This window comes from Amblyraja radiata, chromosome 14, assembly GCF_010909765.2.
Source record: "Amblyraja radiata isolate CabotCenter1 chromosome 14, sAmbRad1.1.pri, whole genome shotgun sequence".
In the NCBI taxonomy this organism is placed as follows: domain Eukaryota; kingdom Metazoa; phylum Chordata; class Chondrichthyes; order Rajiformes; family Rajidae; genus Amblyraja; species Amblyraja radiata.
In genome coordinates this window covers 41,919,502-41,991,590 of record NC_045969.1, presented here as the reverse complement: position 1 = coordinate 41,991,590, position 72,089 = coordinate 41,919,502, and positions in this window count along the sequence as shown.

The window sequence follows — 72,089 nt, the reverse complement described above, 5'->3', positions numbered from 1 at the left end:
AAATAGGCGGCCCACCAAGTCTGCACCAACCAGCCATCCCCACACATTAACAATATTGAACAAACACTCGGGACAATTTATATTCATACCAAGCCAATGAACCTACAAACCTGCATGCCTTTGGAGTGTGGGAGGAAACTGGAGTTCAAGAGCAAAACTCGCTATCAAAACATGGAGGGGACGGGGGACACAATTTTATGGCAGCCACACGCGCATGCGCACACTCACACACACGCGCGAGGCTTCGGAGGCTCAATCCAGCGTTAAAAGCGGAGATTTTAAAATCGGGATCACAAAAACTTGGGGGTGATATCCCCCACCTCTCAAAACATGGGGGGGACGTGTCCCCTCTGGCCTCCCCGGGTTTTCCGCCCTTGCTGGAGATCCTAAAGAAAACCACGCAGCTCACGGGAGAATGTACAAACTCCGTACAGACAAGCACCTGTAGTTAGGATCTAACCCGGGTCTCTGGCGCTGTAAAGCAGCAACTCTACCGCTGCACCACCATCTTTTATTCTATCCACTGCTCAGTTCAGTTTAGTTTATTGCCATGTGTACCAAGGTAAAGTTAAAGCGCGGTTCACAGACTCGCCAGCCGCCTGCCACTTTTGCGGGCTGGAAGAGTCTGTGTACCACGTGTACATGGAGTGCGTGAGGCTGCAGCCACTGTTTCAATACCTAAAGGGGCTGCTCCTTACCTTCTGGCTGCATTTCTCACCCACCATCCTCATCTTTGGACACCCTGTGCGTAGGGGAGAGGGTAGGGCTGAAGATGTCCTGGTTGGGTTGCTCCTGGGCCTGGCCAAGCTGGCCATCCGCGAGTCACGGCGCCAGACGGCGGAGGGCTCTACCCGAGCCAGCTGCCTGCCCCTTTTCCGGGGATACGTCCGTGCCCGGGTGCGGATGGAAAGGGAATACGCCCTGTCTACGGGCACCCTGAGGGAGTTCCGGGACCGCTGGGCACCGAGGGGGGTTGAATGTATCCTTGACAAGGATTGCAATATAATTGTTTAGCTCGTCTTGTATTATGGTGGTGTTTTGTTTTATTGTATTGTCAATACTATTTTAATATGTGAATAAATATTTTTGATTTTAAAAAAAAAAAAAAAAGGTAAAGTTAAAAGCTTTTGTTGACTGCTATCCAGTCAGCGGAAGGACAATACATGATTAAAATCGAGACATTTACAATGTATAGAAACATGATAGGGGAATAACGTTTAGTGCAAGGTCTTGCTATTGACAAACCTTGTTCTACATTTATCGAACCCACACCTCTGGCACTGTAAGCGTTGTAAGGAAGCATCTCTACCGCGGTGCCACCATGCCACCCTTTGTGCGAATCAGATTTCCACATTCACTGACTTTGTTATCCTAAATATCTTTTATTACCTGTATATTACATGAGTGTGTTTTCATGGAGCATAATTTTGTGACCAGCAAGTACCAGTTAAAAATGGCTAGTGTCAATTAACGCCAAACTCACACCTTCTAATGCAGAGACACTTTGGGGCTGAAACGGATGGTAGATGCATTCAAGAGTCTGCACGTTTGGTGAAAGAGATGCAGAATGGTGAGGAAATACTTGCATGCAGGATAACATTTGGACCATTGCTGGAGGGACATGTTCAAATCCCATCATTAGAAAGAGTGGAATTAAAATTCTTGCAATTTAATAAGTCCAAAATTAAAATGCTAATATCATTAAAATTACTAACTACGTTTTGGCCGAAAGCCATTGTATGAAAAAAATAACTCTACTGCTTTGGAAACACAATGAGTCTGTCAGCAGAGTTTTCCCAGGGAAAGAGAATCGAGAACCAGAGGGCGTATGTTTAAGATGAGGTGAGGAATAATTTAATAGGAAACTGAGGGGTAACGTTTTAACACAAAGGCTGGTGGGTTTATGGAACGAGCTGCCCTAGGAGGTAGTTGAGGCAGGTACTATTGCAACTTTTAAGAAACATTTAGAAAGGTTCATGAATCGGATTGTTTTAGAGGGATAGTGGAGGCAGGTGGAACTGTGTAGATGGGGCATGTTGGTCAGTGTGGGCCTGGTTCCACACTGTCTGCCTCTATGACTCTATGATGCTATTCTGCTTTGGATATATATCACTATTCCTTCATCATCAGTGTTTTTAATTCCTGGCTTTCCATACCTAAGAGCAAATCGGGAGTATTTTCAGGAGAAGACAACATACCACCACTCTTCAATGACAATTTCAGTTGGGCAGAATATTCCGGCTGTTTCAATAACACACACAACCTGAAAAATGAATAAATTATCAAAATAGATGGCAGTTATTGTTGTGTGTTATGCAGTGGTGAGCATGTCTGATGAATGACACTCATTGAAAGCTTACTTGGCTTACAATGCAATCCTTTGATTTATTTGACTCACCCTGGTCTTCCACAAACCATATGCTATACACCCAGTCATTGACTCACCCCACTTCAACTCTTAAAACTATCTGTAAATTCAGAGATTATCGATCTCTTCAATCTTTTGAAAAACCTTTTTAAAAACCTCTTATCTCGATGGAGATGCGATTTTTTTCCCCGTATCATATCTTCTTCCGCACTGCGACCTAACATCGAGGAGCTGCCGGCCTCTGCTGGAGACCGACTTCAGGAGCTCCAATTGCGGGAACCCGCGGACTTACCATTGTGGAGCTTGCAGTCCCTGGTTAGAGACTGACTTCAGGAGCTTTGATCGCCCCGACTCAGATCGTTTGACTCCCCTGACCGTGGGGGAATAAAGAGGGAAGAAGATTGGACTTTATTGCTTTCCATCAGAGTGAGGAATGTGGGGAATCCACTGTGGTGGATGTTTATGCTAACTTTTATGTATTTGTGTGTCTTGTTGCATGTTTTAGTATGGTTGTATGGTAAATCAAATATCACTGTACCTTAATTGGTACACGTGACAATAAACTGACCTTTGAACCTTTAGAGGAGGAAACACCAGGGATTTAGCTTCCTGGACTGCAGTATGCCCTGGGGTGTGTCGTCACCTGGTGGCACCGTGGCACAGTGGTATGGCTGCTGCGTTACAGCGCCAGAGACCCGGATTCGATCCTGACTTTGTGGTGCTGTCTGCATGGAGTTTGTCTCGTTCTCCCTGTGTCATTCAACCAATGCCAGCCATTGACTCCATCTACACTTCGCTTGAAGGGTTTCAGCCCGAAACGTTACCTATTTCCTTCGCTCCATAGATGATGCTGCACCCGCTGAGTTTCTCCAGCATTTTTGTGTACCTTCGATTGTCCAGCATCTGCAGTTCCTTCTTATACACTTCACATTAGCTGGGCAAGGCAGCCAGCATAATCAATGACCAGTCTCAGCTTGGTAACTCCCTCTTCTTCAGTCTCCCATGAGACAAGAGGCACAGAAGTTTGAAAATGCATGCCTACAGATTCAGAGACAGTTTCTTCCCAGCTGTTACCAGGCAACTGGACCGTCCTCTCACCAACTCGAGTGCAGTCCTGACCTCCCACCTACCCCAATGGAAATCTTCAAATATCTTTAATCGGACTTTACCTGCATTTATCTTGCACTAAACATTATACCCTTTAATCTGTATCTGTACATCTGTGGATGGCTTAACTGTAATCATGTATAGCCTTTTCTCAGACTGGATGACACACAATAAAAAAGCTTTTAGTCAGTACACATGACAATAATTAACTAAAACTAAAATGCATTATGCTTTTCCAACACCCACATGCACTAAAGGGGTGTGAAGTTGTACTTGGAGTGAAGATTGTTGATTTACTGAAGACTCCCAAGTTCGTTCAAGACAAAATAGCACACATGATCACCAACCTTATCTAATGCCACTTTATTAAAATACTGTCTACCACCATTTGTGCTTCTACCAAATTGATGCCAACAGTTTCTATAGACTCTCTTGATAGTACAGAGCAAAGTTTCATCCACTAGCACCGAGGACAAGGGTGTAATTGGTTGGTTAGCACTCTAGTTTCAAGGCAATATGCAAGTATTAGTGCATGCTGATTTGGAAGGATGTTGCCTTGACTGTAGAGCTTCATTCATGTTGTTGGAGAGGGCAATCCAGTAACACAGTGAAAGATCCTGCACCACGAGCACCACATTATTGCCCACCGCCCTCTCCCACCTCGACAACAGAGACACTTACGTAAGAATGCTGTTCATCGATTACAGCTCAGCATTCAACACCATTATACCATCAAAACTGATCACCAAACTCGGTAACCTGGGCATCGACCCCTCCCTCTGCAACTGGATACTGGACTTTCTAACCAACAGACCCCAGTCTGTTAGGTTAGACAAGCACACCTCTTCAACCCTCACCCTGAACACCGGCGTTCCACAGGGCTGTGTGCTGAGCCCCCTCCTCTACTCCCTCTTCACCTATGACTGCACACCTGTACATGGTACTAACACCATCATCAAGTATGCAGATGATACAACGGTGATTGGCCTCATCAGCAACAAGGATGAGTCGGCCTACAGGGAGGAGGTCCAGCACTTAGCAGCATGGTGCGCTGACAACAACCTGGCCCTTAACTCCAAGAAGACCAAGGAGCTCATTGTAGACTTCAGGAAGTCCAGGGGCGGCACGCACACCCCCATCCACATTAACGGGACGGAGGTGGAACGTGTTTCTAGCTTCAGGTTCCTGGGAGTCAACATCTCCGATGACCTCTCTTGGACCCACAATACCTCAACTCTGATCAAGAAGGCTCACCAGCGTCTCTTCTTCCTGAGGAGACTGAAGAAGGTCCATCTGTCTCCTCAGATCCTGGTGAACTTCTACCGCTGCACCATCGAGAGCATCCTTACCAACTGCATCACAGTATGGTGTGGCAACTGCTCTGTCTCCGACCGGAAGGCATTGCAGAGGGTGGTGAAAATTGCCCAACGCATCACCGGTTCCTCGCTCCCCTCCATTGAGTCTGTCCAAAGCAAGCGTTGTTTGCGGAGGGCGCTCAGCATCGCCAAGGACTGCTCTCACCCCAACCATGGACTGTTTACCCTCCTACCATCCGGGAGGCGCTACAGGTCTCTCCGTTGCCGAACCAGCAGGTCCAGGAACAGCTTCTTCCCGGCAGCTGTCACTCTACTCAACAACGTACCTCGGTGACTGCCAATCGCCCCCCCCCCCCCCGGACACTTATTATCACTTATTATTATTTATTCAAATCATTTGCTATGTCGCTCTTCCAGGGAGATGCTAAATGCATTTCGTTGTCTCTGTATTGTACACTGACAATGACAATTAAAATTGAATCTGATCTGAATCTGAATCTGATTATGTCCACCTAATTGCTGCTGGAAATTATGGGTGATTTATTAATGCTGCCCTCTCTGTGATCCCCACCTCCCATGACTGCAAATGAAGAGAAACCCAAATGTTGTGGTCTGTTAGCAGCTCCTTTGTACAAGGTACCGATATGCAATCAAGATACCCTGTGGGGTTCCTGAAATTAATTTGTGTGAACTAATGTAAAAAAAAATGGGATTACAGCTGCTTAAATACACCAATCATCTCAGAATGCACTTGGATAAATCTTATGTGGTGCAGCACTTTGATAAAGTGTAGTGTGTCCTTTGTGCATGACTATTTTAGCACACGTTTTGCAGCAAGATCGATTATCTTGGCCACTTCCCCAACCTGGTCACTGCCACTAGATTCTTCAATCGTGTTCTACTTTGCAGAAATGATCAGTAAACTATTGAAAAATGTTCAAACACAATTGGGCTGTGTATTTAATTTTCTATAATGGTGAAGAAATAGCTGCAAGGTTTAGATGCTTAAATAAATTGCTAAGCGCAGAGAAAAGTAGCACTAAACAAGAAATTGATTGCAATATAACTTTCAATATGAACTACTAAAGGAGAAGTCACAACCAATTTTCTATGCTTGAATCATATTTCATTCTTCTTTTCAACTGAGAGATAGATTATAAACATTTGAGCGAATATTATTCATCCAATTTCTGTAAAATACAGGAAACCATGCCCTTAGCGACATTTATATAGTTTTTTTTTGCTCAATTGTGTGTGTTTTGTCTTATTATGCAGTGGCACAAAGGCACAAAACAAAATGATATCATCGGCAATGACACAGAAGATGCTGGATAACTCTGCAGATCAGGTAGCCCCCTGGCAGATCAGCCCAAAACGCCTGAGGCAGAGGCTTTCAGTTATACCACGTAAATGACTAGAGACTTCAATTGGAGGCACTTGACAGAAAAGACTGTGCTCAGAGTATACAGGCAAACAGTGGCACAGCAGTAGAGTTGCTGCCTTACCAGAGCCAGGGATCCAGGTTCGATCCTGCCCACGGTGCTGTCTGCACGGAATTTGTACATTCTCCCCGTGACCTGCTTTGGTTTTCTCAGGGTGCTCCCGTTTCCCCCCACACTCCAAAGACGTACAGGTTTGTAGGCAAATTGGCTTTGGTAAAATTGTAAATTGTGTGTAGGATAGAGTACAGGGATTGCTGGTCGGCATGGACTCGGTGGGCCGAATGGCCTGTTTCCACGCTGTATCTCTAAGCTTGGGTGGTTCGCCAGTCATTGGAAAATCTCATGGTCCCACCTGCATCTCATCCTGTAAAATATCACAAACGAACAGCAATATATTATTTAATTTTCTTATCAGAAGATTTTAATCTTATAAACCAGTGAAATCTGGGTAGGACCGTAGGCATTGAAGTTACATACAAACCTTGGCTCTTTAAATTTATTGACCTTCCTGAAAGCCCGACCCGTACCTCTTCTTCTGAGCAGCTGGTTACAACACTGGCTGGAATTTGCCAGGCTCGCTTAATATGTGCTATTTGGGCTTCAGTGGGACCCTGGTAGTTTTACCAGAGGGAAGCTTCTGGTAAACAGCTTCTTCTCCACTCTTAGATAGACACAAAGTGCTGGAGTAACTCCACAGGTCAGGCAGCATCTCTGGAGAAAAAGTGTGGTTAGTCTGAAGAAGGTTCCCAACCCGAAAAGTCACCCATCATTTTTCTCCAGAGATGGTGCCTAACCCATTGAGTTACTCCAGCACCTTGAATCTATATTTGGTATACTTACTTACTTTTTATTACAGACTCAAGGTCCAGATAAAAGACAAGGCATTACATAGAACAAATTGCATACAAAAGTACAATAGATTACATACAAAAGCACAGTAAATTACAAAAGCACAATAAATTACATGCAAAGCACAATACATGGTTTAAGATCAAGAATAAAAAAAATCAGTGTCCGACAACGAAACAACTATACCAATGTCACCACAGCTGAGATTGGAAGCGTGTAGTGCTAAACCTTATGTGTGATAAGGTCAAAATGATTTCATTTTCAGTAATTAATCCGGCAAATACATTTATACATAAGATTTCTTAAGACTGTTTGTAAAGTACTGAATCCTGCAGCCACAAACATTTCACTTGCACTACACCATCTAGGTCTCTTAAGTAATATTATCATGGCATCATTATGCTACTTTAAGTCTCTTTAAGGTTGCTTTACTGTAGTTTGTAGGTGTGCAGTATAGAATGGTGTACAATATGCTCTGGACAGAGACAGCTTCACTCCATCTGTACACGCACTAAACTTGCGTAAGAGACTGTTTGCTTGTGCATACCACATGCAGCGTTGCCTATAAATATCCTCATCATCTGTCATTTGTTCTGTATAAAATATCCAAGATATTTTACCTTATTACAGACACTAAGATCATTATCAGACAATTTAAAATCAGGAAATTTTAGACATTTATCTTCTTTGGTTCTACATATCATAACATCACTCTTACTGGCATTATATTTAATATCATGTTCCACACCATACACAGAACACATAGTAAGGAGCTGCTGGAGACCAGCGCTAGATGGACTAAAGACCACAAGATAATCTGCACACATAATATGGTTCACTAAATTGTTACCAATCGTGCAACCAGTATTACAGGTTTTCAATTGCTCGGACAGGTCATCAATATAGAGATTAAAAATAAACTGGGGACAAAATTCTCCATTGTCTGACACCATTGCTGAGACCCTATTGCCCCATTTTACTTGCATAGTCTGGTGGGCATACCAGTAAGCCAGAATTCTCACAATGTATTTAGGCATCCCTCTTTGACTCAATTTAACAAACAACTTTTTATGATTAACACGATCAAAGGCTTTGGAAGCATCAATAAACCACATAAGAATCGATGAGTTTTTACCTCTATATTTGTTTACAATTTCTTTTAAAGCATATATACACGTCATTGCCATGTTTAGCTTTAAAACCAAACTGGTTATCTGTGGAGTTAGCAAACTCATTTAATCTATCCAGCAGAATTCTTTTTAGGACTTTTGGCAGTATGCTGACTAAAGCTATGGGCCTGTAATTATTTAGGTTGCCTACTTTACCAGCTTTGTCCTTAATGACTGGCAATACAGAACAGCCAACATTGAGTCTGGTAACAACCCATGAATCATAAAGTCAGTAAAACAAATAGCAAGGAGAGGAACTATCCTCATACTGACATATTTACGATGTTCAGCAGAAATATGATCAAGCCAAGCATTTGCAGTTCTTTGTTTCTACATTTCTTCCCCACTCTTATCAGATGATTCAACTGTCCTCGCTTAAGCTGGGATGTAGTCCTGATCTTCCAACCTACCATAGCAGACGTTGGATATTTTCTCTGTAACTGTAGTGCTATTCTGCTGTAACAATATATTCTACACTTCGGTATTTTTCTCTTTGCGCTACCTGTTGTACTTGTGTATGGCTTGATTGTACTCCTGAACAGTATGATTTAACTGGATAGCACACTAATAAAAATGTTCACGGAATCTTAGTACATGTGACTATAATAAACCAATGTCAATAGTCTTCCTTGACAAAAACTTAGCTGGAAAAAAACAGCAGAGGTACAAAACGCAGACTCTTTTCCTTCATTTGCTTTGCATAGTGGATCGGAAGGAGAAGGAAAGGCACCCATTTCCATTTCTTGGCGGATGCTGCCTGACCTGCAAATATATTCAGCACTTATTGTTTTTATTTCAGGTTTGCAGCACCTGCAATCCTTTTCCGTTTCACTTGCGTGAACACAATGCATTATTTTGTTGCTCACTGGGGTTTTACCTTCTCTTGGCCAGCATTCTGTTGTATAAAATCATGAGGTGAATAGATGGGGTAGATGCCCAGAGTAAGTGAATCGAGGACCAGAGGACATAGCTTTAAGGTGAAGGGGAAAAGATTTAATAGGAATATGAGGTACAACCTTTTCTCACAAAGGGTGGTGGGTGTATGGAACAAGCTGCCAGAGGAGGTAGTTGAGGCTGGGACTACCCGAATGTTTAAGAAACAGTTAGATAGGTACATGGATAGGACAGGTTTGGAGGGATATGGACCAAATGCTGGCAGGTGGGACTGGTGTAGCTGGGACATGTTGGCCGATGTGGGCAAGTTGGGCTGAAGGGCCTGTTTCCTCACTGTATCACTCTATGACTCGACGACTCTCAATTACCATTTCCTATTTATTTCATGCAGAATAGCCACATAATTGGTGCAAGCCGGAGCATCATTTTATTGAATATAAACACTCAAATAAGTCTCGGAAGAATTTGTTCACTTATTGACTGGGTCAAATCTGATTAATCTTGTGTTTCACAGGCTGCAATAACTCAAATAAGTTCTGCCTTTGCTGAAACAATAGAAAGAATCAAATTTTCTGACGTTCTGCTATTCTTCACAGGCAACACTTTCTGCATAATTCGGCACCATCTAGCTCCCACTCGCTTTTGTAATATTTAATGTTTAAAATATGATGGAAACATTTGGTTTGCTTTGTACTCACAGCCATTCACACAATTAGCAAAATTATTACCAACTCTCTCTGAAACAATTAGGAAACAGATTTTCATTTCTATTCATCTCAGATGATGGAAATTAAGTTTGAAATATTTAAATTTTCAAGCACCTTCTTTTGTAATTGTAATGATTTTTATTCTTAAAAACAGTTAACATCATCCAGCTAGAGGTCTTTAGCAGTTGCATTTTATTATGTCCTTTAACAAAACATTTTAGGAATGAAAATTTGACATAGGAATTGTATTTTTAGAGTTTCCGAATCGCAACTATCATGCGTAATTACAGAGGTTATGAAATGGTGAGGTGTACCTTCATTCTTCTGAAAGGTTTAGAAAAAAAATGATTATGTAAACGTTTTCTACAGAAATCATAAAAGCTACAGCAATCTCAGCACTCTTATTGTTGTCTGTGAGTCAGCTGTTCAATTGTGTAGGTTGATGTGTGGGTAGAGTAGTTAGCCTCGGTAGAATTTGTTCACTTATTGACTGGGTCAAATCTGATTAATCTTGTGTTTCATCAGGCTGCAATAACCAACCCATATTTAAAGAAGAAAATGTTTATCGTCTTTGACATTTCACTGGCAATGACTCAGTCATACACAAAAGACATTTCGCTGATTTTAATTCATTATTATTTCAGCAGTCAAGCAGATATCAAAAAATGCTGAGTGCTGGCCTAATTTGGAAATGTGAAGATAGCGTTCCCAGTCTTGAGGTTCACGTGATCCACTGCTGTTTACCTCGGAAAGAAAAGAATTGTCAACCTGGGGATTGAGCAATGATTAGTGAGTACTTTCAAAAATCATCACTTTGATATTTGTAATGTTTCAGTCTTTTCAGTCTGTAAATGGTTATGTTAAAACAAAATTATTCACGATTATTTAATTTAATAGACTGTTCATGGTGGAGGCATCGTAAAATGAAAGCCTTGCAAATCCAAAGTCTTTGAAGTAATCTGGCACCACTAGCCTAAATCCAATCTAGATGTCACACAGTTGTGTATCATTTGCATTATTGATGCAAAGTCAAAAACAAATGACATAAATGAATTGTGTTCATTCACTTAAAACGCATAACCATTTACAACTGGCTGAAAGAGACTGAGATAGATTATGACCATCTACGTAAAAAAGATTTGTACAAATACCTGCAAACAATACCTCATTCCAACAAAGTCTATCCTTTACTTCCCAGGGAAGCAGCAGTAAGTAATTTAAATCTTTATAGGCATTCCTCGAATAATAAAGAACGTTGCAAATAAAATGCAAGCTCATATGTTTATAAGATTATGAGGTAAATAGATAGAGTAAATGCATAGAGTATTTTACCCAGAGTAGGGGTATCAAGCACCAGAGGACATAGGCTTAAGGTGAGAAAGGAAGGATTTAGAATTTGAGCTACAGTGTGGAAACAGGCCCTTTTGCCCACCGAGTCTACACCAACCAGAAATTACCGTGTACACTAGCACTATCCTACACACTAGGGATAATTTATGATTTGCAAAAGTCAATTAACCTTCAAACCTGTACATGTTTGGAATGTGGGAGGAAATCGGGGCACCCGGAGAAAACCGATGCAATCACAGGGAGAACATATAAACTCCGTATAGACAGCACCAGTGGTCGGGATCAAACCCGTGTCTCTGGACTTGTAAGGCAGCAACTCTACCACTGTGCCATTGTGCCGTCAAGGATCAATTATTTGGCAGACTTGGCCTCCACCGCCTTCTGTGGCAATGAATTCCATAGATTCACCACCCTCTGACTACATAGATTTCTCCTCAACTCCTTTCTAAAGTTATGCCTTTTTATTCTGAGGCTATGATCTCTGGTCCTATACTCTACTATGAGTGGAACAAAATACTCTATGAGTTTCCACTCTGTAGTTCTAAAGTCTAAAAATCTAAAGTCTAAATCCTTCCTTTCTCACCTTAAGCTCAGCCTATGCTTGATACCCCTACTCTTGGTAAAATACCCTGTGCATCTACTCTATCTATTTACCTCATAATCTTATAAACTTATGAGCTTGTATTTTGTTTTGTATCCTCTAAACATCCACTCTATCCAGGCTTTTCACTATTTGGCCAGTTTCAATGAGGTTCCCCCTTCAGCCTTCTAAGCTCCAGTGAGCACAGGGCAAGTGCCATTAGATTCAGATTCAGATTCACATTTATTGTCACATGCACCACTTATTTGAGTTACCGTGCAGCCATACAATTAAAAGAACACAACACAATTAAAAGAACGATAGAACTTAACATAAACATCCACCACAGTGATCGCTGTGATGGAAGGCAATAAAGTTCAGTCAGTCTTCCTCCTTTTGTTCACCCGTGTTTGGGGCCTTGACCCTCCGTAGTCGCCGCTAGGGACGGCCCAATGTACAAGCCCTCTCGTCAGGAGGATCGAAGCTCCGACTTCGAGGCGGATGGAACACACTCCGTGGCTTTTATTCCCCGAATCGGCCACTTTCTTACCGGAGACCGTGGCTTCTCGATGTTATAGGCCGCAGGCAGGCCAGCGGGTGGAGCTCTTCTCCGGCGATCCCTGGCAAGGGATCCCTGGCTCCGGGATGGTAAAGTCCGCTCCACGCGTGCTGCTAGAAGCTCCGCAGACCGCGGATTCATGATGTTAAAGTCAGCAGGCCAGCGGTTAGAGCCTTTCTTCTGGCTCCGCGATGTTAACGTCCGCGCCACGCCTGCTGCTAAAGCTCCGAGCCATCTCCGGGAAAGGTCGCACCAATCCAAGTTGTTAGGCCATGAGGGGTGGCGAAAATGCAACTAGGAGGAAAGTCACATCTCCACCGAGGTAAGTGACTGGAAACGGTTTCCCCCTTCCCCCCCCCCCCCCCCCCCACCACCCCCACATAAAAACATACTGAGAGCCATTTACACATACATTAGACATACTAAAAAGACTAAAAAAGTCGAAAAGCTTAAGAATCTCTGGTGACATTTGTCCTTCACGAGCAAATTTGTTTGTATTTGCATTGTATTGATCTTCCAAAGATTTCTGCGCCAATTTTCTCAGAGGGGTTTCCACATTTCCAGAATGTCCAAACCTTTCAGTTTGTGAGGGTCAGGAAAATGCTTGTGCTGAATTATAAATTCATAGGTTATAGGAGTAGAATTAGGCCATTCGACCCATCATGTCTACTCCACCATTCAATCATGGCTGATCTATCTCTGGGCTAAATAGCTGAATTCTGGGCTAAATAGCTGAATTTTGCTCCTATCATTAATGAACTTATGAACTTAAGAACTTTTGGTCCTGCAGTAGAGTCCTTATTGTGAGATAAATGTTACTACTTGTCTGAGCTACCTTTCCCTCATGAGTAAGTCTGATGTTAGTGAGTAACTAGCTGCCTGGCACTTCGAGGATTCCTTCCTCTTTTTATCCATCTTTAGCCTTTAGAGATACAGTGTATTCAGGCCATTCAGCCCACTGTGTCTGTGCCGACCAGTGATCATCCTGTACACAAGTATTATCTTACACACTAGGGACAATTTACTTTACACTTTACAGAAGCTAATTAACCAACAAACCTGCACGTCTTTGGAGTGTGAGAGGAAACCGAAGCACCCAGGGAAATCCCACGGTCACAGGGAGAACGTACAAATTTTGTACAGACAGCACCCATAGTCAGGATATCTATCCCAGAAGAACAGCATAGTTCAGCTTGAATCATAAATTCAAAAAAGACCTAAAATTACTCCTTTTTCAAATGCTGATAAGGAAAAATTGAAAATAATTACTTAACCTTTTGGGAGAATGTTTTGGAAAGATGGGGCTTTATTTCAATCAACTAGTTGTTGTGGCATGCTGATTATGGCAGGGGAAAAAAATCAATTAACAGGAAGCGGCTTAAAATGGCTCCATGTTTTGACAACTTTTGACAGCCTGAACAATAAACCATTCTTCACAAAAGAATAGCTGATTGATTATTCTACTTCTGTGGATGACTTTGCTTAACTATTTAATTCATCAGAAGTCACAAGATCAGATATTATTGGCCAAATTGTGTAGTTTTATCTTTGCTCCACATTATATTTTATTATTTTCATTAAAATGAAAAATAATTTATTTGTACATGACAAGTTTACTTTATTTTAGTGTAAAGATAAAGGAAATAGGTTATTTGGTCCACCGAGGTTATGCCGACCAGCGATCTTGCATACACGAGTTCTATCCGACTCACAAGGAACAATTTACAGAAGTTAATTAACTTACTAACCTGCACGTCTTTGAAATGTGGGATGAAACCTGAGGACCCGGAGATAACCCACGCGGTCACAGGGGTAACGTTAACTCCGTACAGACAGCACCCATAGTCAGGATCGAATCCAGGTCCCTGGTGCTGTAAGGCAGCAACACTACCACTGCGCCACTCTGAACTGTTTTCAGTCAAATTTCTGAGTTAAAGTGAGTGATGCTTCACCACACATGGAGACATTTGTATTTGTTTAAACAATACTATGCAGAGTATCAAAATATTCTGTCCTTATTATTCTCTATTGGAATTTATTTTTGAAAATTATCTTTGCCCTTAAGTTACATTTGGATTTTATTACTAGGTAATAGTTACAATTACTTATCATTAAGCCAAGAGTCAGATTAAACCCAAAATATTGAATAAATACAAAGCTGATCTATTTGAATGCTCAATGAAAGTTATCATACAGACCAGGATGACTCCAAGTTCAATACCTGATCTGTGTTCAAGCTGCTGAAACCTCTCGGGGTAGTTTAAGCTTTTAGTTTAGTGTAGTTTAGTTTAGCCATACAGCATGGAAACAAGCCCTTCGGCCCACTGATCCACACCAACCATCGATCACCTGTTCAAACTAGTTCTACAGTATGTTATCCCACTTTTTCCATCCACTCCCTGCACAAAAGGGGCAATTTGCAGAGACCAATTAATCTACAAACCTGCACATTGGCATATGGGAAGAAACCTGGGCACCCGGAGAAAACCCACACACGGGGAACATGTAAACTCCACACTGACAGCACCCAAGATCAAGATCGAACCAGGGTCCCTGGCGATGTGAAGCAACGGCTCTACCGTTGTTACGCTAATACATTGTATAAATCACTTCAGTGTTTTTTGTGATAAGTCAACTATAGTTCCTAGATAGTGATCTCAGCATTTTGTGGTTTCAAAGCTTCGTGGATGATGCACATGTACATACGTGTAAACACACAAACACACGCGCGACTTCCAACACAGGACCAGAGGCCATAGCCACAGAATAAAAGGATGTCCCTTTAGAAAGGAGATGAGGAAGAATTTCTTTAGTAAGAGGGTTAATGAGTATGGGTGTCAGGTGTTATGGGGAGAAGTCAGGAAAAGTGGGTTGAGAATGAAAGATAGATCAGCCATGATTGAATGGCGGAGTAGACTTGATGAGCCAAATGGTCTAATTCTGCTCCTATAACTTATGAACTGTGAAGTTATGAACACACACTTTATTTTTGTGGTTGTTTAGAGATATAGCGCTGAAACAGTGCCTTCAGCCCACTGAGTCCATGCCAACCAGCAATCTCTGCACACTTATACTACCCTACACACATGAGGGACAATTTACAATAATACCAAGCCAATCAACCTACAAACATACGTCTTTGAAGTATGGGAGGAAACCAGAGATCCCGGAGAAACCCACTCAGGTCAAGGGGAGAACGTACAAACTCCGCACAGGCAGCACCCATAGTCAGGATCGAACTGGAGTCTCTGGCACTGTAAGGTAGCAACTCTACCACTGCACCACCCTGCAGCCCAAACTTTCAATATGTCTTCTGCCATTCACTGTATTAGCAAATGTTGTGACACTCCAGCATGCAGGGAGTAGGCAGATAATAAAATCAATCCACAAGCACCATGAATTTAACGAGTGTTACCAAACTGAAACCCAATGATGCAGCTAATACATTTATTCGACTCCTACAAAGAGGCCAGCATTTAGCAGCAGGTGAACCCCATTCACTGCTATTTAAATGATTACTAATTACATGCTAATTTGTCGGTGAGTCATTGGAAGAAGAATTGATTAGGGAAAGGCGTTCCGTTTGATATTCTGAACATGCAACATTTTCTGAAGTCACCAGTTAGACATTTATATTTGAGGCTACATGATCCCTGGGCTGTGGGTCCATTCCTCTTGACCTTCCTCATGACAGTGAAATGGAGGAAATAATCAGCAGATCAGCCTACTTCTTAAAAGAGGGAGCAGAGAGAGAAGGGACCCCACTCTACTCCTTGGGAGATGGTCTTTTGCATTGAACTCAACAAAGAGCGTTGGGTCAGTCGGTGCTGTTTCTCCAGGAAAGTTCCAATGGTTTAATGGTACTTCATTATCATGTACGCATGCATACTGAAATTATTTTGCATAGCTTATACATGCCATGTTTTGGCGTCATTTACAAAAGTCCAAAGTCCGGTCCATGTGCTCGATGTAATGAAGCGACTTCCAACCCAGGTAAGCCCCATGCTGCTGCAGCGCACCCCACCGTCACCCGCGACCGGCTTGTTTTACTCATATGAGCTTAGCCTACAGTCACCATTACTCTCTGCAGCTTTGTGTTCTTCCAGACTGGTGCTGGGTTCAACAGAGAATAGTAGAAACAATGCACTGCAGATGCTGGTTAACGCACAGAAAGACACATGGTGCTGGAGTAACTCAGTGAGTCAGGCAGCATCCATGGAGAACATGGTTAGATGATGTTTTGAGTCGAGACCCTTCTTCAGACTGATTGCAGGGGGGGGGGGGGCGGGGAGAAGAAAGCTGGAACAGGGAGAAGCAGGACAAAGTGTGGCAGGTAATAGGTCGACACAGGCAAAGGGGATTTCTGACAATCAGGTGTTTGGAACAAAAGCCAGTGAAGAGAACAACAGGTGCGAGACAGGTTTGAAGAATTGCAGATTGTGAAGCCAGGGGGAGGAAAGTAGCAGGAGGGAGGGGTGGTGTGGTTGAGAAGAGAAATAGGTGGGAGTCTAGGTGGGGGCCCAGTGGAGAGAAGGGAAGAGGGTGGGTGTGGGAGAGAAAGGGGAGGGGTTTGATAGAGGTGACCAAAAATTGGAGAATTCAACCTTCATACCTTTTGGTTGCAAACTAACCAAGCTGAATAGGAGGTGCTGTTCCTCAAGTTGGCATGTTGCCTCACTCTGAAAATGGAGGCCCAGGACAGAACGGTCAGTATGGGAATGGAGCGCATAGACAGCATTTCTGATGCTGTGAGGCAACAGCTCGACCAGCCGCACCTCTGTGCCACCCTTTAAATTCAAAGTTGCCATTGTAGGATTGAACTTCAATCTCTGGATTGGTTTTAGTCTAGACCTCTGACTTATCAATCCAGTAAATTAATTCATGTAACTAAACCGCTCTGCCACTGTTGTACTAGTTTTACCACAGGAAACATAAGATCTTAAAAAAAAAATTCACAATCCTATATATCCATTGAAACTTACTTACAAATCCCTACTCAAAACATCAATTGTGCTCCCTTGCAAACAATACACTCTTATTCATTCCTTGTGTGGCATTGTGGTTCAGCAGTAGAGTTGCTGTCTTACAGCGCCAGAGACCTGGGTTCCATCTTGACTACAGGTGCTGTCTGTACAGAGTCTGTACGTTCTCCCCATGATCGCGTGTGTTTTTTTCCTGATGCTCCAGTTTCCTCACACACTCAAAACACATGAAGGTCTGTGGGATAATGGGCTTCGGTAAAAATTGTAAATTGTCCCCAGTATGTGGGATAGCGCTAGTGTACGGGGAACACTGGTCGGCGCAGAGTCAGTGGGCCAAAGGGCCTGTTTCCGTGTTGCATCTCTAAAGTCTAAAGTAAAGTCCAATGTAGACAATACATTTGCATTGAACTTCAAATCGGTGAGAATCATTATTAAAATAGAGTGACAAATGTATTGAAGGCCATTGGAAATTCTTCAGTCACCTTTTGATTACATCCAATGAAATCTTTGATCTTTAGATCAGGGAACCAAAATCTACGAGAAAACAATTAAGGAAGCATAAATGTTGTCTCTACTATAAATCTACAGGCAATTACAAAATGATAAAGAAACAGATGAGGTGGCCAACAGTTTAAGGCGATGGACTTCTAATCTAGGTGGCATGGTGCCGCAGTGGTTGAGTTGCCTTACAGCACCAGAGACCTGGCTACGGGTCTGTATGGAGTTTGTACATTCACCCCGTGACCTATGTGGGTTTTCTCTGGGAGATCTGGTTTCTTCCCACACTTCAAAGAAGTGCAGGTTTGTTAGCTAGTTGGCTGCGGTAAAATTGTAAATTGTCCCTAATGTGTGTAGGATGGTGCTAGTGTACAGGGTGATCTTTGGTTGAGGCTCCATCTGTTTCCACGCTGTATTTCTAAACTAAAATGTATTCATCTGGTTTAATGCGACTGGAAATTGAAGTTGCTGGGAGTATCTGAGTTGGTATCAGTAGATGAAATAATGTTCCTGAATCAGTGCCTGCCTGTCTGTGGGGAAATGGGACTGATGTCATGGCCAATGCTGATAGTCCCTGCGACTGAACATGGTCTCTCTTTAATGCATATCACTGGCCTCTCTTCGAAACGTCACCTATCCATGTTCTCCAGAGATGCTGCCAGACCCACTGTGTTACTCCAACGTTTTGTCTTTCAATCTCTAAAGAAAACCTCATTTATTTGCTAACCATTTCGAAACCTAGGAGAAGTTTAGTGGCCCTAGATGCAGAGCAGGAAGGGAAAAAAAAGATTTAATAGGTACGTAGACTGTGTAGAAAGGAATTGCAGATGCTGGTTTATACCAAAGATAGACACAAAGTGCCGGTGTAACTCAGCGGGTCAGGCAGCATCTATGGAGAAAAAGGATGGGTGACCTTTCAGGCCGGGACTCAGGTGCATAGACTCATAGATTCACATATAAGTCTAATTGTTTGACTTTATAATGCTGTGCTACTTAATGAACTGATGCTTGACACTAGACACCTGTTTATTATCAATCATTGTGTCAGTGATTTTCTCCACACTCAAACTTCAAGCAGCTGAAGTATGGTTGTTCCCACTTGAATTTTCATGCAAATATAAAACTCCCATATGCAAGTAAGTTGAAGGATGCATAAAAGAGGCATAAATCAGATGGAAATGATTTCCAGCAAATTCTATATCCTTTAACACCCTAAGAGTTCGGATATTATTGTGTACAAGACAAGGTTAAACTTAAAATAATTTTGTTTCATTTGCCATCAATTATTCTGTATCATTTTTCTGATGAGACATCGACACAGGCTTTCATTGTAAGTTGTCCCATATTTAACACTTTCGGTCATTGGCATTTCTTTTCCTGATCATTAATGCATTGCTCAGATTGGAGATATCTCTTAAGTCCTTGTCATGTTCTTCGACTTACTGACCACTGAATAAGTCAAATAATCACAAAGCAAAAGATGATCATAATAAATAGCTGACCACATAACAAATTGCAGTAGATGTTAAATTGCTCAGTGTCCTTTGCTTCTCACTTGTTTACTGATTGAACAAATTCACCATTGACTAGACTCACATATGTCTAGACTCATGAAGTCGTACAGCACGGAAACGGGCCCTTCTGCCCAATTCCTCCATGTTGACCAAGATGCTCCATCTAAGCTAGACCCATTCGCCAGCATTTACCCCATATCCCTCTAAGCCTTTCCTGTTCATGTCTCTGTCCAACTGTACTTTAGGTTTCATATTAAGGATATTAAACTACTTCTTCTTGCAGCTCATTCCATATACACCATGCTCTATGTGTAAATGTTCCCTCTTAAGTTCCATTACACTTGCGACTTTAGAGATACAGCACGGAAACAGGCCCTTCGACCCACGGAGTCCATGCTGACCAGCGATCACCCCATACATTAACACTATCCTACATACTTGGGACAATTTTATTTTTCCCGAAGCCAATTAACCTACAAACCTGTACGTCTTGAAATGTGGGAGGAATCCAGAGCACCTAGAGAAAACCCACATGATCACAGGAAGAATATACGAACTCCATGCAGACAGCACCCGTCATCAGGATCAGACCCAGGTCTCTGGTGCTGTAAGGCAGCAACCTTACTGCTGCACCACTGTGCCGCCTCTATTAAAGGTCCAATTAAATATATCCATTCTTGTTAAATATTTTTCCTCTTACCTTAAACCTTTGCCCTCAGGTTCTTGGAAATGTGCCCAAGCACTAAAGGGCATGAAGAACATGAAGAATCGGGGAGTAGATCTTGTGCTCAGACGTTTGAGGAGATTCAGCATGTTGCTGAATATTTTATTGAACTTCTGCAGGTGTACAGTAGAAAGGTGTACGGGAGAGAGTATACTGACATTGCCTCACGGCCTGGTTCAGTAATTCAAATACCCAAGCACATAGGACGTTGTGGAAAGTGGTGGACGTTGCTCGGCCTGTCACAGGTATCGACCTCCCCACCATCGAAGAGATCTTCTTCGCTGTCGTGTACTGGGGCAGCTGGGTGAGGGCCGCGGACGCCAACAGAATTAACAAGCTCATCAGGAAGGCTGGCTCCATCCTGTATAAACCAGCATCGGAAGTTCCTTTCTACACATCTGCATACTGTGGATGGTTCGACTGTAATCATGTATAGTCTTTCCGCTGACTGGTTGGCACGCAACAAAAGCTTGTCACTGTACCTCTATGCACGTGACAATAAACTAGACTAATAGGCTCAATGTGGGGTCTTCTTTGAAGTAATCAGTTGACTACCTGAACACGATTTTATGGATAAAAGTAGCAGGATTGGAAAGGTACTGTAAAACCAGTAAATGTGTCTTTTGAAGATCTGAAAAAACTGAACATCAAAGGATGCAGCATAATGATGTAAGATGATGGTTTACTGCGGGTAATATCACTGCGAGTAGGACATTAGTTTAATGGACAGAATCTGGAGAGTTTGAATAAATAAGTTGTTTCCCATTTGGCTGATTGTGACGAGTAAGGTACTGCAAACATCAGTACTTAGGTCTCTGCTATTTATCATCTACAGCAACAGGACAAAGAATAATGAATTCCGCATTTGTTGATAAAACAAAGCTTGTCAGAAAAAATGAGCCGTGAGGAGGATGTAAAGAGGCAGCAAATAGTTTGAGACAGGTTAAGTATGATGTCAAGAAACCTATAGTTGGAGTATTGTTTGAGAAAATACGAAATCATACTTTTTGACAGGAACCGCAGAATAATAATTAAAAGATGACATTATTTGGTACTGTATTGCTGTGCAGAAGCATTCGCATGTGGATAAATCACAGAGTATTAATGTGGGTTAAACAAGCAATAGGTTGACAGGTAAGATATATATTTTTGCATGCATAGGAGGTAGCAATCCATGGTGCAGTATATAGGGTTTAAATGGATTGAATCCTGCTAATTGACAGACAATTGCAGTTTTGCAGAGACATATGTTCATGTAGATGAATCACAGAGTATTAATATGAGTACAGTAAGCAAACAAAATAGTTAGCAGATATGATAAAGATTTTTACAATTGTGGGAGTAAGGCACTCTTGGTGCAGATGAGAATATCAAAAGAAATGTATTGATGAGGCTTTATAAGGCACGGGTCAGACCTGGGGCAGAAATCCTGGGGGTGACAGGGGACACACATCCCCCCCTCCCCCCCCCACCATGCTTTGAGAGGAGGGGGACGATTCCCCCCTCCCCCATGTTTTGTAATCCGGACTTTATCAGACGCTTTCTAAGGGCTGAATCGGCCCATTCGCGGGGCCTTTCAGCGCCTGGTGCGGCTTAAAATCAAACTGCTGCATCGAGATAATCGAGGCTCCCGATGTTGAAGCCCCCGCCAGCCGATGAAAGACCCCATGAACGTGCCGATTCAAGCCCCACGATTCAGGGCGGACGAAGCTATTGTTGCTGGAGTTCGGAGTCGGTCACCAACCAGGTGAGCTCCCAATGTGACCGTCCACAGGGCCCACGGGCGAAGCCTCGTGTGTGCACACGTGTGTGCGCTGAAATGGTGTCCCCCACATGTTGGGATAGCGATTTCCGTGCCTGGGTCAGACCGCATTGAAGTATTGTGTGCAGTTTTGGGCCCCATATCTGAGGAAGGATGAGCTGGTGTTGGAGAGAGTCCAGAGGAGGTTTATGAGAATGGTCCCAGGGATGATTGGGTTAACATATGATGAGCGTTTGACAGCACTGGGTCTCTACTCATTTAGGAGGATCACAATCACCATCACAATCAATCACAATAATACTTTATTAGCCAACTATGTTTTGCAACATACGAGGAATTTAATTTGCCATGTCAGTCATACAAATAAAAAGCAACAGAACACACAAAACACATTTTAACATATCCATCCACCACAGTGACTCCACCGCATTCCTCACAGTGATGGAAGGCGAAAAAAAGTTCAAATCTCTTCCTTTAGCTCTCCTGCGGTCGGGGGCCTTGAGCCCTCTGTTGACGGGACGATCTTGACTCCCGTAGCCTGCGGCGTTTTGGCCCTCCGCATCATGGCAATCAGCTCTTGCATCGGGGGGGATGTCAGCTCCATCGTGCCGGTGATCGCACCCCGCGTCGGGGCTGGTCGAGCCTCTGCGTCGTTGGAGCTTCCCAACTCGGCCTCTCCTGAGACTGTGAGCTCCCGATGTAAAGTCCGGAGGCCACGGTTGAAACGATCCCAGGCAAGGGATCGGCCCCGATGTAAGTCCATGCCCAGCGGAGGGACTCAACTCAGTCCGAGCAGGCCTCCAGCTCCATCGATGGTAGGCCGCAGAGTGCCCGGAGTGCATTTCCGGCAAGGTAAAAACTGAAAAGAAGTTTCCCCCTCCCCCCACCCCCTTCCCGCACCCCTCCCCCCACATAAAACAAACAGGAGAACATTTACACAAACTTTAAACACACACTAATTTTTTTTAAAAAAGACGACAAAACAGACAGGCTGTTGGCGGGGCTGCCAATCGTGAGGCGCCCCTGAGGAGCTCATTGAAACTTACCAAATAGTGAAAGGCCTGGATAGAGTGCATGTGGAGAGGATGTTTCCACTTGTGGGAGAGTCTAGGACCAGAAGCCATAGCCTCAGAACAAAAGGACGTACCTTTAGAAAGGAAATGAGGAGGAATTTCTTTAGTCAGTGTGGTGAATCTGTGGATATATGGTTATATGGTTAGGATCTGTAAGGACCTGACTATCAGTTTCTGCATTCTCGCAAATGCCAAGGCAGAAGAATTGCCCACTTCCTGCCATCTGTGCAAATGCCAGTTGAAGGAACTCCAATGCTTGTAGAGTACATGTCATCCAGCACCATCTTCTACTCTCTGTGCAGCTGCTCCAGTTCTCTGCCTCAGCACATTGGCAGATGTGTTGGACGGTACCTTCAAGCAGACTGAGACTCCTATCCGTATGAACTAATATTCTGTCCAAGTCCAGGAAGACAGTGGGGGCCAGAGCCTATGAAACTATGGCGCGTGCATTCCTGATAGATCCTATTATTGACATAACCTGCTGTTTCTTGGACATCTCCACCGCAGATGGTCCAGACTCTACAACAGACATTTGTTGGTGAACTGCAGAGAATCAGTGCTTTGCTTTGGTCCCCCACAGATGTAGGCTGTGGTGGATTGCACAAGCTTCTACAAGATGAAACCACAGCAGACCAGTTGCCTGACTTCACCTGATAGAAGAATGTTAATAAATGCAAATTGATCCCACAACAAATTACTTGTTTGGTTTTGCAGCACAGTTCTTCGCTTACCGAGCACCTGTATAAAATACACTCAGAGGCCTGCCAGCTGTCTCTTGAAGAAGGCAAGCACTGGAAGCCAGGTTGGCATATTCTCATGAATTCTTTCTGCCGTCGTGTTTTTATAAGTCAAACTCTCAGTATTGCAGCTATTGCTTTCTTCCCGCTGTTGCTTCTAACATACTGTGCTGCTTCAATGTAACCTTCCTTCTTTAGCCCTGATGGAACCATATTCCAACACCCCCATCTTCCCAGGAAGGCTGAGCTGGAAAAGGAAGCAGGTGTTCTGCCACCCACCTTGTGCGTGACTCAGGAACAATGACACAACCATTTGTCATGGCAGTGCAGGAGGTTAGGTAGCGACCTGGGGTTAGGATCTATGATTCAGCAGAGTAACAGTCTCTGAGGCGTCACTGAATATACCTGAGATTATATATTCAAAGACTGCATTGTCTATTACAATTAAAGTCACCACCACGTTTCAGAAAGATGTTGCTGGCAGCTGAAATCACGGGTAACATTTGTAAATGCATCATTCTCAGTAACCACAGGCCCTCTTAAGAGACAAGCCATTTACCACTTTTCCATTGGAAGGGTAATGAAGGTCATCGCTTCTACCTGGTACGGCGTTATGAGAGCTGCCTAGCATATAGGGTGCCAAAAGTAAACTTTCTCTTATTTCTCAACTAAAACATAAATGCATTTCAGTTAATCTGAATTTATCAGACGTTACCATAAGTAAATAATGAAAGTGAAAGTAAAATGTTCAACAGCAGCCATGTTGCCCCGTCTGGGGAAACTACCTGAAGGAGCAGGTAAATGGACGCTAGGTAACCAATGCTACAACTCATTACCTGAGACGTTGGCAGATTTCTGGCACACTGATACTAATATACAGAGCTTTCCACCTCTGCCCAGAAAGCCCAGCCTAAGTGGAAAGTTTTAAAAATGATTACCCTCTGCTTGGATCTAATGCTATCATTACAACTCAAGCAGTGTCCATTTTGCTCTGAACCAGTTCAAAGAATAATGCCTGGCTGGAGAATGTATCTATGATTGATGGAGCCAAACACAGCAGTTCTTGAAGGGTCTATTGATGGCTATTTGAGCCCTGGGAGCCCACAGTAATTTGCTGTTGGAACATAGAGCGTAGACCAGTACAGCAAAGGAACAGGCCCTACAGTTAACAATGTTCGCACCGAACATGATGCCAAGTTAAACTGATCTCATCTGTCTGTGCATGATCCATATCCCCTCTATTCCCTGCCATTCCTTGTGCCTTTCTAAATGCCTCTTAAATACTAATATTGTATCTGCCTCCATCTCCACCACTGGCAGTGCATTTCTCATCTCCACTACTCTCATAAATTGAGTTGAGTATGAGTTGAGTTGAGTATAGGAGTAAAGAGGTCCTTCTGCAGTTGTATAGAACCCTAGTGAGACCACACCTGGAGTATTGTGTGCAGTTTTGGTCCCCTAATTTGAGGAAGGACATTCTGGGTATTGAGGGCGTGCAGCATAGCTTTGCAAGGTTTACAAGGTTAATTCCCGGGATAGCGGGACAGTCATATGCTGAGAGAATGGAGCGGCTGGGCTTGTATACTCTGGAATTTAGAAGGATGAGAGGTGTTCTTATTAAAACATATAATATTATTAAGGGTTTGGTCACGCTAGAGGCAGGAAACATGTACCAGATGTTGGGGGAGTCCAGAATCAAAGGTCACAGTTTAAGAATAAGGGGTAAGCCATTTAGAACGGAGATGAGGAAACACTTTTTCTCACAGAGAGTTGTGAGTCTGTGGAATTCTCTGCCTCAGAGGGTGGTGGAGGCCAGTTCTCTGGATACTTTCAAGAGAGAGCTAGATAGGGCTCTTAAAGATAGCGGAGTCAGGGGATATGGGGAGGAACGGGGTACTGATAGGTACTGAATGGCAGTGCTGGCTCTAGTCTATTGTCTATTGTCTAAATTTAAAGGTTCCAGGAACAGATTAGGCCATTTGGCCCATCAAGTCTACTCCACCATTCAATTATGGCTGATCTATCTTTCTCTCAACCGCATTCTCCTGCCTTCTCCCCATAACCCCTGACACCCATACTAATCATGAATTTATCTATCTCTACCTTAAAAATTTCCATTGACCTGGTCTCCACAGCCTTCTGTGACAATGTATTCCACAGATTCACCACCCTCAGTCTAAAGAAATTCTAACTCAACTCCTTCCTAAAGGAGCGCCCTTTTTTAACCACGTATTTTACACCTGAACACCTATTTTTCAACAATCTGTCAATCTCCACCTTACAAATATCCATTGACGTGGCCCCCACAGCCATTTGTGTAAGACACTTGATCCGCACATCTCCATTAAACTTTCCCTCTCGCACCGTATAGCGACGCACTCTATTGTTGGATATTTCCACCCTAATATAAAGGTTCTGATTTTACATATGCAATTGACAATACAATTAATAGCAATAAAACTACCTGTAGTTTGATCTGCTGATATTTACCTGGTTTAAAAATGCCTCAAATCAATGGCCAGGAGTTGCCATAGATGTGGACGCTTTGCTCTGGGGCAAGTTTTGACACCTTCCACTGGAATTTCTAGGATCATCTTTCATTTGGACCAGTTTCAGTGAATCTGAAGCAAAGACCCCTGATCAGATTGATTTTGTGGTCTCAATAATAGCAAACGCAGCAATGCTGAACAAAATTGCAACAGCATCTGGGAACTCTATCTGTGAATACTCCCACACACAATGTCACCTTTTAAAAGAAGAATCATTGCCAAACAAGCCCAGTTTTACTGCTGGCTCCAGGATTGTTGCCAGATTCCATGGGTTTTTCAACTAATCACAGATAAACTCCAAAGACTTCTCACTGTACAACTATCATTCAACGAGTTGTTGAAGAAGGAACTGCGGATGCTGGAAAATCGAAGGTAAACAAAAATGCTGGAGAAACTCAGTGGGTGCAGCAGCATCTATGGAGCGAAGGAAATAGGCAAAGTTTCGGGCCGAAACGTCTGAAGAAGGGTTTCGGCCTGAAACGTTGCCTATTTCCTTCGCTCCATAGATGCTGCTGCACCCGCTGAGTTTCTCCAGCATTTTTGTCGACTATCAATCAAATCAGTCTTTTCCAGTTCAGAGAAGATGAACTGGATGCTTTAATATTGTATTGCATTGTATTGTATTGTAATTGCACAGTTTCAACTTAGCAATACACTAGAACGAAGGAACAATTTCAGTACACATTACTGTTCAAACAATAGTTTAAAATGCACTAGACATTGCTCCTTAGTTTGAAATGCTGGAGCAACAATTGTTAATAGTTGAATACTGATGACTCTGCACACAATCAACATTGGCACATTAATCTCTCTTTGGTTAATTGTACATTAATGGAGATTCATTAGCTAAATACAGGATCAAATGTACATCTTCTGTTCTTTACAAAACAGCTCGTCGATACCGCACCTGAACAGTTGTGCATCATAGTCTTCAATCCAAGGCTAAAACTAATGGAGATATGCAAAAATGTGCCATTTTGGTACACCCTACCACAAAATACCACAAAATACCAGTATGATAATTATATTTCCTTCAACGTAATAGTGAAAACCTGATGTGTGCATTGTTGGGCTTGACATAACCTGTGACCTTCCATTGATATTTCACTACAGTTTGGTTAACAGTAGGTTTAGATGCCAATCTAAATAATATTTGCACTACCTTTCACGTCACTATCCGGACATAAAATCAAACTTTACACCTGAGGAAGTATGTTTTGAGGTTTAATCATGAATGAATAAGTTTATTGGCCAAGTATTTACATACAAGGAATTTGCCTTGGTGCTCCGTCCGCAAGTGACGACGACATACAGTGACAGTTACGAATGACACATAAAACATTAAACATTAATAATAACACATTATTGATTAAACATGTGAATTAAATAAAATACCAGTGTAAAACGAGGCTACATGTCTTTGGTTATAGAGTAGAGCTACTACTCGTGGAAAAAAGCTGTTTTTATGTCTGGCTGTGGCAGCTTTGACTGTCCAGAGTCGCCTTCCAGAGGGAAGTGATTCAAAAAGTTTGTGGCCAGGGTAGGAAGCCAATTTGCACACTATAATATTTTGTAAAGCACAGCATGAGAATCATCAGATATTCAGTGTTAATAATATTAGGGGAGGACACAGTATAGGCTAGTATTCCAGACATAATGGCAATGCCCTTGTTTATGAAAATGCCGCATAGGCTATCTATCACGAATAGAAAGAATAGACTAAACCTTGGTTTAATATCAGTACTGAACTTGCCTAAGCTTCTGCAGCCATTTCTGGCGTGGGCAAGAGGATGTCATCAACCCAGCCAAGATTGGTTCGGTGATCCAAGGAGAATAGAATTCTTAATTTTATCTGCCACAGTTTCTCTCATTTAGCCCAGGTTCAATGGATCTGAAAATTGATTTAATGGTCTCAATAATGGCAGATGAGACTGAACATGAAAACTGACGGCTCTTCGACTTCAGTCATTGTCATAGTGTCATAAAATTATACAACATGCAAACAGGCCATTTTGGCCCAACACGTCCATGCTGACTAAATTGCTGAACAGAGATAATCCCACTTGCCTGTGCGTGAGACATATCTCAACAAACCTTTCCTATCCATTTACTTTACCAACGTGACAATTGTACTTGCATCTGCTACATCCTCTGGCAGCTCGTTCCATACAGTAGTCCTGCTCTTGCCTTTTAATTGTTTCCCTTCTCAACCTAAACCTATGCCCTTGAGTTTTTGACTCACCTACCATGAATAAAAGACCATAACTATCTACACCCCTCATTGTTTTATATACCTCTACAAGGTCACTTCTCAGCCCTCTATGCTCCAGAGATAAAAGATTCAGTCTCTCCTTATAACTCAAACCCACCAGTCTGGTAATACCCTTTTAACACCTTTTCCATTTGAATGACATTCTACCTGTTGCAGTGCAGCCAGAACAGTCCACAACATTTCAAATGTGTCCCCACCAACTTCTTGAGCAAAACACAAAGTGCTGGAGAGAATCAACAGGTCATGCAGCTTCTGTGGTGGGAATGTTTGGTTCAAGACCTTTCTTGAGACTGTTGGAGAGAGTGGTGAACTTCTATTCTGAAGAAGTGTTTCACCCAAAATGCCGTCTGTCCATTCCCTTCAAAGATACTGCCTGACCCATGGAGTTCCTCCAGCATTTTGTGTTTTGCTCAAGATTCCAGCATCTGCAAATTCTTGTCTCCTTCCAACATCTGGTACAGCAGTAACATGACATCCCTTTAAGGGCCTGTACCACTTGGCGATTTTTCGACGGCTGCCGACATCATTGACTAACGTATCAGGGTCCGTGAAAGATTTTGAACATTTCAAAATATTGAACATTTCAAAATCCAGTGGCGACAAAAAAAATGTTTCTACACTTGAGGAAACGCCGCGAGTCAATACATCATCGTGCCGCGTCACGCTGCATCACACCCCAACACGCCGCATCACACCCCAACACGCCGCAACACGCCGCATTATTTTCGGTGACCTGATATGTCAGTCAATTATGCCACCAAATGCCGAAAAAATTGCCGTGGGACAGGCCCTTTACTCAATACCTCACCATGAAGGCAAATGTGCCAAACGCCTTCTTCACCATCCTGTCAACCTGTGTCGTCACTCTAATGGAACTAAATATCTGTTAGGTTCTTCTTGGGCAAACTTGGATTGTTTTCTCTGGATTATGAGGAGCTGAAGAGCGAGCTGATACAAGTATATAAAATTAGGAGAGGCAAAGGCAGGGTGAACAATGAAAATCTTTTTCAAACAGTGGATATTTCAAACACAAAAAGGCATACCTTTATGGATAGAGGAGAAAGGTTTAAAGCAGATGTGCAGAACAAGTGTTTTTACACAGAGATTGGTGGGTGCCTGGAACACACTGAATGGGGTGGTAGTGGAAGCAGACATGAAAGTGACATCTAACAGGTATTTAAATGGTACTAGACTAAGTGGGACCATTGAGTCCCATGTTCACAAGGAAGGACTGTTCCCCCAATGCAATATTCCACCTCTCCACCAATTCCAATATTGACGGCCAGTGGGGGGAGGGGGCGCTTTCTGGAGCGCTAGTATGGGTGTTATGGGCTGAAGGGACTGGTTTCTAGAGGGCTAGTATGGACATTGTGGGCCGAAAGGATTCTTGGGCTGGCAGCTCAGTCAATCAGGCCTGGTGGGCTGGCAGCTTAGTCACTCAGGGCTGGTAGGCTGGCAGCTCAGTCACCCAGGCCTGGTAGGCTGGCAGCTCAGTCATTCAGGGCTGGTGGGCTGGCAGCTCAGTCACTCAGGGTTGGTGGGCTGGCAGCTCAGTCACTCAGGGCTGGTGGGCTGGCAGCTCAGTCACTCAGGGCTGGTGGGCTGGCAGCTCAGTCACTCAGGGCTGGTGGGCTGGTTGTTCACTCACTCACGGCTGGTGGCTGAGTTCACTCACTCATAGCTGATGGGCTGGCAGTTAACTGACTCACGGCTGTTGGGCTGGCAGTTGACTCACGGCTGGTGGGCTGGCAGTTGATTGACTCATAGCTGGTGGGCTGGCAGTTGATTGACTCACGGCTGGTGGGCTGGCAGTAGATTGAATCATAGCTGGTGGGCTGGAAGTTCATTCACAGCTATTCCATTTCAACAGAGTGCAGAAAGGATTCTTGGGCTGGCAGCTCAGTCACTCAGGGCTGGTGGGCTGGCAGCTCAGTCACTCAGGGCTGGTGGGCTGGTTGTTCACTCACTCACGGCTGGTGGCTGAGTTCACTCACTCATGGCTGATGGGCTGGCAGTTAACTGACTCATGGCTGTTGGGCTGGCAGTTGACTCATGGCTGGTGGGCTGGCAGTTGATTGACTCATGGCTGGTGGGCTGGCAGTAGATTGAATCATGGCTGGTGGGCTGGAAGTTCATTCACGGCTATTCCTTGAAATTCCATTTCAACAGAGTGCAGACCACCAAATTCAAATGCAATTACCTCCCATTTCAAGCAGAGTGCAGGCCACCAAATTCAAATGCAATTTCATACTATTTGGACTTTATACTCCTGGCCCCCCGGAAGGGACGTTACCTTCATCATGGTGATTGACAGGTGAGAGGATCAATCAGCTGATCTCAAGAATTTGTAAACACTCATAACTTTTTTATTTTTCATCGATCGGATATATCCTCGGGGCTGCCTCAGCGGAGGAGGACCGTGAGTAAAATGGCCAAAATCATAGCGATATATGGTAGTGTTTTTTCTAAAATCAATATACAGCGCAGACTGAAAGTGGTCAAGATGAGACTTTTAGTTATATAGATGCAGAGAATGTAAGGATATAGATCACGTGCAGGCAGAGGTTAGTTTAACTTGGCATCATGTTCGGCACAGACATCGGGGGTTGATGGGCCAGTTCCTGTGCTGTACAGATCTGTTATATGTCTTGCTGCACTTTGGACGTTAGACTTTAGACTTTAGAGATACAGCACGGAAACAGGCACTTTGGCCCAGCGAGTCCACGCCGGCCAGTGATCACCCCGTTCACTAGCACTATCCTACACACTAGGGACAATTTATAAATTTACCGAAGCCAATTAAACTACAAGCCTGTGTACTGGAGCACGCAGAGCAAACCCATGTGGTCAAAGGGAGAACGTACTAACTCCATACAGACTGCACCTAGTCAGGATCGAATCTGAGTCTCTGGCGCTGTAAGGCAGCTATGCCAGTCTGCCGCCAATCACCAAACACCTTGAAGCATTTAAGACCCACAGGATAATTTATGATTCACGACACCTTACTTGTCAGATTGCAGGTATTGGTCATATCAATCATTCTCTTACAAAGTAAGATTGTCCTTAACCAGATAAAACTATGTCTACTCAGGCGAGTGTTTTACAAGCCACCCACACGTTTTGACGAGTTTAAACCAAATCATTAAAATTAGGACCTCTGTCTGACAACACTTAACACCATTTTGAACGTTTGTCAAGAAATTGTGTGAGAAAAGTGCGGAGTTGATGAGGTTGGCATTGAAACAATTTACCTCCGATTTACCTTTGATGTCCTCTGATACCCAACAGAATCATCACCGCTGCTCTCTCTTCACACTGTGTTTTTGATTTTCTGTTTTTGGATTGAATTCTGTTTTTAATTTGTGTCATTGTGATGTCTTTAATTACTTGTTTTACTCCGATTATATGTTTTTATTCCGATTACTATGTAAGGTGTCCTTGAGATTTTGTATGAAAGGCGCCCATTAAATATAAAATTTATTATTATTATTATTATCACAAAATGAAATATTTCCCCAGGCGGAAATCTTACCCTGAAACATTTTGCGTTCTATTATGTTAAATTGAATTTGTGTTGATTTTAGGTAAAACTTTAAAAGCCTAGAAATTATGTGCAATGAATTAAAATCCATGAGAGATATTGCATTCATTAGCTCACGATTTAAAAAAATAGCATTTTCAGCAGCAATAGTGATGATTTAGAATTGGCTGTAACAAGAGTCAAACGCGTATTGATCAAGTGACAAGGAACTGCAGATGCTGGAATCTTGCACAAAACACAAAGTGCTGGAGTAACTCAGTGGATCAGACAACATCTCCAGAGGAAATGTGCAGGCAATGTTTGGAGTCGGTCCTTTTTTTTAAATGATAGTAGTATGGGGGAGTTAATCAAGAATGTTAAATGTTAAGTGTAGGAAGAAACTGCAGATGCTGGTTAAAACCCAAAGATAGTTAAAAACCAAACAAAATGCTGGAGCAACTCAGCAGGACAGGCAGCATATCTGGATAAAAGGAAAGGGTGACATTTCGGGTCGAGACCCTTCTTCAGAATGTTAAATGTTAAACTGGATCTGAAGAATATAGACTGCGATTAGTTCTTCTCATCATAATTATTTGTGTGACGAATGGACACACGACTGAGGAACATGGAATACAGAACAGTACAGCACCGGAACAGGTCCTTTGGCTCACAATGTCTGTACTAAACATGATGCCAAGATAAACTAATCTCATCTGCCTGCACATGATCCATAACTTTCCGTTACCTGTATATCCATACAAAGAATGAAAGGATATCTGGAAGAAGACACTTGCACACAACAAAATGTTGTTCAGACCGAAAGGTCTGAATGACAATAAAGGAATCCAATCCAATCCAATCCAATCAAACACTGGACAACACAACAACATAGCTTTGAATGCTTGATACTGTTATTCAGCTTCTGAAGTGGAAATTATCTATGTTCCCCCACACATCTGTTGCCCCACTAGTCATAGAGTCATAGAGACATACAGTGTGGAAACAGGCCCTTCAGCCCAACTTGCCCACACCGGCCAACATGTCCCAGCTACACTAGTCCCACCTCCCCGCATTTGGTCCATATCCCTCCAAAACCTGTCCTATCCATGTACCTGTGTAACTGTTTCTTAAATATTCACTAAATAAATACTAAACTTGAAACGGCTGCAGGAAAAAAATGAAAGGGATAGAATTTGGGACAATTAGAGCATTATTATCATTTGAAGAATCAAAAAGACATAAGACATTGGGGCAGCACTATGGCATAGCTGGAAGAGCTCCTGTCTCAAGGTTGTTTTAAAAATGAGAAAGATTGGTGGAATTGGCCATTGGCATTATTGCCTCATATCTTTAAGTGATCATCAAAAATTGATACTGTTACCTTGAAACACATAAACACCACAATGTCACCTTGCTATATAAAAATGTCATTTCTGAAAAAAACCCCACAATTGTACTAGTTGTTGCCACGATTCTACAGGTTTGCACATCCCTCCCCCACCCTAGTCGTCGTACTAGTTTTACTATCATCCTGCTAACTTTCACTGTTAATATCACTTGTTATCACCTTCCCCACAGCAACAACGAACCATTGTGGGCTCCTCCTTTCCAAGTTCAAGTTCAAGTTCAAATGTATTTGAAATGAATTTACCATGCAGCGTTACAATTAAAAAAGGACATAATATAGAACATAATTCAACACAGACATCCACCACAGCTTTCTTCACTGCGGTGGAAGGCAAAACAGTTCAGGCAGTCCTCCTCCTCCTCCTCCTCCTCCTCCCATGTTCACCCGTGGTCGGGGCCCTGACCCTCCATAGTCGCCGCTACGGACGGCCCGAAGTTCAGGCCATCTGGTCGGGATGGTCTGAACGCCAACATCGGTACAGATCGAGGACACCGGAGCTCCCAAATCGGCCACCTCCTTACTGGAGACCGCGGCGTCCAGATGTTGTAGACCGCAGGCCGGCGGTCGGAGCTCTTCTCCGGTGACCCCTGGCGAGAGATCGCCCGCTCCACGATGAAAGGTCCGCTCCACGCCTGCTGCCAGAAGCTCCACAGACCGAGGCTCCAATATGTTGTAGGTTGCAGGCCAGCAGTCAGAGCGCTTCTCCAGCGACCCCCAGCAAGGGCCCCGTGATGTTAAAGTCCCCACTGCGCCACTGCTGAAGCTCTGGGTCCGACTCCGGGAAAGGCCGCACCAAACCAGCTGTAAGGCCGCGAGGAGGGGGGGGGGAAGAAGCGACAATGAAAAAGGTTGCCTCTCTGTCGAGGTAGGTGCCTGAAAACGGTTTCCACTATCCCCCCCCCCCACACCCACCACCCCCACACAAGACATACAGAGAAACACTAAAACATACTTTTGAACATACTAAAAAAAACAAAAATAATCGAAACAACGAACCCGCTGCAGGCAAGGCAGCCGACTCGCAGTGAAATATGTCAATTAGCCCATCTGCCAATATGTCAATATGTCAATATGTCAAATATGTCAAATATATGAGCATCCCGAGCTGGAAGTTTCCTTGATCATTGTTGCTGGCTTTGATTTGTCCTTTACATCCCTTTCATTCATTTGTTCCATGTACCTCTCTATATCTCATTTCCCTTTCCCCTGAATCTCAGTCTGAAGTAGGGCCTCAACCTGAAAGGTCACCTATTCCGTTTCTCCAAAGATGCTGCCTGGCCCTCTGAGTTACTCCAGCTTTTTGTATCTAACGTCAGTGTAAACCAGCACCTGCACGTTTTTGTTTTCATTGTTTGGTTGGCACAATCATCCAATTGTATTGTGATAACATTTGTCAAGGGGATGTAATTTTAACATTATTAGATTCAAGGAAAATATAGAGGAAGATTGAAGATTGTATTGGAGAAGCAGCTTTGTATGTGGTTTTTGAAGGAACAACTATTGACTGCCTGCAGCCAGCACCTGATGCTGAGATGTCACGGCAAAATTATGAAGGTATCGTTTCCACAACTGGCATGTTGGACTTGAGCTGACTTGCATTGGGCTAACATTGCTCGGGATGCAGTGTGGTCCACAGAACTGTCTACAGGGAACTAGCTGATTCATTAAGGAACACTGCTGATGAAAATTAAAAGATTAAAAAAACGAATATTAATTTAGTTGGTATTCAGGTATTCTTGGTATTCAGGCATTCTTGAAAAATATGCAGAAAATGCTGTTTGTCTTTTTAATGAGAAAGAAAGGAACAATATCACGAGGCCAGGAAAGTGCAGCTTCTTGGATACTTCCGACTCAGTATCAGGGTCTTGTTAATAGCTTAAACATAAGAAAAACAGAAGAAGGACATCTGACATTGTCACAATGGTCCTTTAGACAGATTTTAGCTGCAGTTTCTTTCACTTACTACACAAAAGGGAATCCTGCAAATATCTGAAATCAGCATCTTAACATGTTGCCAGTAGTAAGTTGAAGCACTAAAGCAGAAGCTAATTGACATATTTCATCTCTACTACTGAACTAAGTTACATTATGCATACTAATATGTGATAATGAATGCAAACAAATGGAAATGAATGTGACTTTATACACCGCTCGTGAAGAAGCATAGAGCCTAAAATGTACATTAAGAATAAAGGAGCTCAAATCTGTATGTAGAAAATGCTATGAAAGTTGTCCATGGGTTTATATATTGGTTCATTATTGTCATGTGTATCGAGATTCAGTGGAAAGCTTTGTTTGAATATTATCCATTCAATTCATACGATACATGAGTACAATCAAGTCATACACAACTACAACAGGCAGTGCAAAGAGAAAATTACCAAAGTGTTGCAGCATTATAGTGTTAGTTACAGAGAAAAAGTCCAAGGACTGCAATGAGGTGGATTGGAAGATCGGGACTGCACCCTAGCTCATGGGAGAACCATTCAGTAATCTGATAACAGCGGGGAAGAATCTGTTCCTGAATCTGGTGGTGTATGCTTTAAAATGTTCATATCTTCTCCCTGACAAGGAAGGAGAGCAGAGGATATGACCTGGGTGAATAGGTTCTTGATTATGTTGGCTGCTTTACAAGGCAGAGTGAATGTAGTCTACAGTGGGGAGGCTGGTCTGGGCTCAAGATAGGTTGGTTTCTTTGCTGCATCTGAGGAAGTAGAGGCATTGGTGTGCTTTCTTGTCCATTGTTTGTGATATTTACACCTAGGAACTTGAAGCTCCCCACGTTGGCGCCATTAATGCTGACTCCACCTCACTTCCTGCAGTCAATGACTAGCTCTGTTGTCTTGCTGACCTTGAGGAAGTGGGTGTGGCATTGACATCATGTTACTAAATTCTCTCTCTCCTTCCATCTTGTCATTATTTGAGATCCAGCCCACCACAGTGGTGCCATCTACAAACGTAAATGGAGTTAGAGCAAAATGTGACCGTTCCATCATCATTGCATAGGGAATATAGTAAGGGGCTGCAAATGTATACTTGCAAGAGATGAAAGGCCCTTATGTTGTATGACACAGTTAGGTGAGCAGCCTCAGTAAAACAGTAAAACAGAGCACACAGCAGTCTCTCAGTTCCCTAAGTTCATAAGTCATAAGTAATAGGAGCAGAATTAGGCCATTCGGCCCATCAAATCTACTCCGCCATTCAATCATGGCTGATCACGCCATTCAATCATTTTTCCCTCTCAACCTCATCCTGCCTTCTCTCCATAACCCTCAACCCCCGTACTAATCAAGAATCTATCTATTTCTGCCATAAAAGTATCCATAGACTTGGTCCCCACAGCCTTCTGTGACAATGAGGTAGATAAGTTTAGCTTTAAGTTATCTAACTTGTTTTCAATAGAATGTAATACAATCTCATTATCCATAGTTCAAGGAGTACATCTTTTGCAAAAGCCTAATGCTTATGCAATCAGCATATTTTCTTTTTTTTCCTATGTGAGTCACTAGCTTAATTTAGTTTAGATTAATTTTTAGTTTTCATTTCAGAGATACAGCACAGAAGCAGGTTCTTCGACCTACGAGTTCATGCTGACCATCAATCACCCATTCACACTGGTTTTGAAGGGAACTTGACCTGAAATATCACCACCCATGTTCTCTAGAGATGCCTGACCTATTGAATTAGTTTGTTAAAGAAAGAAGTGCAGATGCTATAAAAATCGAAGGTAGACAAAAATGCTGGAGAAACTCGGCGGGTGAGGCAGCATCAAGGGAGCGAAGGAATAGGCGACGCTTCGGGTCGAGACCCTTCTTCAGTTCTTTGTATCTGCACACAATTTCTATGTTGTTTTACTTTCTCATCGACTCCTTAAACATTATAGGTAATTTAATGGGCCAATTAACTGACAATCCCACTTGTCTTTTTGAATGTCGGAGGAAATCGATATCCTGAGTGGCAAAAGAAAATAAGACATACAAGAATACACTGAGGAGACATTGTTAAGAATTGTCCAGGTTTTTTCTTGCTACCAGTTCCCCACCACCCAACAATCAACCTGAAGAAGTGTCCCAACCCGAAACGTCTCCTGCCCAATTTCTACAGAGATGCCACCCGGCCCGCTGAGTTACTCCAGCATTTTGTATCTATCTTTGGTATAAATCAGCACCTGCAGCTCATTTGTCAGCAGCCTGTCCGTTTTTTTCAACTTTTTTTGTTTTTTTAGTATGTTTTAAAGTATATTTTTTGTGTTTCTATGTGTGTTTTGTGTGGGGGGGCAAGGGGGAAACCGTTTCGGTCGCCTCCTCCATCGAGAGGCAACTTTTTCCAGGTCGCCTCCCCCGTGGCCTAACAACGATGATCGGGCGGCCTTTCCCGGAGACGCGCCTGGGGCTTCAGCGGCGGGCGCAGCGGGGACTCTCGACATGGAGCGGGCGAGCCCTCGCTGGGGCTCGCCGGAGGGGAGCGCTCCGTTTCGCTGGCCCGCGGCAGCCGGTAGCCTGAAGCCGCAGTCTGCAGTGCTCCAGCTGGCGCGGCGTCTACAGCCCGGTATCCCTCGTGGGGGACCCGGGAGAAGAAGCTTCCACCGCTGGCCCGCAGCCAACTTCTACCGCAGACCCGGCGTGGACTTACCATCGCCCCTGGAGGGGAGCTTCGACCGCCGGCCCTGCAATGCTTCTGGCTACGACGGGGACTTTAAATCTTCGACCGCCGGCCTGCGGCCTACACCATCCTGAAGCCGCGGTCTCCGGTGGGGAAGAGCCGACTATGGACTGGCTCTGGACTCTGGTCCCGACCACGGGGGGGAAATGGAGGAGGACTGGACAATTTTTGTGCCTTCCACCACAGTGATGAATGCTGTGGTGGATGTTTGTGTTAAATTTTTATTGTGTATTGTGTGTTCTTTCTCATTGTATCGCTGCTGACATATTCATTTCACTTGCACTTTATGTGCAATGTGACGAATAAACCCGTATTGTATTGTATTGCGAATTTCCGCCATTGCTAATACAGGTGCACAACCTTTTATCCGAAGATCCAAATAACGAAAACCTCCGAATAGCGGCCATTTTTTCGGTCCTTGAAGAAAGGTCCTTGAAAACGTTCACCGAGGGCGGCCCGCAGAGGTGACAGCGGAACCTCCGGTCGGTCCTCGAAGAAAGGGGAACTAAATCCCCATTCATAAAAGAGAAAATGAGGGTATATTGCGCGGGTTAATAATTGACAATATGCTGCTGCCTGCCCGCTGAATTAAAAAGTTCCCACGGTAGACTCACGATATACAGTGTTTCGTGAGTCTTGCGTGGGAACTTTTTAACTCAGCGGGGCAGGCAGCAGCAGATTGTCGCTCGCTTCAGTATCACCCCACCTACACCCCTCTGCTTCCCGGCCATGTGTGTGACCCCTTCCCTCCCCTCTCCAGCTCCCCGCCCATTGCACCGGCGCGGGGGCTTTGCACTGTCTTCACGTCGGCGATTGCAGCAGGACCGTGGCAGGACCAATTGGACACCGACCACCAGGCCCACCGCAAGCACAGAGATCCCAGAGACCCACAGCCAACAGCAGCCCAGCCCAGCCCCACTCCAACTACAGAGGAACCTGGGTTGCGGATGACGGGGCGTAGCTCGGGGCGTCGTAGGGGCCCATCGGGGAGCGGCCACTCAAAGCCACGCCGGGAGATGTAGGGCCCTGCCCCGGTCTTGATGTTGGAGCCCCCGGCGGGCGCTAGCAAGTCCGCGGCAATTTACAGCCGCGCCGGGCGCTGTAAGGCTCCCCTCCAGGTCACTCTCAACCTCTATGATGTTTGCTCTCAACCCCGTAATTCGGGCGGGAGAAGTCGCCGCTGCCGGTGCCCCGCAAAGCAGTCTCCCACCGGAGACCCGCGAGCTCCCGGTGTCACCATCCACCGGAGTCGGGTCGCAGCAGCTCGCCCCCGCAACTCTCCACACTCCGAAGCTGGCTAGCTCCACGGAGGTAGGTCCGTAGGTCCACAGCTCCCACCGACCCCCAGGCCCACTGCAAACACGGAGATCCCAGAGACCCACAGCCAGCAACAACTCCAGCCCAGCCCCGCTCCAACTCCAGAGGAACACGTAGGGGCAGAAGCTGATGGTGTGCAAGGTACGTCTTGTTCTTCGGGTGGCGGATGAGGGGGCGCAGCTCGGGCTGTGGGCGAACTGCCACTTGTCGCTGTAGCGGCCAAAGATCATAGAGGAGCTCCTCTATGATCTTTGGTAGCGGCCCATTGGGGAGCGGATTCCTCTGGAGTTGGAGGGGGAGGGGGGTATTGTGCTGTTTGATCGCCCCCTGCTATCCCAGGGACAGGGAGACACAGCGGCTTTTTAGACTGGTGGGCAATCACTTCCAAAGTTCTGCCCACACAGTCAGTACACCTCTCCTACACTGCATTTCATACAAACATTTATTCTGCAAGAAAAAACGACATTGAAGACTCAAACTCGCGATCGAGTAACTGCCAGGATCAAGGCGCAAACTCGCGACCTTGCGGATATGAGCCGAGCACTCTACCACTGAGCCAGCCATTAAAATCTACGCTAAAAAATTTCCATTCCGAAGACCGACAAATTCTGAATTACGAAAAGTGTCTGGTCCCAAGGCTTTCGGATAAAAGGTTGTGCACCTGTACATGGTGCCGTGGGAGGTAGAGCTTTCACCTGCTGAGGCACACTGCAGTACAGATAGCATAGTACTATTTGGTGAGACACACTATAGATAACGTCTGTAAAAATACGCACATTTAATTCATCTTTACAATATTATACAGCTGGAGATTTTCTGGAGATCTTTAAGTCAATATAATCACAAATTACTGGTAGTTTAACAGCAGGAAGATGTTAAATGGGCGACATCAATTTACCTTCCATTATACACATCCCATAATTCTCATTTTAATTGTCTTAACTCTGCATGATAGGAAAATCACCTGATTAGGCAATTTATTTGAAATAATTGTTCAAAACATTTCCTGGCACATAAACTTTACTGCCATTCATAATCTGGAGTAAAGTCAGAATTTGCATGAATATTACCAGCGATATATTATCACTCCCATGCAGTTCTGGCAGTGAAGTACTGAAGCCAATTGAATCTTAGATCACCATATTAGCTGCAGAAGCTTAATGTCTTATGAAGCCAGTATTGTTAGATATTATTTTATTATTAGACTTGCAATATTATTTTTTAATGCCGGTGATATTTGTTTTTTAGCACAGACAATGATTAGTTATTGAAATTAACTACCTGCATGAACATGATGTTTGCCCTTGTTTACCCTGTGGCATAGCATCATGTGGATGCATAACAAATATCTTTAAAAATAACCTAAAGCTACATATAAAATGCAAAAGAAAATAAAGGAGTAAAAAGATTTCTTTATGGAAATTTACAACCATACATTTCATTTACTTTTAGTTACATGTGAATTCCAAACCCAATGCTACCTCCACCTCCATCTTTAGATTTAGCTTAGTTTAGTTTAGAGATACAGCATGGAAGCAGGACCTATGGCCCACCGTGTCTACATCGACCAGCGGTCCCCGTACACAAGCACTATCCGACGTTCTTGGGAAAATGTTGCATTTTTACCAAAGCCAATTAACCTACAGACCTGTACGTCTTTGGGGTGTGGGAGGAAACCGGAGCCGCCGGAGAAAACCCATGCAGGTCATGGGGAGAACGTACAAGACAGCACCCATAGTCAGTATCGAACCCGGGTCTCTGGCGCTGTAAGACAGCAACTCCACTGCTGCGCCACTGTGCTCACCTCTCCCTATTCCAACTGGTGGCAATTACAGTCAATGGCCTCTTAAGTTTGAGTGCAAGATTCATCAGTAAAAATCTTTTCAGTCTGACATTACATTGTGTACTCCCTGGAAAATAAGCCCAGGCCACTGTTGAAGAGCAATGTGAAGCTGTTGAACTGCTTGTGCTGTCCACAATGTAAATGGTGGTTCCTGGCAGGAGTGCTACAGTGTGAGCTGCAGGAAAATCACTTCCCATTTCTAAAACAAATTATTTTAAATTGGCAGATAGTGAGCGATAGAATTGCAGCAGCAGCAGTAGTAATAGCTCAATTTCTATCAAATGCTCAAAGAACATTTTGTTCCAAACATTTGTCCAAACTCAGAGCTGAAACACTGTTGGTAGAAATATATGAATCTGTTCTTCGTGCCAACTTGGCAGGACTAACTCCTACTTGATAAATGTCACCTCTAATCCAACGTTGAGACTGAAAGATGCGTTATTCTGACAAAATGTTAGTCTGAGTTTTCTTCAATTTGTACATGTCAGATGTAACAGTGGCGCCGTCCATTGTGGGAAACCCTGCCGATATTAGATCAAAATTCTTCCTTGGGTCATTACCCTAAGAAAATAATTGAGTGACGACCCATTTCATTGATATTTTGGAGGCATTCCCAACAGCAAATTGCTCCCCACCCCCTACTTATGCAACAATTACTGCACTTTAAATGTAATTTTTATCTGTGGATAACGCGGCGACTCTGCAACAATACACGTGCATATTGTTATTTACCTCAGCGACAGGTATTGTGCCTTTGGGTTTTACCATTGCAACAGAATGAGATGATGGTTGCCAGCAGTGGAATTGCCAACATTGAGCCATGTTAAATAGGTGTTAATCCCATATTTCTGTAAAAATGCAGAGCTCTGGGATACTCTGACTGTGTTGGGAGACCAGATAGGTCAATGGAGTGGAGCTCAGTCTTACTACAATTCTCAACATTACAATGATTGATTCTGTGGCATGTGTGAATCTCACAGTTGTGGGATCCCATTGCTTTCATTGGGGATTTCAGACCTAAACATCAGGAGGCAAAGGTTTCAAATAATTTATTGAAAATCATGACTAGTTTAATTGCATTTTAATGGGTTGCAGTATTTTACTGTGTTAAGTGGTTTTGATTATTTATTTTGTCTTCCCTTTATATTTCTATGAATATGTCTTTAAATTTTAATACTTTTGCAAATGTTTCAGTAAGTCATGGAAATTTAAAAAGGTTACAAATAATTAATTACAAATTACAAATAATGTTATTGCATTTTAATGGTTTACCTCATGTTAGACTGTTTTAACTGGTTTTGATTACTTATTGTGACGTCACTTTATATTTTTATGAATATTTCTTTAAATTTTAATACTTTTGCAAATGTGTTTGAAAGTCAAAGAAAATTATAATGGTTTCAAATAACTAATTACAAAAATACAAATAATGTAATTGCATTTTAATGGTTTACAATATTTTAAACTATTTTAAGTGGTTTTAATTATTTATTTTGACATCCCTTAATATATTTATGAATATTTCTTCAAATTTTATTACTTTTAAAAGTGCGTCTGAAAGTCAGTGAAATTTTAATTAAAATAAGTGACAGCTTTGACAGGTGGCAAGTCCTACTTCCAGCTATGCTGACTGGCAATGTTTGTTGGAGGCTTTTCGGACAGATTAGCATCACTTCACTACACCATTATAGTCCCCATTCAGACCACACTGCTGGACTCGAAGCAGCAGAGAGGCTGTGAGATAAGTAAGCCTCCTTTAGTTGACGGCACTGTGGTGCAGTGGTCAGGCAGGGGCTTTACAGTGGCAGAGACCCCGGCTCGATCCTGACCATAGGCGCTGTCTGTACATAGTTTGCAGGTTCTCCCCATGGCTGCATGGGTTTCCTCCGGGTGCTCCAGTTTCCTCCCTCATTCAAAAGACGTAAAGATTTGTAGGTTAATTGGCTTCTGTCAATTGTTTCTCGTGTGTAAGATAGGTCAGCTTTGACAGTGAGCCGGAGAGCCTGTTTGTGCGTTGTATTTCTAAACCAAACTAAACTAAACTAAACTAAACTAAACTAAACTAAACTAAGCTAAACTAAACTAAACTAAACTAAGCTAAACTAAACTAAACTAAACTAAATTAAACTAAACGCTAATCCCTCTGGTCTCACAGACATGCCATGAGAATACCAGACTGCCATCTACCCCTATTATCCTGTCCACGAAAAAACTTTACCTCATCTAAATTTCTGCTAAAATGTTTAGCCTTCCTTTGCCATGGAGTCATAGTATGGAATATAGCGTGGAAACAGCATAGAAACATACAGCATGGAAACAGGCCCTTTGGCCTAACTTGCCCACACTGACCCATCTACACTAGACCCACCTGTCTGCATTTGGCCCATAAACCTCTAAACCTTATCTATCCATGTACCCATCTAAATGTGTCTTAAGCGTTGTGATAGTCCCTGCACGTACCGTTAATATTGTTAGTATTGTTTGCATGTTCAGATAAAAAGTCTACCAGCTATATTCTGCATTGGCAATTTCAGCCTGTTTTTGCTGAGGTACCTTGGCTTCCAGACGCTGGCATCTCTCATTTAAAATGTGCTCCTTTGTATTAAATTCCTTTGTCAGTTGATGTTACAAGAGCTGCTCCAGAACTATGAATTCAATTGTATGGAATAGCACATTTCTGAACCATGGCTCTCACATTTTCATTGTTTGTAAAATTGCATTGGAAAATTGGCCACTGTTTATTTTTCTGTTTATCCAGGAAATAAAAATAAGTTCCATCACATAGAACCATGTGCAATATTATAATCTGTATTTAATGCCAACACCCCATAACAGGTGCCCATTCTAGTAAAATAAATATGGCCATGGGCCATCTATACATAACTAAAGCTCTGATCTGGTGCTCTTCCAGTTTGTGCATTTTTTCTATTTGCGCAAAAATGGTACGCAATAGCACTACGATTTTTCACCAGCTCACTCACCGTTCTCCTGTGCCACGAGTGCAACAAGTTTTGTTCTGATCAGTGGTATATTGTAAAAGTTATCAAGGTTTAAAAATCTTAAAAAACGTGCGTGCGGAGATTGACTCCTCTCTTGCCAGTCAGCACCGCGTGGATTAGTCTCTTCTCCTATCATTCTGCGGAACGGTCCACCCATTCCTGTGCCATCACGTCTTTACTGGAGCTGAGGGAGGCCGGCAGAGGTCTCCAACCAGACATAGTGTTCAGAAGGTCCGGAAGTGGCGCGGCGTCGGAGATGTCACCAAATGGAAAGCGGAAATGGAATCTGATCCCAGCGGAGGAGAGCATCCAGCACCTGCTGTGAGTCCCAAACGCACCGCCATCGCAACGCCCTGCAGATCCAGCCCCTTCCCCTTTGGTCCCCTCCGCCGGCTCCTGCCCCTCCCCCGTGATACCCCCCTCTCCCCCATGGCTCTTCCCCCATCTTTTCTCCGAGCTCTCTCCTACGTTTCCCGCTCAACCCCGTTCTCCTGCCTTCTCTCAGTAATCTTTGATACCCCTTTAACAGATCAAGAACCTATCAACATCCACTTAAAAAATATCCAATGATTGGGCCTCCGCCACTATTTGTGGCAATGAATTCCACAGATTCACCACCCACTGGCTAAAGAAATTCCTCCTCATCTCCCTTCTAAAGTTACACCCTGTTATTCTGAGGTTGTGCCCTCCAGTCCCTGAGTCTCCCACTACTGGAAGCATCATCTTAACATCCACTCTATCCAGGCCATTCATTATACAATATATAAAACTCAGTAACTCAGCAGGTCAGGCAGCATCTCTGGAGAAATAAACAGGCAACATTTCGGGTTGAGAACTTTTTTCAGACAAAATGTAAGAAATATATATATATTGATATACACTGATATATACACTGATATAAGAAGTATCGATTGTCGGCATGCATTTTCACACCTGAACACTTGCTGGCCTTTACGAAATTCTAATCAATAAAGTTTACCAACCCACTGTTGGCAACTTTATTGCCAATGTTTAGTAGGCTATTGTTGTTCGGGTGTAACATCTACTTTGTATGAATACCAATAACTTGTTTTCAATGCTGAATTAATGGCAAACATTAAGCATTAGTGCACAAGCGGAAAATTAGCAATTAAGGCAATAATTAAGAGGCAGAATGGTCTAAATTAAATCCAGTAATGATTTTGGGTTTTTTTTTAGTGCTAAACATGTGCAATTAAGACCCATTAGACCACAGCATTTGTTGTCCTGCAGAAAGAAAATGCATTGACTAAAAGCTACCATACATCTTCAACTACATATGAATCTATTGAAAATTATTGAGCCATTGTGATTCATTATTAATGATTTTGTTATTTCAACAGATATTAAAAACACATTTAATTTGAGTAGAAATGGGTAGATTTTCATTTGGTTAGAAGGAGCGTAGAAGTCCCAAGATCTCACAAGCACAAGACTTAATCTCCAAGGTCTCTTTATAATTTGTTACTTCCTACAAGTGGCAACGTGAAGTACAGCTGTCCACCTAATATTTCCCAAGGTTTCCCTCATCTTTGACCTTGTGATCACAAATGGCATATTACAAAACCTCTTAGTGTAGGAAGGAATTGCAGATGCTGGTTTAAATCAAAGATAGACACAAAATACTGCAAATGTATACTTGCAAGATATCAAAGGCCCTTGTGTTGTATGACACAGTCAGATGAGCCGCCTCGGTAAAACAGTAAAACAGAGCACACCCGTCTCTCAGTTCCCTATGTTCATAAGTAATAGGAGCAGAATTAGGCCATTCGGCCCATCAAATCTACTCCGCCATTCAATCATGGCTCATCACGCCATTCAATCATTTTTCCCTCTCAGCCTCAACCCCATAACCCCCAACACCCGTACTAATCAAGAATCTATCTATTTCTGCCATAAAAGTATCCATAGACTTGGTCCCCACAGCCTTCTGTGACAATGAGGTAGATAAGTTTAGCTTTAAGTTATCTTGCTTGTTTTCAATAGAATGTAATACAATCTCATTATCCATAGTTCAAGGAGTACATCGCTTGCAAAAGCCTAATGCTTATGCAATCAGCATATTTTCTTTTTTTCCTATGTGAGTCACTAGCTTCATTTAGTTTAGATAAATTTTTAGTTTTCATTTCAGAGATACAGCACAGAAGCAGGTTCTTCGACCTGTAAAAATGCTGTAAAAATCGAAGGTAGACAAAAATATGCTGGAGAAGCTCGGCGGGTGAGGCAGCATCAAGGGAGCGAAGGAATAGGCGACGTTTCGGGTCGAGACCCTTCTTCAGTTCTTTGTATCTGCACACAATTTCTATGTTGTCTCACTTTCTCATTGGCTCCTTAAACAGGTAATTTAATGGGTCAATTAACCGACAAACCCACTTGTCCTTTTGAATGTGGGAGGAAATCGATATCTAGAGTGGCAAAAGAAAATAAGACGTACAAGAATACACTGAAGAGGCATTGTTAAGAATTGTCCAGGTTTTTTCTTGCTACCAGTTCCCCACCATCCAACAATTAACCTGAAGAAGTGTCCCAACCCGAAACGTCTCCTGCCCAATTTTGTGCAGAAGTGCAAAAAACGGTTACGTTTTAGATTAATTGAATTAATTGATGAGTAGCGAAGAAGGGGTAGGAATAAATAAGTATACTTCCTCCTACTCCTTTTCGAACATATAAGATTTAATTTGTTTATGAGAAGTTATTCAATGAGTTGTGTATAGGTTTATTGTTCAATTCATTTTATGGTTATTTTGCTTTGTTTTTAACTTTTTTTGTTTTACATGTTCGAATTAAAATATATACTACTACTACTACTACTACTACTTCATGCTGCCTTGGGAAAGCAGCAAACATAATCAATGATCTTTCCCACCCCTGTCATTCCTTCTTCCCCATGCTCCTGCCGAGAAGAAGATATACTGTAGATGCTGAAAAGACTCAGTAATAGCCTTTTTCCCTCTGTTATCAGTAGAGCCAGGCAGGCAAAAAGGCATATTAAAATTACAAAAAAGGCATGAAAAAGGCAATTAATAACAAAAAAGGCATGTATTTCCACCACCAATATATGGTTAAAAATGATAATGTAAAAATATACTACATTAAATGACCAAAGTTACCTGGCTACACTTAATTACTAGCATATTTTCCAAATTATCTGGTGTTAAACTATGCCATCTGTCAGACAGAATATGCTTCAGTTGTGAAAAACTTATTTCTACCACAGCTGAAGTCATTGGTGCATACCCGAAACAAGCTACAGACTATATTCATGTTGATATCTTGTGCATTGCAACTACCTTTGAGAACTTTGGCTATGTTTTGTATTTCTTCAAGATCTTTGTTAGCAAAAATCACTCTCTCACATTCTCCTTGTATGTCTTTACCTACATCGCCAGGAAATTCACAAATATCGTCAGTTACTTTGTTGAAAACGTGCAAGTTATTCACTAATGTTTCACCACGTTTCTCAAGGGAAGTGATAGCTTGTGGGAAGTTTGCAAAATTGGAAGCAATAAACACAAGATCGCGGTGGAGGGACTTTTTCTGCATGATTTCACTGACGATCCTGACTGCAGCAGATTCTTCTTCTTCAAAACAGTTGACAATTTATTTTATCTTTTCAAAATTTGCAGCATAGTAGAGTACAGCAGAGAGCCATGTACCCCACCTAGTCAAAACGGGCTGAGGAGGTAGCGGAATCTCGGGTGCCATTTCCTTGAACAACTGCACACGTGACAGTGCTTTGAGGAAGATTCTCTTGGAAACTAGGCGATCGAAATTTGGAAACAAGCTACGTATGTGCTTGGCAATTCTATGAAATCCTTGAGCTAAGCATGTCAAATGCAACATTTTGGGGAATAAAACTTTAAGAGCACGAGCAGCTTTTTCATGTACGGAGCTGCATCAGTCACAAACAGAAGAACATTCTCGTGTTTTATACCTTCTGGCCAAAGTACAGCAAAGTGAAGATGTAAACAACTGAGCAATAAACTGAGCTGTTTGACTTCTCCAATACTTCCGATGTCAACAAATACTCCTTTGATGGTTGACCTGCCTCCAGTGTACCGATGACCACATTGGCAACACATCTCCCCACAGCATCGGTTGTCTCGTCTATTGAGATCAACTTCATCTCTAATTTTCTGCACAACTATGTTGAAGTTGCTGTCAACATCATTTTTCCTTAATGATGACGTGCTTGGTATATGTTCCTCTACGTATTTCTCTAAAAAACCTCTGAGAGATTTGTTTTCCAATTACCACGGTGGAATTCCAGCATCAATGAATGCCTTGCACAGATCACTCGAAAACTCAGATTAGCGACTGGAGCCTGCAGTAAATGTAGTGAGGAGACAAGCTTGGGTATTTCGCTTGGGTAGTCTACACCCTAGCAGTATCAACATTTACTTCTCTAATTTTAGATAGCCCTTGTCTTCTCCCCCCTCCCCCTCCCCCTTCCCAGCTCTCCTTCTTGTCCTACTGTCTCTGCCTCTTCCTTTCATTTTCCCGCCCCCCCACCCCCATCAGTCTGAAGAAGGGTCTCGACCCAAAACATCGCCTATTCATTCTCTCCATAGATGCTGTCTCGCCCGCTGAGCTTCTCCAGCATTTTTTGTCCACCTTCGATTTATCCAGCATCTGCAGTTCTTTCTTAAATAGATCTTGGAGAAGATTGAATCAGCGGGCAACGGCTCGACCGAATGAACGACCGACGGTGGCGCCCCAGGTTGCACCCCGGTGGTGGAAATTTTCTTGTAAGTTATACTATGTTAACACGTTAATATTAACGTGTTAACATAGAAAACATCATTGTAATCACAGTACAACTAGAGAAAATAGAACGACCTTTTAGCAAAACGGCAAAAAAAGGCTGATTTTGGCACTAGATCGTGAAAAGCATGATAGATAGATAGATAGATAGATAGATAGATAGATAGATAGATAGATAGATAGATAGATAGATAGATAGATAGATAGATAGATAGATAGATAGATAGATAGATAGATAGATAGATAGATAGATATAATTTAGGGTTGGTGGAAATTTGGGTTGTCAGCAACAGTACAATAATAAAGAACACACAATAAAACTGTAACACAAACATCCACCACAGCATTCATCACTGTGGTGGAAGGCACAAAAATTTGGCCAGTCCTCCTCCATTTCCCCCCCGTGTACAGGACCAGAGTCCAGTCAGTCCAGGATCGGCTCTTCCTCACCGGAGACCGCGGCTTTAGATTGTTGTAGGCCACAGGCCGGCGGTCGAGATTTAAAGTCCCCGCCGCAGCCAGAAGCACCGTAGACTGCAGGGCCGGCGGTCGAAGCTCCCCTCCAGGGGTGATGGTAAGTCCATGCCGCACCCGCGGTAGAAGTTGGCCGCGGGCCGGCAGTGATGGCTTCTTCTTCCCCCGGGTCCCCCACGAGGGATCCCGGGCTGTAGACGCCGCACCAGCTGGAGCTCTGCAGACCGCGGCTTCAGGCTGCGACTTCAGGCTGCCGGCTGCCCCGGGCCAGCGAAACGGAACGCTCCCCTCCAGCGAGCCCCAGCGAGGGCTCACCCGCTCTACGCCGAGAGTCCACGCTGCGCCCGCCGCTGGAGCCCCGGGCGTGTCTCCGGGAAAGGCCGCGTCGATCCTTGATGTTAGGCCACGGGGGAGGCGACCTGGAAAAAGTCGCCTCTCCATGGAGGAGGCGACCGAAGCGGTTTCCCCCTTACCCCCCCACACCACCCCCCACACAAAACACACGAAGAAACACAAAATACACACTTTAAAACATACTAAAAAATTTTAAAAAGCTGGTAAAACTGACGCGCTGCTGACATGGCTGCACACAAAGGAGCGCCCCCTACCGATCTTGGTGAAATCATCAAAAAAGGCATAAAAAGGCACATGGCATTTATGGCAAAATCCTGGCTCTAGTTATCAGGCTTCTGAATGGTCTTTCCATAAGCTACGGTACAATCCGATTCTCCTCTACCTCATGACGGACATTGGACTTTGTCTCTGGAACGTCATGCTACAACACTGACAACTATATTCAGCACTTTGTGTCTTTCCCTTCACTCTACCTATTGTACTTGAGTTTGGTTAATTCCAAAGACATGCAAGTTTGTAGGTTAATTGGCTTCTGTAAATTGTCCCCAGTGTGTAGAATAGAACTAGTGTACGGGTGATCGCTGGTCGGTGCGGGCTTGGTGGGCTGAAGGGCCTGTTTCCACATTGTATCTCTAAACTAAAGTAAATTCTAGCCATGTGCCTACCACAGGCATCAGACTAACTGGCCTGTGTAATCTTTCTTTCTGATAGAAATAACCAGAACAAGCAGCTACATGTACTTGCCTCTTCCACTGTCGCAAGGTTAAGTTGATGGGGCACACTCTGAAGCACTGCAAAGGTGACCAGGAATTTTTAATGCAAATTATTATTTATAATCCTGGTTACCACAGATATTTAATGAATCAATACTTCAGGTCATGAGAGATGTAGATTATCGTTGAAACAAAATCATTGTGATTGATAGACATAAAATGCTGGAGTACCTCAACAGGTCAGGCAGCATCTCTGGAGAAATGGAATAGGTGATGTTTCGGGTCATAACCCTTCTTCAGACTGAAAGATAGAGGTCGGGGGAACAGATTTGTTCTGGTCTTTTCTCATCTCCAGTTTCCTACCACCAGAACCACCTTTCAGTCTGAGGAATGGTGATGACCCGAAACATCACCTATTTCTTTTCTCCAGAGATGCTGCCTGACCCGCTGAGTTACTCCAGCATTTTGTGTTTATCTTCAGTAAACCAGCATCTGCAGTTCCTTCCTACACTCATTGTGATTGGTTCCTAATTGTGATAGCTCAGTTCAGTTCAGTTTATTGTCACATGTTCTGAGGTACAGTGAAAAGCTTTTGGTGGCGTACTAACCAGTCAGCAGAATGACAATACATGATTACAATCAATCTATTTACAATGTATAGATACACATGATAAGGGATAACGTTTCGTGCAAGGTAAAGCCAGCAAAGATAATCCGAGGGACATCAGAGGTAGATACTAGTTCAGCACTGCTCTCTGGTTGTGGTAGGATGATTCAGTTGCCTGAGAACAGCTGTGAAGAAACTGTCTCTGAACCTGGAGGTGTGTGATTTCACACTTCTATAACTTTCCCTGAATGGAGAGAGGAGAAGAGGGAATGCCCAGAAATTTAGCAATTTCTTAGTTTGCTGTTGGTTTCCTGTAAGGACAATGAGTGTAATGGACAACTACATTGATATCCTTGGATTGATACCATTATGGCAATAAAATTAATCATCCTTCTAGAAAGTCATTAAAAGTAGACCCTCTCTGCTTTGAGTATAAAATAGTAAGATTAAACGAGAACTTACCAGTTTGAAGTTTGATCTGTATTTTATGAGGAGTTACGATGAGGGATTACGTGAAGAACCCGCTCAGCGCGCAGGCGCGGCATACTTCCAAGCAGCGGTGTGGAATCACAGATAGACACAGTTATTTGAAGTAAACATAGTAAAGATAAGGAGACATCAATTTATTAGTTTGATCCATATAATGAGGGTGGGTGCGGAGGGCACGTAATCCCTCATCGTAACTCCTCATAAAATACAGATCAAACTTCAAACTGGTAAGTTCTCGTTTAATCTTACTATTTTACTTCGGAGTCACGTGAGTGACTACGTGAAGACTTCAAAGCTCTGTGATTTCAAACCGTGTAACAGTTTCATTTCACTCACTGCCGAAGTTCTTGAGGGAGGAAGTGTTATCGTAATCAACCAATGAGTCTATTTGTAGAAAAACACAATGGTATTTTTTAAACAATAACAACAAAGAATTAAATTGCTCCCCTGGGCTTAAATTAAATATTTGCAGTTCGTAAATCTTTACTGCAAATAAACCAGGTTTTGCCAACGGCTTATTATAAAATTTGTGAACGGTCTTTCCCCCCCCCCCCCCCCCCCCCCCCCCCCCCACCATCATGCTGTAGCCAGGATGTGGTCTATAGGCATGTCCATTCTTTAGCCGTCGACATGGATGCTGCCCTGGTGGAATAAAATTTGTACATGTCAGTGTTTATCCCAGCAGTTTCTAGCACCTGCTTGAGCCATCTCGCAATGGTTTGGCTCGTCACCCGACCATAAGGTTTTTGTGACTGACCCACAAGGCTTTTCATCTCCCTCGAATATTTTGGTTGTGTCTATGTAGGATAGTAGGTGGGTCATGGCACATAACCGTGGTTCTGGTGGGTAAGCCACGACTGGATTAGGTGTTCCTGGTCTGCTCTGTTTGATCAGTCGCTGGATAACGACAGATCTGGTCTGGAGCTGTGATCATGTTGTCCAGTCGCAATAGGTGTAGTGACTGGACCCTCTGAGCGGATACAAGTGCCATCAACATGAGCGTCTTTAGTGTAGCTTGCTCGAGGCCGAGGGATCTGGCTGGTGGCCATTCTCTGAGATATGTCAGGACCACACTGATATCCCAAATATGGGTATACCTGGGCTTAGGGCTTGATATTGTAAATGCCCTTCATCAGTTTTACCACCAGTGGATGGGATCCCATCGCCTCTTGTCCTGGCGCTGGTTTGAGATAAGCAGAAAGAGCACTCCGCGCTGTGTTGATGGCACTGTAGCTGATCCCTACATCGTGGTGTAGATAGGCCGGGAACTCCAGTATGTTGGTGGCTGTGGCTGTTGCGTATGTTGTCCCTGTTTCCTGGCAGTACTTCTCCCTTTTTTGATGCTGGTTAAGTACTGCCTCTTGGTGGATGTTCGAAGGGATGCCGACATGGTGGTGATGGTTTGTTTGGACAATTCCAGTTCCAGGTAAGGTCTGTTCAAACTTGCAACCCAGGCGTTTAATTTTCTCATGGCATGGGTGTTTAGCTTACCTGGTAGGTAAGTAGCTGATAGCCAAATATGTCTTTCAACACACCATTGCCAAATCATGTTGACCAATTTGTCGCATGATAATGATTTTATGCCACCCATATGGTTAATATAAGCCATCACCGTAGTATTTATGAATTTGTAACCGAACATGCAAGTGCTGCATATTAGATACATATGCTTTTAAACCATAAAAGGCCCCCAACATCTCTAGATAGTTAATGCCCAGTGTAAGTAGTAATGATGACTCTAGGTTAGTCCATCTACCACCTGTGCTGGATATGGAGTTAGTCGCTCCCCAGCCTTGAGCACTGGCATCTGTTTGAATAACTAAAGTAGGGTTAGTGATAAAGGTAGGGCTGAAGCTATGCCAAACGTTTTCTGCCCACCACTGTAGCTCTGATATTGCTTCAGTGGGTAATTTCATGACACGATCATAGTGACCTGTATGTCGTTTTATTGCCTGTACCTTTGCTCTCTGTAAATTTTTGATAGTGCAAAGGTCCGAATTGTGTAGCCGGAAATGCTGCTACCATTTCCCCAATTACTCTTGCTACTTGTCGAATAGTTGGTCGCTCGTTGACCATTAAATTGTTGCATGATTGTGCTAATTCAACCATTTTTGCCTTTGGCAAGGTAACAGTCATATGGACTGAGTTAATTGTGAAGCCCAGGTAGTCCATGATAGTGGATGGCTTCAACTTAGATTTATCTGGATGTAGGACGAACCCCAGAGTTTCGAGGAGCTGTTTTGTAGCTGATACTGCTGCCACAGCCAATTCCATCGTTTTCCCTACTATCAGAATATCATCCAGATATGCCATGACAATATGTTTTTGTTTTCTTAGTATTGCCATGGCTGGGTTCAATATTTTGGTGAATAATCTTCGGGCTGAAGTTAGCCCATAGGGCAATGCTTTGTACCATCCAGATAAATTTTAGGTATCTGCGATGATCCTTGTATATGGGTACTAGATAGTAAGCATCTTTAAGATCAATGCTTGCCATGAAGTGTCCTTTGGAAATCAGTTGTTTGGCAGTAACAAATGTCTCCATTTTGAAATGTATATACTTAACAAATTTGTTTAGTGATGTTAAGTCAATGATGATGCGACAGCCACCATCTTTTTTGGTTTTAGTGAATATATTCGATACAAATTCCAAAGGTTCATGTTTGGTCTTTTCGATGACCCCCTTTGTGATAAGTCTCACCAGTTCAGCTTGTCCCTCACGTTTCTCTTTGACGGAGGGAGAAATACCCTTTGGGGCCAATGTTGAACTGGCGGCGTTTTTCTGACATGAATTGTATTTTATATCCACTAATGCTGTTGAGTATATACTTGTCACTCGTGACCATACCCCCTGCTTCTTTAAACAAGTGTAATCTCACCCCTGTTAATAAAGCACCCTTATTCTCTATATGCTGGTAGGAACCAGACCCACCTACCTCCATGGTTATTGGCGATTCTGTTTCTTCATTTTCCTGAAGGTTCTGTTCTGACGTGCTGGCGATGTTGGGGGGAGGCGCATTTTCCAGGGGGTCCGCTGCGGGCCCTGATCTAAAAAAGATCTTTGGGGATAATGTGCGGACCCCAAGCGTTCACCAGTCCCATGTTGCGGACGTCGACTGGTGGATGCCGTGGGGTGCTGTCGCTTGGGTATCGGAGGTCTTAGTTTGCTCGTCCCGGGGCCTGCCCTCATTAGGCCGAAGGTTTTTGATGCTTCCTCCATCTCCTTCAGTTTTTTTATCGAGATCTTTCCCAAATAGCAGCGCGTCCGTCTCCGCAGCTGGGGCTTTACATAAGCCAGCAAATTTGGGATTGAGGGCAGGTCTTATGTTTCCCTCCGGAGATTGTTGATCTCAAATTGTGTGGTACACATTAATGCCAGCACCTCCTGCTGGCAGGTATCCATCTCCGTGGTCTCCACGGAACGAGCAAAGGCTGTGATGGCAGACGTCAGGAGCCTTAGGATCCGCTGTAACTTGAGTTCTTGGGTCCGGATGTGTGACCCCACATGCCCCCAGATTTGGCTGTTGACACTTTTTACTTTGAGGGCCTCACAGTTTTCTGGTGCTGTGTGTTGTTTCAGCACCTCAGCGAGCACCTTTTCCAGTAATGGTTTATTGGGTAGATGGTTGATGCTGGCCGCCATTCTTGGTTCCAGCGGTGCTCCAGCCCGTGAGGTTGCTACAAAGTGGTCCACCACACCCAACAGCTCTTCCTGTTCCTGCACCCCTGGCATACTCCCGAATTTGTCCGCCTGCCCCTGTTCCAGACCAGCCCAGCCCTGGTCACCAATGCTAGCCTCCAGTAATGAGGGAGCAGAGGGCAGTGTACAGAACACTGTGGAGGGGGTGCCTGACCTCCCTCCGCGAGAGCGCTCTTTCTGCGCATCTCGCTGGAGCTGCTCCAATAGCTGTTGGATGCAGCTCAGGCGGCTGTCTCTCCTCCATTTAGGTGGAGACATGTCCCCGTCCGACGAATCGGACGCCACCGGCCGGATGCCTGTTCGGATGGCTAGACATCCAGCCCGCAGTTCAGGCACTAGCGGGACTGGGCTCGGCGCGGTGATGGGGATAGCGGAGTGCCCGGTAATTGTTCCTACCGCCTTCTTCTAGAGCTTTTGTGCTTTGTAGAAGCGAGAGCGCCCCTCAAGCAGCGCATCTCGCAGGCACCTGCTCCGAGAGCCGCTCCAGCGGCTCAGGCGGCTCTCTCTCCCCCCGTGCGGGTGGAGAGACGTCCCGTCCGAAATCGGGAACACCTGCCGGATGCCTCTTCGGGTGGCTATGCATCCAGCCCGCTGCTCACTGCGCTAGCGGGCTGGGCTCGGCACGGTGTCGGGGAATTACGGAACACCGGGTAAACGCTCCTACCGCCTGTTGCTGCCCCCCTCCCTGACGGAAAACGTTCCTCTTCGAACGGGGGACAGTTTTGTTCCAGAGCCTTTTTCTCTGCCTGTAAAACACAAGCAGAAAAAAGGCTCCCCTGTAAAAGAAACCCAACCTCAGGGTACTCACCTGACGGTCCGTTTCATTCTGTAGCGGGAGCGCCTAACTCCCGCTGCTGCCGCTGTTGCACTGCTGGCGTAATGCTGCGCCTGCGCGCAGGGCGGGTTCTTCACGTAGTCACTCACGTGACTCTGAAGTAAAATCTGCAAATCTACTTCTATGTCAGGACCTAGGTATATAGATCTCAACAAATCACTCAGTATTGGAGATGTTTGTCTGTAATGGTCTTGATGTTTAGCTCTCTTTCTATTGTTATTGCGCTTCACATACCACAAAAGTATTTGCTTCATTCTCACCTTACTGTCAGATCTGTCAATGCACCTTACTTCTGCAACGCTGATGAAAATGTTGCCTGTTGTGCCTGTCTTGTTTCAAAATCAGTCTGAGGCACCCAACCCAACACTATCTATGCTGGTTCAGTCACAAATTCATTAATTGAGATGCCAAAAGTATCTATTTCCTTCAGCCTCCATAGCATTCATTCCCTTTCAGAAACAGTGCAGCTGATTTTTTGCATTTCCCTTACATTGTGTTTTTCATTGTTACATGTACTGATTTCCTGACTGAAAATGGTATGATTTTGCAATAATTTATTGATATACACCATGGAAACTGGCCCTTTGGCCCACGTTGACTAGCAATTACCCCATACACCAGTTCTATCCTACACACTAGGGACAATTTACAGAAGCCAATTCAGTTACAAACCTATATGTCTATGGAATGTGAGGAAACCAGAATGCCCAGAGTAAACCCACACGGGTGCATGGATGCAGAATGACCGAGATAACATGTAGACCTTGGCTCATATGGACGTCAAACAGCATTTATGCAGCAGGCAAGAGAAAAATATGTAACCATTTCTCCTTGACATTCACTGTCAATACTATTGTCAATTTCCTACCACCTGGGGTCACCATTGACAGTCACCAAGCGGGACCAGCAATTAAAATATTGCAGCTAGAGTCAGGGATATTTTGAAATAATTTATCTTCTGATCTTTCCAGATTCTTTCCTTCATCCATTGGTCAAAAAATCGAGGATGAGTCTTACCCCGGCCACTCTCTCTTCGTCCCTCTCCCGTCAGGTAAGAAGTACAGAAGTGTGAAAATGCACACCTCCAGATTAAGGTCATAAAGTCATTAGGAATAGGAGTAGAATTAGGCCATTCGGCCCATCAAGTCTACTCCGCCATTCAATCATGGCTGATCTATCCCTCCCTCCAGCCCCATTCTCCTGCCTTCTCCCCTCTGGCCTTGTCAGCTGTTCCCAGCTGTTATCAGGCAACTAAACCATCCTACCTACAACTGGAGAGCAGTCCTGAGCTATTATGTACCTCATTGGAGGCCCTTGGACTATCTTTAATCAGACTTGACCCTGCTCTATATTCCCTTTATCATATCTGTACATTGTGAACGGCTCGATTGTAATGGTGTGTTTTCTTTCCACTGACTGGTTCGCACACAACAAAAAACCTTTCACTGTACCTTGGTACACGTGACAATAAACTAATTTAAACAAAACTAAATGAGGGAGCGTAATGAATGTTGTAGCTCTAAACAATACTTAAGAAGTTCCACGTTGTGCAGCACAAGACAATTCACTTGACTTGTGCCCTCCCCAGCTAACCACATATACAATCCCTTCATTACTGACAAATGCAAATCGCATCCGCATCTTGAAACACGATAGCTAGTATCCAGGAAGACAGCTGCCAATGGGAATATCATCACCTTCAATCAATCAATCAGTTTTATTTGTCACTTGCACATAAAGTGCAAGTGAAATGAATTTGCCAGCAGCGGTACAATGAAAAAGAACACACAAAAACACAATAAAAATGTAACACAAACAACCACCATAGCATTCATCACTGTGGTGGAAGGCACAATATTTGGCCAGTCCTCCTCCATTTTCTTCCATGGTCGGGACCTCAACCCTCTGCAGCCGCCGCTGTGGACGTCCAGATGAGTAGACAAGGTAAAAGTCCAGGTAAGTCCTGAATCGGTGCTGCCACACCGGAGACCGCGGCTTCAGGTTGGTGTAGGCTGCAGGCCAGCGGTCGAAGATTTAGGGGAGCGCTCCATTCGCTGGCCCGCGGCAGCCTGAAGTCAGGGTCTGCGGAGCTCCAGCTGGCGGCGTCCTGGGCCTGGGATCCTTCGTTAGGGACCAGGGAGGAGAAGTGCTCCTTCGTGCCGCAGCCAGAAGCACCGCAGACCGCAGGGCCAGCGGTCAAAGCCCCCTTCCAGGGATCCCCGGCGAGGGACCCCGCTCAGGATGGTAATTCCCCGCCGCGCCCGTGGTAGAAGTTGACTGCGGGCCGGCGGATGGAGCTCTTCTCCTCCCGGGTCCTCAACGAGGGATCCCAGGCCCAGGACGCCACCAGCTGGAGCTCTGCAGACCCTGGCTTCAGGCTGCCGCGAGTCCACGCTGCGCCCGCAGCTGAAGCCCCGGGCACGTCTCCGGGAAAGGCCGCACCGATCCTGTTAGTCCATGTCGGGGGTGAAATGGAAAAAGTCGCCTCTCCGTGGATGAGTTAACCGAAGCTGTTTCCCCCTAACCCCCCACCCCCCCCACACCATCCCCCACACAAGACACACAAAGAAACATTAAAAACATACATTTAAACACACTAAAAAAACAAAAAAAGTAGAAAAAAACTGACACGCTGCTGGCAGGGCTGCCGCTTGCAGCGCCCCCACCGACCTTTGTGTCTTTCCCCTCCAGTTTACACATCATCCAGACATGGAAAATCACCACCGTTCCTTCACCATCTCCGAGTCAAAATCCTGGAAGTCCCCACAAGAGGCAGTGTGTAGATACTTTCCACATATGGATCGCACTGGTTCAATACTGACATTCGACACTCTCTCAAGAACATTCAGAGTGCATGGGAAATATTGGCCTTCCCTGCGATAACATATTGTGTTGCAGAAATAGCCACAAGTTCTGAAAAATGTAGTACCCACTAACCCCAGATTACTTTGCAAAAAGGGTTTTCAGAGCTGTCATCACTTGGAGACATGTCCTGAACCCTCTCAAGGTTGTAATTCATATAGGCACAGGTTGAGATAGAGACCCCAACACTCAATTTTAGACTTTACTAGGCTAAGTGGGACCCATTGGGTCCCATTCTCACACGGGAGGGCTGATCCCCCAACGCAATATTCTACCTCTCCACCAATTCCAATATTGATGGCCAGTGGGGGGGGGGGTTCTGGAGCGCTAGTATGGGTGTTGTAGGCAGAAAGGACTGGTTTCCAGAGGGCTAGTATGGACATTGTGGGCCAAATGGATTCTTGGACTGGCAGCTCAGTCACTCAGGGCTGGTGGGCTGGCAGTTCACTCATGGCTATTCCTTGAAATACCCTTTCAAGCAGAGTGCAGGCCACCAAATCCAATTTCATACCATTTCAAGCAGAGTGCAGACCACCAAATCCAAATGCAATTTCATACCATTTCAAGCAGAGTGCAGGCCACCAAATTCAAATTTACACCATTTCAAGCAGAGTGCAGGCCACCAAATCCAAATGCAATTTCATACCATTTCAAGCAGAGTGCAGGCCACCAAATTCAAATGTAATATCATACCATTTCAAGCAGAGTGCAGGCCACCAAATTCAAATGCAATTTCATACCATTTGGGCTTTATACACTTGCCCCCCCCCCCCCCCCGGAAGCGGCGTTACCTTCATCATGGCGATTGACAAGCGAGAGGACCAATCAGCTGATCTCAAGATTTTTTAAACATTCATAACTTTTTTTATTTTTCATCAATCGGAAAAATCCTCAGGGCTGCCTCAGTGGAGCAGGACTGTGAGTAAGATGGCCCAAAATCATAGCGATATATGGTAGCATTTTTTCTAAAATCAATATACAGAGCAGACAGGAAGTGGTCAAGATGAGACTTTTAGTTATATAGACTTTAGTGGGCTTTAGACTTCAGAGATACAGCATGGAAACAAGCCTTTTGGCCCACCATATCCACACTGACCAGTGATCACCCCATACACTAGCACTATCCTACAAACTAGGGACAAAGTACACACTACAGAAGCCATTTACCCTACAAACCTGTATCTCTTTGGAGTGTGGAAGGAAAACGGAGCACCCGGGGAAAACTTATGCGGTCCCAGGGAGAACGTACAAACCCCATACAGACAGTACCCGCAGTCAGGATCGAACCCAGGTCTCTGGCACTGTAAGGCTGTAACTCTACTGCATACCACACTTTGCCTCAAGTCATGTAATACTTTACTAACAGCAGAATACCTGGACAGGTAAGGATTCGGCTTTTTGCCTCCTTACTCAACCATTTCACTTTATAAAACAAAGGACAAACTCCCCATGGACTATCTTCGACGTTCACATTTATTGCGTTGAATTATTCCACATTTGCAGAACATGGTTAAATGTGACCACAAATCCACCAAGTAGCATTAGTTAAATACAAGGGAGTTATGGGTTCCCTGCATTCATTTCATTGGAGGTGAAGCATCGGTTGTTTGTATCCACATGGACCGAAACTTTCCTGCGGTGACGTGAGAGATTGTAGATGAGTTTAATGGTCACACAGGACAAAGCCTGAAATTCAATGGCCTGCACAAAAGTGCAAACGCGAACTAGAATAAACATAGAAAGAGATCAAAGAACAAATACTTAGCATCTGAGGCAAAGCTGTAAGTGAAGCCACTGCCCCATGGCTATCACAATGTGATACCATACAGGGTTAAGTTGAACCTTATCTGCAAATAGGCTAGAAATTGGGAAGAATAAAGTCTTGCGTTTACAATAAACTGTGCATGAGGAAATTTCACTGTAGATACATAATTTTAAGGATGTAAATAAAGGTTCAATAACAGCTCTGAAAATAGAGAAGGCATAACTCCGAACAAGACATAATTGCGCCCTTTGGAATGTGCACCATGTGTTTCAAATGCAGTGAATGAGATGTGCTCTGCACTTGATCTTGAACAACAGGATGTAAATTGCATGCACTGTATCTGCATTAAACATGTTCATCCTTGATCAGCATATGAAAGCAAGATAATTACATTTGTGCAACTTCCTTCATCAGCTCCTTTTGATAACGTGAGTATTACCTTCAACAAAACCAAGCTGGTTTATAACATCAAAGAGATTGGTGGCACCCCACAGCATAGGTCCTGGGGATATGGGCCTTCCAATCTTAAAGCATTATTACTGTATTTCAAGTGCAAAACGGAAAGCTAAACATTCAACAAAAATCAAAGTGCTGAGGGAATACGCCACCCGTGGAGAACTCATTGATTTCACCAACTTTACTACTAACTTTTACCTTGCCCATGAACCATCTGAACCATCCTACCACAACTAGAGAGCAGTCCTGAACTACTATCTACCTCATCGGGGACCCTCAGACCATTTTTGATTGGGGTTTACTGGCTTTACATTATTCCCTTCTCAAGTGTCTGTACATTGTAAATGGCTCGATTGTGATTATTTATTGTCTTCCTGCTGACTGGTTAGCACGCAACAAAAGCTTTACACTGTACCTCGGTACACGTGACAATAAACTAAAACTGAAATTGAACTGAACCGAAACTGCCCTCAAATTAATTTGGACTACCTCTGATACCTCTCTCTCCTCTCTCAATGTTTCTGTCTCCATCGCAGGGAACAGACTATCTACTGCTGATGTAGTCTGCCATGCCTCCAAGCTGCACATTCATTCATTGTGTGCAGGACCATTTGATCTGCCATATTACTAAATTCAGTTAAAAAAAAAGGCACCCAGTTTCTGGGATTACCTTGTATGATTCAGCTTTTTTAATTTCCCCCCCCCCCCCCTACTAACTTCAATCCTAGCAGCTTTTAAGCATCTTTGAATTTCAGGCTCAATTAAAAAATGTGAACATTTTCTCAGTTTGACAGTCTGCATAGCTCTGCCTCCCTCCCAGCTACGGCACCCACCAAGGGTTCTTGAGGGTGGCGCCACCCTATGTTACCACATGGGGGCCAGTCAATGTCTTATGTCTGCCTTCAGGCACAGGAGATGGACACAAAATGTTGGAGTAACTCAGCAGGTCAGGCACCATCTCTGGAGAAAATGAGTAGGTGATGTTTCGGGTCAAGCCCCTTCTTCGACTGTGAGTCAGGGGAGGGGGTAACTAGAGATATGAAAAGGTACAAATAACAAATTAATGAAAGTTATGAAAAGGACACATTTTAGCCAGCATCAATGACCAAGGAAAGGTGGAGCCCACAATGGTCCATTGTGGGCTGTGGATGAGGTGATAACGAAGGGCTACGAACAGTGAAGCTAGCAGGATGACAGTGAAACTAGTAGGTGACTAGGGTGGGTGAGGAACGGAGAAAGAGAGAATGCAAGGATTACTTGAAATTAGTGAAATCATAAATTATACCACAGGATTGTAAGCTGCCCAAGCGAAATATGAGGTACTGTTTCTCCGAATTACGTTTGGCTTCACTCTGGAGGAGGCCCAGAATGAAAAGATCAGTATGGGAAAGGGAGTTAAAATGTTTGGCAACTGGGAGATCATGTAGGCCCAGGCAGACTGAGCACTAGGAGAAGCAAGACCAGCCCCAATGTACTTTTTGTACTTAAAGGCAGAATGTGCTTGAATACTGGACTGTATCCATAACTGTGCAAGAGTTAACATTTTAGGTCACTTACTGATTTTATCACAGATATTATACAGTATTTGTACCGGGGTTCAATCCTTGGCAAGCAGCATTTTATAATTGGCTGCCTGGGTCTATCTTAACTCCAAAGAAGGTGAGAGCCAGGACAAGAGAAAGTGATAACTCAGGTGTTCAAAGCAACGATTTGCAATAAAAACAATCTTTAAAGATGATACATCTGCTAAGCAGGCTTTTGGGGCCAATGTTTATTGCACAAATTGTAGCAGGCTCATAATGTTACCAAACATGCTGCCATGCAGGGGAAAACCATGAGCTCAGATGTTACTCACTCATTTCACCTGCCTTCGAGAAGAAAATACAAGAGCCTGAAAACTGTAATGTCTATGTTCAGGAACAGCTTATTTCTGCCATCAGGCTATTAAACCCTACAACCTCCAAATAAGCTCTGAAATACATAGACTTGTTTGCATTGATTTTGTCTTTCTGCACTATTATTGTTTTTTTTTTAATGTGTGCGTATATACTTATGAACGTGCCTGGCTGCAAAGGAGAAAGCAGTGTGGTGGGCTTCAGGAAAATGACAAATATTGGTTACTTATATGTGTAAGAAGGAACTGCATATGCTTTTTAAACTGAAGATAGACACAAAAAGCTGGAGTAACTCAGTGGGACAGGCAGCATCTCTGGAGAGAAGGAATGGGTGACGTTTCAGGCTGAGACCCTTCTTCAGTCTATCTTCAGTTACTTATACACTGTGCGTGATGCATATGTAACAAGAGGGGATTCAACAACATGGTTGTTTCACTCCCTTTCTGCATTTTTGTGCTTTAAGCAGAAACACTTGGATCTTTCCATTGCAGCGGTGGTAGCCTGGTAATGAAAACTGGCCCATGACCCATTCAATACCTTGGGCCTCACCACACAAGGTTAGTGACATTTATTTGCCTGCTGGCGTCCCTGGTCTGCAGAGGAGATAGATGGAGGAAGAAAAAGAGGGTGGCTGTGTGGGTGTTGGCTGAAAGAGCGACAAAGCATCAGACAGTGTTCGGGTGTGGGCCCAGCTCTGGCTTTATTCAAGGCTGTCCAATTTTCCAAGGAGACACTCAAATGAACCAGGTCCTTTAGAGTTTCCAAGAGCCATGTGCCTATACAAGGTAGTCACAGTGAATGAGATGTGCTCTGCTCTTGATCCTGAAATAAAGTTCAAGGTCAGGTCACTTTCTCTTGTCCTTGCTCTCACCTTCAGTGGGCAGCACAGTGGTACAGCGGGGGAGTTGCTTCCTGACAGCGCCAGAAACCCAAGTTCAGTCCTGACCACGGGTGCTGTCTCTACGGAGTTTGTACGTTCCCCCTGTGACTGCGTGGGTTTTCTCCGGGTGTGCCGGTTTCCTCGCACACTCTTAAGAAGTGCAGGTTTGTAGGTTAATTGGCCTCAGTAAAATTGTAAATTCCCCTAGTGTGTAGGATAGTGCTAGTTTGCAGGCCGATCACTGTCCGGTGCAGACTCGGTGGGCCGATGGCCCTGTTTCTGCATTGTATCTCTCAAGTCTAAATTCTAAAGAATAAACATCTCAGCCCTGGCTTGAAGTTTTATATTCAATAACAACTTATTTTTACATGAAGACCTTGGTAGAATATCCAGTCAGCAGGAGAATGGAAGGATGGTTCCTCTTGATTATAAAGTTGGCTTTCATTAAACAAGAGCTACTGTGGCTCCACTAAAATTTAGGCAGATTTTTAACCCATGTCTTATGACAAATGTCACGAAAACGAGCAATGTTATATCAATGAAAGAAAGATTTAAAATCATTGAGACACAAAGCGGAAGGCAAAATTGTGGGTAATTTAAAGAAAATAGATGCTTGTCCCATTGAGATGCATTAGTAACACTACAGAGAAACAATCAGTAGCAGTTTTATAACATGAAAGAAGTAAAATATCTGTCAGGACAAGACGAAAACCCACAGGCCCCATTAAAATCATTCAGCTGTATAAACAAAACTACTGCCAACATTTATCATGAAAAATTGTTTTAAATCCTGTGGAGTATAGAAATGCCCATTGAAAACAATTAGCAACCTCAAGTGATTGCACACACACAGTCAGTATTACTATTTGTTACAGTAATTTTTCAGAAGGCAGCGTTTTAGAATAAATGCCCAATGCAGAACACAGTGTATTTTTGTAGCTAAAAATCTACTGCCAAAATGTATGTTTCACTTTGACATTGTGGACTGTGGGGCTTTAAGCCCTTTTTTCCCGATCAATACGATATTATAAAAAGCAATCATTAAATTGACGATCCAACTACTTTATTAATGTTCTATATTCTTGACCTAGACCCTTTACTTGCCATTTCAAGGAGTACTGACCATGACTTGGTAGGAAACTCATCATCTCGTTTAATAATTTGTGCCATAAAACGATGTGACAAGCCTTGTAGCTAAAAGCTGTAGAATCAATCGCTTTGTCAGCACCGAAGTGCATGTTCTAAGTAAAATGCCCATGTTAGCTGTGAAAGATTTTGACCATTGACCAAAGGTTACTTGAAGTTAGAGAGCTGTAAGCTCTCTAGAGAGGTTAGAGAGGTTGTAAGCTGCCCGAGCGGTATAGCCCGTCACAGTACAACACAGAAATCACACTTAGGACCACAATGTTTGTGCCAAGTTAAACCAATCTCATTTGCTTGTACATGATCCAAATCCACTATTTCCTGCACTTCAATGTGCCTATCTAAACGCCTCGTAAACGCCACTATCGTATCTGCCCCAACCACCAACATTGGCAATGTGCTCCAGGCCCCCACTACTCTCTGTGTAAAGGAATTGCCCCGCACAACTTCATTAAACTGTCTCTCTCACCCTACAGTTATACTCTCTCGTGTTAGATATTTCCATCCTGGGAAAAAAATGTTCTAATTATCTACCTGTCATAATTTTATATCATTCTATGAAATCTCCCCTCAACCTCTGACGTTCTGGAGAAATCAATCCAAGACTATCCAATCTCTCCCTGAAGCTGAACCCCTTTCATCCAGGCAACACTATATCAACCTGAATGAGAATATACAAAACAGGAGTAGTAAATTTGCAGATGACACTAAATTTGTAGATAGCAAAGATAATTATCAAATATTACAGGAGGATCTTGATCAATTGGGCAAATGGGCCTAGGAATGGTTTAATGCAGATAAGTGTGAGGTGTTACATTTTGGAAGTCAAACCAGGCCAGTGAATGGCAGGGCACTGGGGAATGTTGTAGAGCAGAAGGATCTAGGAGTGCAGCCACACAAATTTCTTGAAAGTGGTGTCACAGGTAGATAGGGTGGTCAAAAAGGCTTTCAGTAGATTGGACTTTATCAGTCAGGGTATTGAGTTTAGAAGTTGTGATATTATGTTACAGTTGTATACGAAGTGGGTGAGGTCACATTTAAGTGTATTAACATTCGTACTTTATCAATATTCCTAAGAAAACAGTTAGATATAGCTCTTATACTGTAGCTCTTCTGGCTAACGGAATCAAGGGATAGGGGGAGAAAGCTGGAACAGGGTACTGATTTTGGATGATCAGCCATGATCATATTGAATGGCAGTGCTGGCTCAAAGGGCCGAATGGCCTACTCCTGCACCAATTTTCTATGTTTCGATGTAACATAGCATTGCACAAACGTAAGATTTCAATGGCAATTGAATCGTATTCTTAATACCAAATCTAGATTCTTCCTTCTTCACATTCTCTGGAAGTGTAAAACAAGATCATGACAGGGAGGATGCAAGGCAACACACTGTTAGCAAGTTGGAATGTTAAGGATATTTCCTGTTCAAGATTCACAGAGAAGATGACAACCAGATGCACCTCAGATCAGCAATGAGTAACATGTTTTACAGAAAATTGTACACATCCAAACGTGAAATGTCAGCTCATCGAGTTAGTTTCATGTGAATTTGTTTGCTGGTAATAGCCTAGTCAAGAGAAATATTATCCCTTTTCATCCAAGAAAGAGGACTAAAACATTTTATAACCACAGAATATTAGATGAGAGCGATTTTGTTTGTGTTTCTGTAAACATGTGAATTAGGCCAATTCTAAATTAATTGTAGTAATAACTAAACATGGCAAGAACCATATGATTTTTTTTAAAGGTATAGTTCCTGCATAGGGTATTGAAAGTGAAACACAACTCAGATACACATGGACCACATCTTCTCACAAACATGCCCAGTTCTAGAGGAACAGCATGCCAGCAGATCTGCTCATCTATAATCCTACTCCTCCTCAAAGTTACATCAAAAGATGACAAGCATGTTGGAAGGTCCTGAGCCATGAAAAATTGAGGTATTTTTCTTTTGGTCTTGGTATCATGTTAGGCACGGACATTTGTTCGCCGAATGTTTAAGAAAGAACTGCAGATGCTGAAAAAATCGAAGGTGGACAAAAATGTTGGAGAAGGGGGGGGGGGGGGGGGCCGAAGAAGAAAGGAAGAGGCTGAGATAGTGGGCTGTGGGAGAGCTGGAAAGGGGAGGGGAAGGAGGGAGAAATAAAGGACTACCTGAAATTGGAGGTCAATGTTCATACCACTGGGGTATAAACTGCCCAGGCGAAATATGAGGTGCTGCTTCTCCAATTTGCAGTGGGACTCACTCTGGCCATGGAGGAGACCCAGGACAGAAAGGTCGGATACGGAATGGGAGGGGGAGTTGAAGTGCTGGGCCACACCTCGGGTTGGTTAATGCGAACTGTACGGAGGTGTTGGGTGAAGCGATCGCGAAGCCTGCGCTTGGTCTCATCAATGTAGAGCAATTGACACCTAGAGCAGCGGATGCAATAGATGAGGTTGGAGGAGGTGCAGGTGAACCTCTGCCACACCTGGAAAGACAGCTTGGGTCCTTGGATGGAGTCGAGAGGGGAGGTAAAGCAAAAAGTGTAGCATTCCCTGCAGTTGCAAGGGAAAGTACCAGGAGAGGGGGTGGTTTGGGTGGAAAGGGACGAATTGACCAGGGAGTTACGGAGGGAGCGGTCTCTGCGGAAAGGCGAAAGGGGAGGAGATGGGAAGATGTGGTAAGTGGTGGGATCCCGTTGGAGGTGGCGAAAATGTAGAAGGATTTTCTGTTGTATGTGACGGCTGGTAGGGTGGAAGGTGAGGACAAGGGGGATTCTGTCCTTGTTACAAGTGGGGGGATGGGGAGTGAGAGCAGAGTTATGGGATATAGAAGAGGCCCTGGTGAGAGCCTCATCTACAGTCGAAGACGGGAACCCCCAGTTCCCTAAAGAATGAGGACATCTCCGATGCCTTGGTTTGGAACACCTCATCCTGGGTGCAGATGCGGCGCAGACGGAGGAATTAGGAGTAGGGGATAGAGTCCTTACAGGAAGCAGGGTGGAAAGACATGTAGTCCACATAGCCATGGGAGTCAGTGGGTTTGTATCTGGACTACACTTCTTCCCATTGCTATTCCCAATTCCTCCGTTTACACCCCAGCGATATGAACATTGACTTCTCCAATTTCATGTAGTCCTTGCTTTCTCCCTTTTTCCCCTCCCTTTCCCTGCTCCCTCTTTCCCCTCTATTTCCCTGCTCTCCCACAGCCCACTGTCTCTGCATCTTCCTTTCTTCTTCCTGCACCCCCCCCCCCCACCCCCACATCCGTCTGAAGAAGGGTCCTGACCCGAAACGTCACCTATTCCTTCGCTCCATAGATGCTGCCTCACCCGCTGAGTTTCTCCCGCATTTTTGTCTACCTTTGTTGGCCGAATGACCTGTTCTAGTTTTAGTTTAGTTTAGAGATACTGCGGGGAAACAGGTATGTCGGTCCACCAAGTCCGCACCGACCTGCGATTCCCGCACGACAACACCATCCTACGCGCACACTAGGGGCAATTTTACATTTATACCAAGCCAATTAAGCTACAAACCTGTACGTCTTTGGAGTGTGGGAGGAAACCGAAGATCTCAGTGAAAACCCATGCAGGTCAGACTAGCACCCGTATTCAGGATCGAACCTGGGTCTCTGGCACTGTAAGGCAGTAACTCTACTGCTACGCTACCATGCTTTGAGGTTCATAGGGTAATTGGGCTATTAAGAGTTAATTTCATGACTTTTCTTAATGTTGACATGGGAGGCACAGTGGCGCAGTGGTAGAGTTGCTGCCTTACAGTACCAGAGACCTGGGGTCAATCCTGACTACGGGTGCTGTTTGTATGAAGTTTGTACATTCTCCCAGTGATCGCGTGGGTTTTCTCCAGGGGCTATGGTTTCCACCCACACTCCAAAGATGTACAGGTTTCTAGGTCAATTGGCTTCTGTAAAATTGTAAATTGCAGTTACCCACTAGGTAGTAAGGCTTATTTATTTCCAAGGTATTCTTTTATAGAGTTACTGCCAGAGCAATACATAAAAAGGTGAAGTTCTCTCAATTTTCGTGACCTTGATAATATACGTCCATCTGCATGAAAAATGGTGGGTGAGGTGAACAGTGAACAGTGTGTTGCGGAAGGCATTTGGCACACTAGCCTTCATTAGGATGGTTATCCAGTACGATAAGTTGGGATATCATGATACAGCTGTACAGATTATTGGTGAGATCGTACCTGGAGTGCTGTGTGAAGTTCTGGAGTACTTGTTGCCCAGCTATAGGAAGGATATCATTAACATGAAAAGAATGCAGAAGAGATTCACCGGATGTTACCTGGGTTTGCAGGCTCGAGTTATAGCGAGGGAATGGGACATTTTTCTTGTGGAGGCTGAGGGGTGACCTTCGTGAGGTGTACGAAATCATGAGGGGCATGAATAAAGTGAACGATCACGATCCTTTCCCATGGGTGGAGGAGTCTAAAATTAGAAGACATGAATTTAGGATGAGAGGGAAGAGATTTAAGAGGGACCTCGGGGAAACATTTTCACTCAGGGTGTTCTGTATCTGGAAAAACCCGTACCGGATGCAATTATGACTTTCAAAAGTCATTTGGACAAATAATAAAGAATAGGAAGGTTTCAAAGGCTATGGGTCAATTGCAGTCAAATGGGCCGAGCCCAGAATGGTTAGCATGAACGAAATGGGTGGAAGGGCTGTTTCTGTACGACATGAGCTCTATGACTCTATAACTAATCTTTCATGTGTTAGAGTACATGAGCTACATTTTCAAATGGTAGATGTGGAGGCTTTTCTGAACATTAGCAAGACAGTCTTGACAAGTCGTTGCTATCCAAATGTAGAAGCGGTCTACATCTATCACTGCATGAATGGTGGCCTTCAGTGCATGTTCCTTGTGTTTGATTAGAACAGCAAAGAATGGGTCAAAGCTTCATCATTGCCTTTAGTGATACATGGCCAGAAGCAAGTAGAATCAATTTGTCAACATCCCTGACAGTATCTTTGGAAAGTTACTACTTCAGTCTCTGTCTGCAGAATATGCTGTTTCAATACAATACAATACAATACAATACAATACAATACAATACAATAAATATTTTATTAGCCAAGTATGTTTTGCAACATACGTGGAATTTAATTTGCCAAGTCAGTAATACAAATAAAAAGCAACAGGACACACAAAACACATTTTAACATAACCATCCACGACAGTGACTCCTCCACATTCCTCACTATAATGGAAGGCGAAAAAAAAGTTCAATCTCTCCCGCGGTCGGGGGCCTTGAGCCTTCCGTTGACGGGGCGATCTTACTCCCGTAACCGGTGGTCGAGCCCCACTCGTTGGGGCGATCAAGTTCCTGCATCAGGGGATCTCAGCTCCCCCGCGCTGGCGGTCGGACTCCGGGTTGGGGCTGGTCGAACCTCCTGCGTCTTTGCAGCTCCCGACATCTACGGTCTCTACCTGACACATAAAGCAACCAGAGAACATTTACATAAACTTTTCAAACGCACTAAAAAAAAAAGACCAAATAACTGTTGTCGAGGTTGCCAATGGTATGGCGCCCCTGGTGATCTCTTCAGATGTACCCCTGCCGGCATGGTAATGAAATGTCTGTTCCAGGTGAGATTCTGGTGGGATGAGATCACCAGGATGATGAAGATGGGGAATTTGTTAGATGTACCAGTATCGGAGATTACCATTGCCAGATGAACACTTGCCACTTATCATCACGGCATCAATCGTTGGCAATGTCTCAGGCTGATTCAACACAGACTGCCTGTGGCTCCCTTATACAGGTGAAAAAAATGATGTTAATTTCCTCATTTGTGTGGAGTGCCTTCGTAAAGTCATGAATATCATGCTGAACTGCAAAGTACTAATGTAGCTGTCTGCGAGTATATTCAAGAGCAATGTGCTTGGGATCAGTGTGTCCCTCAGCTCCACAGCAGGGCACAGATCTGTGGCTGGAATGCTACCCATAGCTGGTAGGAGAGGCCATTCGTATGACCAGATCCATGACCCCTTGGCGTGGTGAGAGTCTACTGCCTAATGGAGCAAGTTCCAGAGCTCTCATTCCCAGCCCTCTCTGTCAAGGAGGACATTCCTTTGGGCACTCTTCTCTGGCAAATTATTAATGAACCGCTTTTACTTAAGTCCCTGTCCCACTGTACGAGTTCATTCAAACAGTTCTCCCTAGTTTGCCCTGATTCGAACTCGGAGATTTACGATAATGGCCGCTCGTCGGTACTCGGGGCTCTCGTGGACATTTTTCAACATATTGAAAAATCTTCACTAGTCTTCCCGAGCTTACATGCCGTTAGCGAGTCTTCCCAAGTACCTGCCGTTAATGTCACGAGCCGCTAAGAGACGTCCCCGAGCTCCGACGTACCCGCTACGTTAATTCTCCGTGCTTACCACGAGTTTGTTTTTTTTTCAAACTCGTGAGAGCTCTTGAATGAACTTGCATCGTGGGACAGGGCCTTTATCCACTGAATGAAAACAAATATAACTATCTCTGGTTGCTCCAAAATACAGAACCATAGAAAATACCAAGTTCTACTTCAATCCTTAAGACATCAAGAAATGCTATAGATATCCTAAGTATGGCAAGGCTGCTGGTCCTGACAATATTCCACCTGAAGCCCTGAAAGTAGATATAGACTCATCAACAGACATGCTCCATGGCTTCTTTGGGAGAATTTGGGAAGAGGAAAAGACACCCGCAGAATGGGCAGAGGGATACATTGTGAAACTGCCAAAACAAAAGTGACCTAGGAAAATGTGACAACTACCAAGGGATCACCCTACTTTCTGTACCCAGTAAAATTCTCATCCAGGTCATCTTCAACCGTCTTCAGGAATCTGTAGGCAAGAGGCTTTGGGACCAGCAAACAGGATTCAGGAAGGATCGCTCATGCACAGACCACATAGGAACATTATAGCTCATTATTG